Source organism: Panthera onca, chromosome C1 (assembly GCF_046562875.1).
Source record: "Panthera onca isolate mPanOnc1 chromosome C1, mPanOnc1 haplotype 2, whole genome shotgun sequence".
NCBI classification, from domain to species: domain Eukaryota; kingdom Metazoa; phylum Chordata; class Mammalia; order Carnivora; family Felidae; genus Panthera; species Panthera onca.
Genome location: NC_138346.1, coordinates 184,851,086 through 184,908,314, shown reverse-complemented (window position 1 = coordinate 184,908,314; position 57,229 = coordinate 184,851,086). Strand labels below are relative to the sequence as shown.

General features: G+C 45.3%; 3 protein-coding genes across 8 annotated transcripts; 2 read left to right on the top strand and 1 right to left on the bottom strand.

Moving 5' to 3' along the window:
• Window positions 1-763: 763 nt before the first annotated feature.
• Window positions 764-29,361, top strand: RAD54L (RAD54 like). Of its 3 annotated transcripts, none has more exons than XM_060623991.3 (18): window positions 764-1,573; window positions 1,679-1,765; window positions 3,016-3,135; window positions 8,705-8,765; window positions 9,486-9,621; window positions 10,075-10,144; window positions 10,244-10,532; window positions 10,737-10,861; window positions 16,416-16,566; window positions 19,740-19,866; window positions 21,073-21,147; window positions 21,279-21,409; window positions 21,943-22,053; window positions 22,205-22,328; window positions 22,685-22,763; window positions 23,068-23,247; window positions 25,989-26,152; window positions 26,249-29,361. In XM_060623991.3, the coding sequence occupies exons 1-18, from the start codon at window positions 1,571-1,573 to the stop codon at window positions 26,457-26,459; spliced, it is 2,244 nt and encodes a 747-aa protein (XP_060479974.1). In that variant the 5' UTR covers window positions 764-1,570; the 3' UTR covers window positions 26,460-29,361. The 3 variants fall into 3 exon arrangements, with proteins under 3 accessions (XP_060479974.1, XP_060479975.1, XP_060479976.1); XM_060623992.3 differs by having other exon boundaries at window positions 765-1,573; window positions 22,238-22,328; XM_060623993.3 differs by lacking the exons at window positions 764-1,573; window positions 1,679-1,765; window positions 9,486-9,621 and having other exon boundaries at window positions 3,119-3,135.
• On the bottom strand, window positions 26,578-46,326 carry LRRC41 (leucine rich repeat containing 41). Of its 2 annotated transcripts, none has more exons than XM_060623988.3 (10): window positions 45,858-46,326; window positions 41,687-41,773; window positions 40,716-40,786; window positions 32,130-33,273; window positions 29,196-29,456; window positions 28,515-28,679; window positions 28,327-28,425; window positions 27,666-27,788; window positions 27,369-27,444; window positions 26,578-27,275 (listed from the first exon to the last, which is right to left on the bottom strand). In XM_060623988.3, the coding sequence occupies exons 1-10, from the start codon at window positions 46,054-46,056 to the stop codon at window positions 27,056-27,058; spliced, it is 2,445 nt and encodes an 814-aa protein (XP_060479971.1). In that variant the 5' UTR covers window positions 46,057-46,326; the 3' UTR covers window positions 26,578-27,055. The 2 variants fall into 2 exon arrangements, with proteins under 2 accessions (XP_060479971.1, XP_060479973.1); XM_060623990.3 differs by lacking the exon at window positions 45,858-46,326 and adding an exon at window positions 44,644-45,457.
• A 55-nt stretch (window positions 46,327-46,381) lies between these two features.
• On the top strand, window positions 46,382-54,568 carry UQCRH (ubiquinol-cytochrome c reductase hinge protein). Of its 3 annotated transcripts, XR_013557611.1 has the most exons (5): window positions 46,382-46,553; window positions 50,368-50,394; window positions 50,883-51,030; window positions 51,138-51,299; window positions 54,353-54,568. XR_013557611.1 is itself a non-coding variant. In XM_060623994.2 (4 exons), exons 1-4 carry the CDS (start codon window positions 46,500-46,502, stop codon window positions 54,383-54,385), a joined length of 276 nt encoding a protein of 91 aa, XP_060479977.1. In that variant the 5' UTR covers window positions 46,399-46,499; the 3' UTR covers window positions 54,386-54,568. The 3 variants fall into 3 exon arrangements, 2 of the variants coding, with proteins under 2 accessions (XP_060479977.1, XP_078308092.1); XM_060623994.2 differs by lacking the exon at window positions 50,883-51,030 and having other exon boundaries at window positions 46,399-46,553; XM_078451966.1 differs by lacking the exon at window positions 46,382-46,553 and having other exon boundaries at window positions 50,379-50,394.
• The last annotated feature ends 2,661 nt before the right edge of the window (window positions 54,569-57,229 follow it).

Sequence of the window (57,229 nt, the reverse complement as noted above, 5' to 3'; positions counted from 1 at the left end):
ATAATTAGTGAGTACCTAGGTTGTGCCTGGCACTGTGTTTTTATTTAAAGATGTTATTTTATTTATTTTTAAAGTAGGCTCCACACCCACCCACACTCCGGGGATCGAACTGAACCCGGAGATGGAGTCTCACACTCCACCGAAAGAGACAGCCAGGCGCCCTCTGTGTTGAGTACTTTCAACACTAATTTACTTAATTCTCAGAATAAGATACAGAACATAGTATCTTCTCAGGGGAAGATACTAATAGAAAAAAAAAAAAAAAAAGAAAAAAAAAGATACTAATAGAATGCACATTTTAGATGTGCAGAAACTGAAGTTTTGAGAGATTGAATCATTAAGTCTCTGGGATCAGGCCTGATTCCAAGAACCACACTTCCACCAACTTGATTTTGCCTAGCAAAGAAACAGCTTCCTTCAAGAAACCCCGGACCAAACAAATTACTTCCCCTGAGGGCTCTATCACTGCGGAGTAGACCTGGTGATAGGTAGTCCCGGCCGAGTGACTATCCCCATCCAGAGAGTGGGCGAGATCTGATTCCGACCCTGGACCACAACTCCAGGTCCAGCACAGGGGAAGTGCAGACACGTGCCGTCTTTCATAATACCCAGCCTTCTGCCGACAGGGGGCAACTCCTCCGCAGTCCAGTCTGATGCAAATGTCACTTTATTTGCCTGCAAGCCCCGCTTGCTCCGCCCACCTCGCCCAACTGCGCACTTCACTGTTGGCCCCGCCCGTCATCCCTAAGTCCCACCTCCTAGCAGGTCGGTTTAGTCGGCTCTCCGGAGGAGTCTCGGCCCATCGGTGACCACAGCACTAGGCCCACCCCCTTCCTGGGGCCGCGAGCGCCGAACTCCTCGAACGCAGCCAATGGGTGATGCGGCGGCAGCACCGCGGGAGGTTCGATTCACTGGGCCTGGCGCGTCCGGAGAGTCCCGGTGGCTGTTAACGCGCGCTTTGCGAAGAGGAAAGTTAAGCCGGACTTCCTGGGCCCGGATTTACTTCTGCGGCTCTTTCCAGCTCTTCCTGGGATTCCCCTCCCAAGCCTGGGTGTTTTACTTGTTCTGCCTGGACCCCTGCTCGACCTCCCCTAGTCCTGGCCTGGCTTCCGCGCTCCAGACCTGGGAAAAACCCCTCCGCACTCGAGCGCCTAGCCCTCCCCAGGCCTCAGCTTTTCACCCCAGCCCCTTTCCCCTGGCCTGTGATTACTTTTCCCCCTCAACTACTGCCTGCCATCACGTCCGCTTGGACCATTATCCCAACTCTGCCGAATCTGGCACTCCATCTGCCTCCTCCCTCTATCCCAGACTTTTGCTCACCTTTCCTTGGATACTTCCTCTTTGGCCTGCTCTCCCGCCTTGGCTAACTGGCGACCGACACTCTCACAGTTTGGGCTCAAACTCCAGCCCCTGGCTGGATTCCCTCCATCCACACGCCCTCTTTAATTAGCTCATGCTTTCAATAATACAGCAGCCCGCTTTAATCCGCCCTGCTTCTGCATTCTCAGCTGTTGGGTGCCTTTGATATTTGGCTGATGGGTACTTGACATTTTATGATCCTGAGCCCAGGATGGTAAGTATGGGCATAAGGGAGACTGTGGGGAGCCTTGTGTCTGGGTCTAGTGGACTCAGGCTGCAGGATCTCTGGAGATGCTCAGTTTGCATTTTCCCCTTACAGAGGAAGAGCTTAGCTCCTAGCCAGTTGGCCAAGAGAAAACCGGAAGGCAGACCTGGTGATGAGGAAGATTGGCAGCCTAGGACAGTGGTGAGTACTCTACCCCACAGGGGTATAGGACAGGTGGGATGCAGGACTCTTTGGACAGAAAGGAATCCTGGACTTGGTTTCTGGGGTTACACGGAATGAAGCTGGTCACCTCCAGAAACCTCTTTGGTAAACTTTTAATGAGTGCTTACTTTGCATCATGAGGCATTGAACAAGATAAAATCTTTGTTCTCAAGGTGCTTACTAAAAGCTAACATAGCCTCAATTTTTCTGATAGAAAAGGATATTTCAAAGCCAAAGAGTTGGGCTTGGGTTGGGCCTTTTGGCTTCCTTGGGGGAAAAAATGGCTCCCCAATAGCAACTAGCTGCCTGCTTTTTTTCCTCTTTGTCCCCTGCCCAATATCACAGAATAGTAGAATACTATAGGGCCTGCCTTAGGGTCCTGAGCTCACTTGGGCTTAGATCAGAGGAGTGGTGCCCTTCTGGTCCCTCCTAATACTCAAGTACAGTTTGATTTTGATCTGGGTCCTGTGCTCTGTTGCCTGCTTTTGAGGCTTTCTGGGGTTGGCTGTGGGCAGGACCTATATAAATAAAAATCAACAGGATAATGTAGCATGTATTTCAGAGATAGAGAGGAGTTAAAGAAGGGCTTGGCCACTGGAACTTTGGAGGAAGGGATTAGCTAAGGAAGGTCTAGAAGACAATTTTGGGCAGGGGCTGTATGTGAGAGGGGAAGAGACCCGGTGTTTGTTTCAGGTGTGTCTCGTAGGATCATTGAAAGTTCAAGTACTTTTGGCAAGCTGCTACAGGCTTGCCTGATAGTTCCATGGGGTCTTGCTCTGTAGTTGCACCATTGCTGGTGTGTAGGAGGCTCCTCTACCTGTGAGGGACAAGGCTGCCCCTTGTTACTCACATGGGTCTCAGACTTGAATTTGGGGCGGCACTTCGTTGCGGCTGGGTCATAAATGTTTGCGGCTGGTTGCTACTAAAAAATGCTTTCAGTGCTAGTGTCCTCACTGCCTTGGTGTGGGCTGACTGGCTCACTTCATTCACTTCATCCAGTACCCTTCTTCAGATTGGACAAGTTCTGTAACCTCATTAACCTAAGGTTTTCTCACCTGCTAAATGAGTATAATAAATATTTATCATAGGATTACTGTGAAGATGATACACGATAATACATGTAAAGAGTTTAGCACAGTGCCTGGCATTTAATAAGTGTGTTAAATGTAGTTGTCATTTTGGTAAACTCTGTGGTCTTCCAGATTTCACCTTTCCCAATACTCTTCTAGACTCCCAAGAAACAGAAATCCAACAGTGGGACCCAGAGCAAAGAGTGTTTCCTGTCGCCTTTTCGGAAACCTTTGACTCAACTAACGAATCGACCACCCAGTCTGGACAGTAGTCAACATGTAAGTCAGAATTGCTACCTGCTGGTAAATGTGTGTGCCCTGTGGGGGCACCTTTCTTGCTTTGTCTAGGGAGGCTTCTACTGTGGGTCCACCCACAGCCTCGAGGGTCTGGAAGAGTCCTGGCCTCTTGCCTTCTGAGATATGTTCCTGACTTGGAATCTCCCCTTGTTTAGAGCTATTTGGGCACCAGATCTCAGGTGGCTCAGATTCCTGAGGAAAGGGAAGGCCATGGCAGGGTATTGGAACCACGATCCCCATGCCAGCTCAGTCTCTCACTCAGCCTAACTTACAGGTTTCACGTGTTTCCTATAGTAAAATCAAATGTAATCTTTACTATGACAGGTTCTGGACATTATCTCATGTAACTCATTTTTTAAGATGAGGAAACAGTCTCAGAGGGATTAAATAATGTGTCCCAAATTACAATTGCAGAGTAGTCAGAGCTGCTTAGTTTCACCAAAGCTTTTTCCACCAAACTTTCTGAGGACTGTTGTATTGAGCTCTGGCCTGGACCTCCAAAAATGTTTGGAATTTCTTAAGTGAATAAGTAATAAAGGTGTCTTTTATTATTCATAAAAAACCCTTTCAGCTACACCTGAGTTTATGTTAATGAGATTTCATTTGTAAAGTGCCTAACCTTGATGGCTGCTTGCTAGGGGAACCAACCCACCAGTGGCCAATGTTTAATCAGTCATGCCTATGTAATGAAGCCTCCATAAAACCCCAAACGGTCATGGTTTGGAGAGCTTATGAATAGGTGAACAGGAACTCATCCATGTGCCAGGAAGTGGCACATCCCAAACTCCAGAGGGACAGAAGCTCCTGTGCACAGGACCCTTCCAGACCTTGCTCTATATCTTCTGGCTGTTCATATCCTTTATTTTATTAAAAACATTTTTTTTAATGTTTGCTTATTTTTGAGAGAGTGTGCTCACGCGAGCCGTGGAGGGGCAGAGAGAGAGAGGGAGACACAGAATCCAAAGCAGGCTCCAGGCTCTGAGCTGTCAGCACAGAGCTCGTCTCGGGGCTCAAACTCACGAACTGAACCATGAGACCATGACCTGAGCGGAAGTTGGATGCTTAACCAACTGAGCCACCCAGACGCCCCTGTTCATGTCCTTTAATAGCCTTTGTGATAAACTGGTAATCTAATGGGTAAACTTAGTTCCTGAGTTCTGTGAGCCACTCTAGAAAATGAATTAAACCCCAGGAGGGGGCTGGGACCCTCTGATCTAGAGCTTGTTGGTCAGAAGCACAGGGAGCAACCTGGGTTTCAGATTGGTGTCTAAAGTGGTGGGGAGAGGCAGGCTTGTGAGACTGAGCCCTAACATGTGGGATCTGATGCTATCTCCAGGTAGGTAGTGTCAGAAATGAGTTAAATTATAGGACACCCAGGTGGTGCTGAATAATTTCTTGTATATAGAAAACACATCTGGTGTCAAGTGAAGTACTGTGGTAGAATGGGGGAGACATACAGGAGTGTGTTTTTCCTTTACAGGGACGTTTTGGAGGAAAAATGGGAATATATAGTGGACATTAGTTATTTGTGCGTTCAGCAAACATTTTAAAACATTTTTATGTAATACTTGATAAATACAAAGGAATATGCATATAACATGTGAGATAAAAAACACCTGTGAACCCGCCATCCTGCACTAAAACATCAAAGTCATAATCCCTTTTCCCATCCTGAGAGGTAACCCCTATCCTGAATTATCTTCATCATCCCTTGCTTTTGTGATAGTTATGTGTATATAATTCACTAAATAATACATTGTTTAATGGTTTACTGAGCCGTTAAAAATGGTGTGTAGTTCTCTGGGACTTTTTTTTTTTTCTTTTAATTTTTAAAAATTTTAAAATATTTTTTTAAAATTTAGATTCAAGTTAGTTAACGTATAGTATTGGTTTCAGGAGTAGAATTTAGTGATTCATCACTTACATGCAACACCCAGTGCTCGTCCCAAAAAGTGCCCTCTTTAATGCCCATCACCCATTTAGTCCATCCCCCCACCCAGCACCCAGCCAGCAACCCTCAGTTCTCTAGTTTTAAGAGTCTCTTATGGTTTGCCTCCCTGTCTGTTTTAATCTTATTTTTCCTTCCCTTCCTATAGGACTCTTCATTCAGGATTCATTCAAGTTGTCCTATGTAAGCATATGACATAAGTGCAGGTGTAGTGGGAGTATACAACAGGCGTCTAACCACCTGGAGGTTGGTGAAGACTTGAATATGAGGGGTAGGACGATTAGGTTGAGTCCTCAAGGATATGAGGAGTCAGCCAGGTGAAGAGAGTGGGGAGTGTTCTAGGTGTGTTCTAAAGGCAAAAGTGCCTCAGGCCCAGAAAAATCTTACAGTGCAGCCCTGGGGATGAGCACTTAGATGTGATGTGTTTTGAAGTCTGATAGGATATCTAGGTTTGGGGATAGTTGCAAGTATAGGTAGGTGTGGAGCCTAAGAGGAAGCTGGGGACTGGGAATAGATTTGGGATCTTTAGCATAGAGATGATATTTGACACCTCCAAAGTGTATTGGAGTGTCACAGTGAGTGTGCATTCAGGAGCTGAGAGACAAACCCTGAGCCCTGAGAAACACTGACTTTTAAGGGGGTTAAGCAGAGAAAGAAGAGCTCATTAGGGGGCTAAGCATGAGGTTTTAGGTCCTGACCTAGAGGTCAGAATAGTAGGAGAGTGGTGTCATGGAATTCAAAGGCAGAGAATATTTGAGAAGAAGGAGTGGCCAGCTTTGTCTTCTACCAACATAAGGATAGGGACATGTCCACTGGAATTAAGGTCATGTAGGCCATTGGTGATCTTGGCCAGTCATTTCAGAGGAGTAGAAATGGCAGAAGATAGGAAGAGTGGAAGATTAGAAAAGGGAGGCAGACAATTTGTAGCAGTTTGAAAGGGAGGAGATAAGAGGTCAAAGGAATTTTTGTTTTTAAGATAGTTTAGCATGTTTTGAACGCTGGTGGGAAAGTGGTAGTAGAGAGGGAGAGGCTGAGATACAGGAAAGATCTAGCAGAACTGATTGAGTGAATCTCTCTGGAAGAGGGAAGCTTTGACCTTGGTGGGAAGGAGGGATACTCTTCCTCTTCTATCAGAAGGAAGGGATGGTATGAATTTTCAGTAACTAAACAAAGTGAGAGCATGCTCTGTCCCCTGCCTCTGTCAGTCTTACCAGACCAGATTTTCTGAAGCAGGGCATTGCAAGTCTTACAGGCTGTGCCCTCGTGTTTTTGGCCAGGGATGCTCATGCTAGTTGTACAAACTTGCAGTTCTCCCTGCGGACTCTATGGTTACTGGGTTTTATTAAAAGTCTTGCTTTTCAAATCTGCATAAGTTTTTGGCTACCCTGAGCCTCAAATCTAGCCTTCTGTATTGAACATATTGAAAAGAAGATTTCAGTTTTTTGGGGGTGCCTGGCTGGCCCAGTCAGTGGAGTGTGAGAATCTTAATATTGGGGTTGTAGTTTCATGCCCCACATTGGGACATTGAGTGTAGAGATTACTTTTAAAAAATCTTTTTTATTTCATTTCATGTCATGTCATGTCATGTCATGTCATTTCTTCTTAGGGGGAGGTGCAAGTGAGTGAGGGGCAGAAAGAATCCCACAAGGGGCAGAGAGAGGGAGAGAAGCAGGGCTTGTGCTCACCCAAAGTGGGGCTCATGCTCACCCGAAGCGGGGCTTGAGCTCACCCAATGTGGGACTTAAAAAAAATCTTAGGGGAGTCTGGGTGGCTCAGTTGGTTAAGCATCCAACTTCGACTCAGGTCATGATCTCGCAGTTTGTGGGTTCAAGCCCCATATTAGGTTCTGTGCTGACAGCTCAGAGCCTAGAGCCTGCTTTGGATTCTGTGTCTCTCCTTCTCTCTCTGCCCCTCCCCTGCTTGCACTCTGGCTCTCAAAAATAAATGTAAAAAAAAATAAATAATTTTTAAAAAATCTTTGAAAAAATTCAGTTTTAGAATTGAAGCTAAATTAGAAAGGAAAGTAGAGTCCATCTCCTTTCTTTTCCTCTCCTTTGAAGAGTAACTTTTTGATAGCATTGTTCATATATGTTTCTCATTATCATTGCTATTCATAATTATAATAAGCATAGTCAATATGCTTATTATAGTCAATAAAAGATTTTATTCAGCTGCAAAGAAATATGCAATTAACAGAGAATTTGGGCCTTCCTCCAACCTTCCCTTGTCATGTTATTTAATGTGATGAAGTTCAGTTCTCCACATTCTTTTTCTATCTTCCAGTAGATTGTCAAATGTGTTCATTACATTTTTCCTATTTAAAGTACACTGAGTTTCTAGAAATTTATGATCAGTATAGCAGTGGGTCAGAATAAAAAGGTAAAAAATTTCAGGGCAAGACAGGTGTGCTTTTTTCCCTATTAAACCTTTTTGTTTGAGGGGAGTATTTTTCATTATTTCTTTTTCCACTAATGTATTACCCATTAAAACTACTGTGAGGGGTTCTGTTTTTTCTCTTTGCTATCTTGGGTTTTAGCTCTTGTTTTGTTGAGGTTCACAGGCCATTGTAATTCCCCAGAGGGCTCAGGGACGTTACACACACACACACACACACACACACACACACCCACACCCACCAACCAACCCCAGAACTTTAATGGGAGTTGTCAGAGTTGGCTCAGGGGCTGGTGCTATGGACTCCCCTACCTTCTCTCCTGCCCCAGCCTGACGTGGGTCTTGAACTCATGAACTGTGAGATCACCACCTCAGCCTAAACCAAGAGTTGGATGCTTAACCAACTGAGCCACCCAGGCACCCCTCTGGTATTTTCTCCTTAAGGTGCTGCACCCTAGGGAATATTTAATTGTCCTCACTGACATGGCCTTTCATGAGCGGATGAGTCTAAGCCTTGTGGTTGATTGAGGTTGGTTACTTGCCAGTGGCACTTTCCTCTCCCTGAGTATTTGTGGAATCTTATGTAAAGCCTCAAAGATGAAAGCTGTTGTATAAAACCTAATAACCTAATAAGGAACACATGTCCTTATGTTTTTTTTTTTTCTTTTAAGTTTTTATTTATTTTGAGAGAGAACACATGCATGTAATCTGGGTAGAGACAGACAGAAAATCCCAAGCAGGCCCTGTGCTGACCAGGGGTAGGGTGGGGTGGGGGAGCTCAGTCTTATGGACCATGAGATCATGACGAGCCGAAATCCAGAGTCGGACGCTTAGGTGCTCAGGTGCCTAGGTGGCTCAGTTGGTTAAGCTTCAGACTTCAGCTTAGGTCATGATCTCCTGGTCCTTGAGTTCCAGCCCGCATCAGGCTCTCTGCTGACAACTCAGAGCCTGGAGCCTGCTTTGGATTCTGTGTCTCTCTCTCTGCCCTTTCCCCATGTGCACTGTCTCTCAAAATAAATAAGCATTAAAAAAGTCAGACGCTTAACTAATATGCCCCTCCTTATGTTCTAAATGCATCTGAGTGAGATGTAATCAAAATATAATACTCTGAATGTATTTATTATCTTTAAATTTTAGACTGCATTTGTAGAAATATTATCCCCAAACCTCACCAATCAGTCCTGAATCCCTGTTTCTTTTTCTTTTTAGGAAGCCTTTATTCGAAGCATTTTGTCAAAACCTTTTAAAATTCCCATTCCAAATTATCAAGGTAAAAATAGAGACTTTTCTATCTTTTGAATCAATCATGTGCAAATGTATGATGAAATGAATAGAGGAAAACCTCTCCTTCTGTAATACATGCTTACTTTGGAATTGAAGATGCCAGCCCAGTGGTGTCTGTGTATGGAATGGCTACAGAGGCTTGCATGAAGGCTGTATTTGATAGTTTGAGCAAGGGCTGCCACACCTGACTGCCCCTCATCTCCTTGGTGGGGATGTGCCTGTGCTCAGGAATCTCCTGGTGGGCCCAGGTGGTTGACGGGCCCAGGCTTCATTCAGTCTGAGTAATTTCAGTACATCTTGTGTCTGAGGTTGGCTGTGTCTGAGACCTGGGTTCTACAGCGTTTTCCCTGACCTTTGTAGAGCATATTATTGTGCTAAAACTGGGACTGGAGAGGGAGGAGGCCAACTTTCAAGAGCCCTCCATCTTGAAAGGCCCTTTGGGTTCCACACCTTTCTAGGATTGACTTGAGATGAACAAGACCCAACCCTCCAGAAGTTTATAGTTAAATGGAAGAAACAAAATGGGGAAAAACTGATCTGAAGCAGGTTGGGATAATGGTTAGGTAGAGGTGCCCCGCTGGGTTTGGAGAGGTTCTGGGAGAGAGAAGGTCATATGCAAGCTTAAAGGTCATATGAAAGATAAGTATTTAAGCTAGGCGTGCTGATCTCAATATAGAGCCCCAGGTGACAGATTGTTGGTTTCTAGGTCCTCTGGGCTCTCGTGCATTGGGCCTCAAAAGGGCTGGGGTCCGCCGGGCCCTCCATGACCCCTTGGAAGAAGGTGCCTTGGTTCTGTATGAGCCTCCCCCTCTGAGCGCCCACGACCAGCTGAAGCTTGACAAGTATGTGCATTGGTATTTCTTGAACAGGTTTGGTTTTCTGTTAAGTGCACATACCTGGGAGGGCAGAGGGAATTTTGGTGTGACTTTTTTTTTTCCCCCCCTTGGGATTGGCATGCTTTCAGAGTGCTGTCATGACCACTGCATCATCTAGAGAGTGGGTAGGTGGGGAAGGAGAGTGTGTGGGGAAGAGCTTGTGGGCATGTCCAGTTGGTGGGGGTTCCTCACCCTTCCTGCCAAGCTTGCTCAAGGGAGCAGGAGGGATTGATGACACAGGGAGCCCTCTCCTCACCTTCTAACTCCTGGAGCAAAATTTTGCTATGGTTTGATTATCAGGCTAAGAAGGTCTTCTCTTAGGCAGCTGCCTCTGGCCTCTGGATCAGCAGGACACAACTTCCTGAGGGTGTGGCCTTGCACATGTCTGAGCACTATATTTTCTTTGCTGTGTTTTCTCAGGGAAAAACTCCCTGTCCATGTGGTTGTTGATCCCATTCTCAGTAAGGTCTTACGGCCCCATCAGAGAGAGGTAAGGGGAGCTGGGGTAAAGAGGTATGGGATGGGAGGCTGTCATCCCTGGGGCTGCAGCAGTGTGGATCAAAGTGGCCTGAATGCTGTTGTTCCCCAGGGAGTAAAGTTTCTGTGGGAGTGTGTCACCAGTCGGCGCATCCCTGGCAGCCACGGCTGTATCATGGCTGATGAGATGGGTCTGGGCAAGACGCTGCAGTGCATCACGTTGATGTGGACGCTTTTGCGCCAGAGTCCAGAGTGCAAACCGGAAATTGACAAGGCAGTGGTGGTGTCACCCTCCAGCCTAGTGAAGAACTGGTACAATGAAGTTGGGAAATGGCTTGCAGGGAGGATCCAACCTCTGGCCATTGATGGAGGCTCTAAGGATGAGATAGACCAAAAACTGGGTATGGAGCCTAACTCTTCCATAGAGCTTGCTCGCTTCTTGTGTGTATGCTCACTGATGGCCAGCAGGTTGAGGGCACTGAGGGGGTGGAAGAGAATTCCATGGAAAATAATTGAAGTAGTTTCAGGCTAAATTAAAGAACCGTGAAACTTTTTTTGTTTAAGGTATTCTAAGATTTGTTCCCTTGACCTGTTTTCTGTTGTAGAAGGATTCATGAACCAGCGTGGAGCCCGAGTGCCTTCTCCCATCCTTATCATTTCCTATGAGACATTCCGCCTTCATGTTGGAATCCTCCAGAAAGGGAGTGTTGGACTGGTCATCTGTGATGAGGTACTTGCCTCTCAGCAGTCTGGGTGGTAGGAGGAAGTGTTGAAATCTCCTAATAACTGCCATCCAAAGGCTGTGCCAGTCACCAGGGAATATTAAGGACAGAGCTTGTTGCCTTAGAGGACGCAAGTGCGAGGGAGAGCCTTTGATACCAGCCTGCCAAAAGGGATTAAGCAGTGCTTGGAACTTGAGGAGGGTGAGGTACTGTGGGCTGTTTGATTGCTTCCAGTCAGTATTCTTAGACTGAAGAAGGACTTTGAAGGATGAGAGGGATTTGGATAGGTGGAGACAGACTGTAAGTGTTTAAGGGAACAGGTTCTGGAGTCAGACTAGTTTTGTTTGTTTGTTTGTTTGTTTTTTAATATTTATTTTTGAGAGAGAGAGAGACATGGAGTGTGAGTGGGGGAGGGGCAGAGAGAGAGAGGGAGACACAGAATCTGAAGTGGGCTCCAGACTCTGAGGGGTCAGCACAGAGCCTGATGTGGGGCTCCAGCCCACAAGCTGTGAGATCATGACCTGAGCCAAAGTCAGACACTTAACCGGCTGAGCCATCCAGGCACCCCAAGAGTCAGACTTGTTTTCAAATTCTAGCTCTTCTGCTTACCAGTAAAATGACGTCGGACAAGTTACTTAACCACCCGAGCCTCTATTTTCACGTCAGTAAAATGGGCTTATAATATTTGTTTCATGGGTTATTGTGAGGGTTAAATGAGGTAAATGAGGGAAAGCTCTTACCAAGTGCCTGGTATGTCCTAAGACTTTGGTAAAGGTCATAGAACTCTGTTTTTTTTTTTTTTTTTTTTTTTTTTTTATTTTTGGGACAGAGAGAGACAGAGCATGAACGGGGGAGGGGCAGAGAGAGAGGGAGACACAGAATCGGAAACAGGCTCCAGGCTCCGAGCCATCAGCCCAGAGCCTGACGCGGGGCTCGAACTCACGGACCGCGAGATCGTGACCTGGCTGAAGTCGGACGCTTAACCGACTGCGCCACCCAGGCGCCCCTAGAACTCTGTTTTTTATTCTAGGCTGGGGGAATGCATATGAACAGAAGCACAGAGGTAGGAAAGTCCAGTGTGGACAGTCCATACACCTTACACCAGTCCGTATTGACTCGCTGGGACAGAGGGAAATATGGCAGTAGTTACTTACTAGCCTTTTCCACCACTATGCATGAATGGTGGTAATGATGCTACTACTTAGAAAGGAATGAGGGTGGTGGGAGCTTCCCAGTATAAAGAATTTTCCAGGGGCACCTGGGTAGCTCATTCAGTTAAGAGTCCAACTCTTGGTTTCCGCTCAGGTCATGATCTCATGGTTTGTGGGTTTGAGCCCCACGTTGGGCTCTGCGCTGACAGTGCAGAGCCTGCTTAAGATTCTCTCTCTCCCTCTCTCTGCCCCTCCCCCCTGCTCGCGCTTTCAAGGTCTCTCTCAAAATAAATAAAATATGAATTTTCCAGGTTTTCAGGGTGCTTGGCTACCCTGAGGCTGCTACCATTATTTGTACCTCTTGGGAAGAATTAAGGCCACCTTGCACACCCCTGGGTCTTTAGTGGAGATGTGGCTGAAAGACTTGGCCCCCATTTGTCAACTGATTGGGAAGCTTGACTGTGCTCTGGGAATTGTAGGTTATTAGCTCAGTATCCGAGGGACTTTTGGGACAGGACAGAGAAGAAAGGCTTACTTTTGGGATGCCATGCTTGCTACTTATAAGCTCTTTCCCAATTAGGCTTTTTCCTTAATAAAGAGTTAGTCATTGTTGGGCAAGTGTGCCAACTTCTGATACCTTGATGGGCTGTTCTTGTAAGAGTAAAGGATATAGGAGGTTGAAGTAGGGTATATGTGTGATAAACCCTATGAAGCTCAGGGTCCTAGCCCATCTGGATTTTATTCTGCTCTGTAGTGTTTCTTTTCTTTCTCATTCTCTCTTGTTTTCTGAGCTGACTCTGCAGGGCAGAAGGGACCAGGCTGCTGCTTGTCACACTTAGCATCCTGGCCTGCCTTTTTACTCATCTACCTTTTATTTGTCAGCAGTTTGTCAATTGTCAGAGACCTGAGGAAGCCAGTCCTGGAAGACTGCCTACTCTAGGAGGAGTTTGTCCTGTTCATACCCACAACTTCCTTCTAGCTGATGGGTCTTTCTGGAACACAGAAGTGCTGCGTAATAACTCTGTGTACAAAATCTTTGATCCCTCACAGTAACCTGAGCTAGGCAGGGCAAGTCAGAAGACATGGGGTCAGCCTTGGTGTTGCCACTTGTAAGCACAATGCAGAAGAGACTGCTCAGAGACTCAGTGACTTCTGTACAGTGGATGGCACAGGGTATACCTGAAAGGGACACGATCCTGATCAAGAGAGATCTATGGAAGCATTTTGGAAAGTGTATGAATAGGTGAGGGATTGACATCATTGTCATCTCCGTTTTGGAGGTTAGGAGTGCAGTGACTTGCCTAGGGTTTCCCCTGTGAGGACCTAGTGAGCTGGGACTTGAATTCAGGCCTGGGGTTTTAAGACCGGGCTCTTATCCCTTACTGCCTTGGATATAATCCAAAACGTGGTATAGGAAGCTTGGCTTAGGTATGGAAAGACTGGCCCTTTTGTCTTTAAAAAGGATAAACGGAGAACTCTGCCAGAATAGAAATTCAGCAGCAGCTTATTAATAAGAGCTCTGACAGCTTTTCATCTGGCCAAATATTTGATTTGCTGAGATGCCAGAGTTTGGGTCTTATTTTTATTATTTTTTTAAAATTTTATTTTTAAGCAATCTCTAACACAGGAGCTCAAACTGAGGACTCTGAGATCAAGAGTAGCATACTCTTCTGACTGAGCCAGCCAGGCAACCCAGAGAGTTTGGGTTTTAAATCTGTGGGTGATGGTGGGAGGAGCTGGGTCTGGAGCTGGGGTGTTCCCATAGGGAGCTGGTATTGGCTTTCACTTCCACAGAGACCCACAGGGATAGTGTGTCAGCCCAGTTCATTTGTTGGATTATTTATTAAGTGCCTGTCATGCATCAGGCCCTGGGAATCCCATTGATATCTGCCCTCAGGGAGCTTCAGTTTAGAGGGACCCAATTGTTGACCCCTATTTCCCTAGGGTATTTTTTGGGTTTTTCTGTTTGTTAAAAAATTTTTTTTTTAATGTTTATTTTTGAGAGAGAGAGAGACAGAGCACAAGCAGGAGAAGGGCAGAGAGAGAGGGAGACAAGAATCCAACGCAGGCTCCAGGCTCTGAGCTGTCAGCACAGAGCCCTACGTGGGGCTTGAACCCAAGAACTGCAAGATCATGACATAAGCCAAAGTTGAACGTTTAACTGACTGAGCCACCCAGGTGCCCTTCCCTGGGGTCTTTTGGGGAATTTCCTCACAAGCTTCAAGTTTTATTTCCCTCTTTGACTCCAAAGTCTCAGCCTTCTGTTTTCAGGACTAGTGCTTGGAGCCTCTAATCATTTTTTATTTTTTTGTTTTGGATGTCTTAAAAATTATTTTAATTGAAATGTAATTGACATGACATTGTATTAGTCTTAGGTATACAACATCCAGTCATTTTTTTTTTTTTTAATGTTTATTTTTATTTTTGAGATAGAGAGAGAGACGGAGCATGAATGGGGGAGGGTCAGAGAGAGGGAGACACAGAATCCGAAACAGGCTCCAGGCTCTGAGCTGTCAGCACAGAGCCCGACGCGGGGCTCGAACTCACGGACCGCGAGATCATGACCTGAGCCGAAGTCGGCCGCTTAACCGACTAAGCCACCCAGGCGCCCCCATCCAGTCGTTTTTAAAGATTAAAATTCTATGTCTAATTCTTCTTTAATAGCAACGTTGGTTATTCTTTCATTTAACAAACATTTACTGAGCAGTTCTCTGTGGGGGACTCTGTCATGTACACCAAGTTATATAAAGGCAAATCTGACATGGTCTCTGTTTTAAGAAGTTCCTGTCTAGGTGAGGAGATTGAGTACATACAGTAGAGTATGATTAGTACTCTGTGTAGCAGTAGACGAGAGGCAGAGTAGTACAGTGCCCAGATTTTGGAATCACACAGACCTGAGTTCAAATCCTAGTTCTGCTACTTCCTTAAAAAAATTTTTTTTTATGTTTATTCATTTTTGAAAGACAGAGAGCACAAGCAGGGGTGGGGCAGAGAGGGAGGGGGCACAGAATCCGAAGCAGGCTGCAGGCTCCGAGCTGCCAGCACAGAGCCCGACGTGGGGCTCGAACTTATGAACGCGAGATCATGACCTGAGCCGAAGTCAGACACTCCACCGACTGAGCCACCCAGGCACCCCCTAGTTCTGCTACTTTTTACCAGTGTGGGATTTTGGTGTGTTCACCTTTCTGAACTTCATTTTCTCTAAAATAGGTATTACAATTCCCACTCATCTAATTGTTATCTGGATTATAGAAGAGAATATACAGGAAGTGCTGCTTATTAGTCCAGTGCCTGGCACTTAGAAAAGATTTAGTAAACAGCTATTATGTACAGAGTGCCATAGGAGCATGGAAGTGGGAGACACCAACAGCTTGGGGTCAGTGAGGAGGGCTTTGCATCGGAGGTGACATTGAGGAATTTGCCTGTGGGAGAGAATTCTGGGCAGAGGAATGGCATGGGCAAAGAGACCTAAGGAACTCCAACATTAGGAGTGAGGAGGAGTTATGGCTTCCTGGACTAAGACGAGCTGTGAAGACTTGTCACAGAAGTTAGCTGGGGTCTTACTGAGAAGTGCTAAACTAATGAGCTTGGACTTGATCCTAGACACAGGAGGGTCAGTAGAAGGTCTGTGTTTAATTTCATCGTACAAGGCTATCCAGAGGGAGCATGCTGACTTGTTTGTCCATTCTTTCATTGGTGGTTGCATTTGGGGCTGAAATGGGGACTGTGGATAGAACAGGCGCAGGCTTGATCTTGCCCATGTGGTTCTTGGGGAAAGAGGGAAGATGATAGGGTCCTTTACCACTTCCTTGAAAAGGGCTTAAAAGAGAGAAGTAACAGGGTGTGTATGAAGGATGGGTGACGAATTGGGGACGAGATACAAAGGGAGGAAGAGAGGCTCTTAGGATTCTGCAGGGAGCGGGAAGGAGGAGCCTGGGCCAAGTCCAGAGGGACTTGGACTCTGACAACCCACACATGGCCTGTAAACCAATCCAGAAAGCATCTGGCTCAGGAGGTGTTCTGGGTTGGTTTGGCTAGTGGGAAGGGAGGATTCCCTGAAAGCATGGGTCACTAATGTGGCTGAATGTCTCTGAAGAGGATAGGCAGGCTGCTAGGGCTCTGGAGGTTAGGGCAGGGAAAAGGAGGTGAGGTAATAATCCAGGGAATAGTTCTTTTATGGATGGATGTAACACGAGTGGTCTGGAAACTGAAGGTCTATCTCTTGAACATGACATTTCTCCGTAAGCAAGCAGGTAGGTTCTCATTCTTGCTGTGCCCTGCCCAGTTCCTAAGGCCCCAGAACCTGTAATGTTTGATTCCTCTTTCCTCTTTTCCTGTCTACACAAGACTTTGCTATCATTAGGGATGCCTTATCATGCCCAGGCCTAAATGAGAATTAATTTCCTTGCAGGGACACAGACTTAAGAACTCTGAGAATCAGACTTACCAGGCCCTGGACAGCTTGAACACCAGCCGGCGGGTGCTTATCTCTGGGACCCCCATCCAGAATGATCTCCTTGAGTATTTCAGCTTGGTACATTTTGTTAATTCGGGCATTCTAGGTAAGATTCCAGCCTTGTCTGCTACATTGGAGAGGAGCCTTGCCTTGGCCTTGGGAGTATAACTCTAGCTGAAGGGAGAAAGGAGAGAATGCTAGTTATAACATGTGGGTCACTAGTCACTCTTGTAGGAAGGCTTCTCTTGTCAGGGAGTAGCAAAGCCATTGGGAGACCGTGGTTCTGCTGAACAGCTCAGCAAGGACCACTGTAGCCATTTTTCCAGTACAGAGGTAGCAGGGGCTGTGCACAGTATGGTGTCACTATGAGCTGGGGGTGGAAACACTACCCCTAGGCATTTTTGCTCATTGCATTGTAGCTGCCTCATGAGAGCTTTGGCCTCAGAACAGACTGTCTTGGGCTGTTTTGTTTTGTTTTAAACTACTTTTTAGTGTACAGTTCAGTGTCCTGAAATATACTTACATTGTTGTGCAAATATCACCACCATCCATCTCCAGAACTTTTTTCATCTTTCAGAACTGAAACTCTACCCATTAAATAATAACTCCCCATGTCCCATCCTCCCTCACCTCCCAGCCTCTGGAAACCACAGGTGGACAGTTCTTGCGCTTAAATATCTATGGGAGGATGTCTTAGTGCCACCTCAACTTGCTGTTGCTCAGGAAGATGGCTTTAGGCAAGAACCAGCTAAGCAGTAGAATTTTCATGTGAACACATTTGTGTAACCACTATCAGATCAATTACTGCCACCATCTCAGCGGCACCCCCTTCTAATCATTATTCTCACCTTTTCCCCCAGAAATCTCTTCTGACTCAAGATTGGTTTGTCCTATTTTTGAACTTTTGTAAATGGAATAATACAGTCTTCCTTGGCATCTAGTTTCTTTTTGTTCATTATGTTTGTGAGATCAATCCATGTTGTGCAGTAGTTTGTTTTCTTGTTTGTGTATTTCATTTTCATGACTATACCAGGCTTTATCTGTTCTGTTGGACAGTTGAGTTTCCAGTTTTTTATTCTTTTGAATAATGATGTAAACATTTTTGTACATGTCTTTACCTGAGCATAGTATGCATTTCTGTTGTGTACATATGCATTCTCTGTCCTATGAGTGGAATTTCTGGGGTATGCATGTGTTTAGTTCATGTGTTATGCATGTATTCAGCTCTAGTAGATACTCTGGCTTTCTTTCCGAAGTGTGCCAGAAGTGTATGAGAATTCTAGTGTCTCTACATGAGGGGTCAGTAAATTTTTTCTTAAAGGGATAGGTAGTATTTTAGGTTTGCAGGCCTGTCTCTGTTACGACTACTCAATTCATACTGTAGTATGAAAGCAGCCATAAAGTATAAATGAATGGGCATGGTTGTGTTCTAATAAAACTTTATTTACAGAAACATGTGGCTGACCCATGGCTGTAGTTAGCTCACCTCTACTCTATACCATGACTAATATTTATCTTAAGAAAAATTTTTTCTGCCCTCCCTGCCCTCACCATGGACTTGTCAGGGCACTGATGAGCCGAACTTCAGGGCCACATGGGGGCCAGTCTGTGATGCACTCTGAGGGGAGGGGCCTCGTGCCTGCATTGAACCCGGTGAGGGCCCTGGCGGCTGACGTTTGTCTCCTGTTTGTAAAGCTCAGGTGTCTCTCGAGTCCTTGCACCAGGCAAGGAGAAAAATTAAAGATTTGGGGTCCCCCCCAATTTTTTTTTTAATTTTAGTAATTCTAGTGGGTGTTTAGTGATACCTTATTGTGTTTACCTGATGTTTAATAAAGTTGAATACCTTTTAATATGTTTATTGGCCATTTAGAGATCTCATATGTGAGATAACCTGCCCTTTTTATTCCTGGCCAAAAGAAAACTCTGTACCCATTAAACAAGTATTCCCTATCTCTCCTTAACCTCAAACTCTGGCAACCACCAATCGTCTTTCTATCTCTATGAATTTGTCTATTCTGGACAGTTCATATAAATGGAATTCTACAATATGTTACCTTTTGTGTTGATTTCTTTTACTTAGTATAATATTTCAGCTGCATTGTAGCATGTATCATACATGCTACTTCATCTCTTATGAGCAGCATATAGATGGGCTTTAAAAAAAAAAAAAAGCCCGGTCTGACAATTGTATGGTCTTTTAATTGGATTATTTGGTCCATTTATATATAATGTAATTAGTTATATATTTGAGTTTTAACCTATTTGGCCTTTCAAGTCTCCACTGCTTTGGTTAGCTTTCTGATCCATTCAAACAGAAATTGCCTATAATTTGTTCAGCTTTGTTCTTGGCAGGAAGGTGGTCTGTAACAAAGCAGTCTGTCATTATTGGCAGTGGGATAATCATTCTGTTTTTGTTTTTGTTTTGTTTTTTTTTTTTTAATTAAAAATTTTAATACAGGTCTAATCAGTGTGCCAGGTTCATTTCAGCTCCTTCACTGCCAGACCTGGGGGGTAGGGATTGCTTCAGTTTCTCTGCCTTTTTTTTTTTTTTTTTTTTTTTTTTTTGTGATGACCAAGCTGCATGAAACTTTCACCTTCACATTATCCTTATGTTTTCCTTATGTTTTCAATTTTTTTAAGAAGGAAGTTGATATAGTATTTTTTTTTGTTTTTTGTTTATTTTTGAGAGAGTGCCAGAGGGGCAAAGAGGGAGACATGGACTCTGAAGGAGGCTCCAGGCTCTGAGCTGTCCACACAGAGTCCCATGAAGGGCTTGAACCCCTGAACCATGAGATCATGACCTGAGCTGAAGTTGGAAGCTTAACCAACTGAGCCATCCAGGCACCCTTTTTTTTTTTTTTTTTTCCCTTGAGAAAGAGAATCCCATGAGGGGCAGAGAGGGAGAGAGAGAGAAGCAGGGTTTGAGCTCACCCAAAGTGGCACTCGAGTTCACCTAATGTAGAACTCAAACTCACAAACTGTGACATCATGACCTGAGCTGAAGTCAGGTGCTTAATGACTGAGCCACCCAAGCGCCCTTACGTTTCTTGATCTTGGCAGATTTGGCATCCTTTCATTTGGCTGTGAGCAAAAAGTCCTTGATTTCTTCAATTTTGTGAGGCCTGGCTAGGAGGGGTGCAGGGGAACACATGGCAAAAAGAACAAGTGGCTAGAAGTGGGATGTAAAAGAGCGAGACTCCCCCACTTTTTTTTTTTTTTTTTTTTTTTTTTTTTTTTTTTTTATGTAGTACTTTATTTTTCCGTTCTCTCTTGTCTTAGGAACTGCCCATGAGTTCAAGAAGCATTTTGAGTTGCCAATTTTGAAGAGTCGAGATGCAGCTGCCAGTGAGGCTGACAGGCAGCTAGGAGAAGAGCGGCTACGGGAGCTCACCAGCATTGTGAATAGGTAATGGCGGGGTGGGTGCTGGGCTAGGCAGCAGCACTTTTTTTTTTTTTTAAAGTGTTTATTTTGAGAGAGAGAGAGGGAGAGACAGAATCCCAGGCAGGTTCTGCACTGTCAGCACAGAGCCCAACGCGGGGCTCAGACTCATGAACCATGAGATCATGACCTGGGCCAAGACCGAGAGTTGGACACTTAACCAACTAAGCCACCCAGGTGCCCCAGCAGCACCTTTCTTTAGGATTTTCCCCCAAGTTAGGTCATCAGAATTGCCTACTAAACTATCCAAGTCCAATCCTTTGGTGCTTTGGCCCATGAGGCTGGGAAGGGAGTGGGATCTGTGCCCTGACTATAGCCACTGAATAAATGGAGAGGTCTTGCAAGCCAAGTTCCTGCTTTCTTCCTGGCCTGGGCCCTGTGGTCTGGCTTTGGGCTGCTTAGCATCCTGCTGAGGAAGCTCTTCTCTCATGCTGGTCTCCCTGAACAGAATATCCCTTGGAGCATTGTTAATACTTCAGAAGCTTCCTGTCAGTCAGTCTTAGACCTAAAGCACCAGGCTTCCCTTCTCAGACCCCATAGTCTTCTGTGACAGGTAGAAATAGATCTGACTGATGGGTGTGGCTCCCAGACTAAGAGGGCTTTTCCATAGGGTCCACATAATCCAAAAGGCAAGTACATTCTAGATTCCCTGTTGTAGGTAATACACTTGATTTATATCCTGGAGTCCCGCCCTCTCTCCCTCCCAATTTTCGATGGCAGGAAGGAGAGTCACTATATTCTTAGGAGCTGCTCCTTAGGTGTCTGATCCCTGTCCTTCCTGGTCGGCCAGGAGGTATGGGCTTAATTTCATTGAACCTTGGGCCATGTGGTATTTGGGCAAGTGCAAGTAGAAACTCTTCTAAGGACTTGGTGGTTTGCAGCTTCCTTCTCCTGTCTGAGCACCAGGCTTAATGGGAGATCTTGGCCTTCTCTTGAAGACTAGCTAAACTTTTGAAGAGGAAGAGTTGTCACTGTAAGCTAGACTGTTCGAAAGAGTCTCTGTTCCCATGACTGAGACCCTGATAAAGATTTCTTTGCCATAGAGCTGATGTGTCTCTGACATTTGATTCTACAAAAGAGACAGTCTTTTGGGTTCTTTGGGTGGTAGCTTTTATTCTAGTAGTTAGCAGGGCATTTTTACCAGCCTCTTGCCTTTTTATCTTCTCTCCCCAGGTGCCTGATACGGAGGACCTCTGATATCCTTTCTAAATATCTGCCTGTGAAAATTGAGCAGGTGGTTTGTTGTAGGTACTGAACTCAACTGAGGGATGTAGAGTGTGTAAAAACTCAGCCCTTGAGGCATGGCTGGGCTCTCACAGTATTCTTAGGGCAGAGGTGTCGTCCAGCCTTTCCCACTAACCCAGCTACCCTTTTTTCAGGCTGACATCCCTTCAGACTGAGTTATACAAGAAGTTTCTGAGACAGGCCAAGCCAGCAGAAGAGTTGCGTGAGGGCAAGATGAGTGTGTCTTCCCTTTCTTCCATCACCTTGCTAAAGAAGCTTTGTAATCGTGAGTTGGGTCCATGTCCTGGGGTCCCCTGAGAGAGTAAGCAAGGAAGGCTAGGCTCCTGTAAGGTCCAGCCACCTTGACCAAAACTTGTCTAGAGTCCTCATAAAGGCCACCTGTGATTCCAGCCCTCCCCAAGGCATGAACCCTACATTTTGTACTCCGTACCAGACCCTTTGCTTTGGAAAATTTTGCTTACCCTTTGCCCAGCCCATGCTTGATGCTTGGGAGTATATGGGACTTGTGAGTATATGGGAGTATGCACGCACACCTGTGCATATAAAATGTTGGACAGGAGGAAAAATAACAAATCTTGCCCTCTGTGGTATAGTTCCCTTCTTGCTGGGAGAACACACTAGTAAGCAAGGTGGTCCTAGATGGAACTGACTGCAAACTGGGAATTGGGACCTGGTAAGTCTGGCGCTGAGGAAGGTCTGCTGGGTAGGCTTCTAGAGGAGATTCCAATGAGCATCGAAGTGGAAACTGGAAAGCACTGTAGCTGGCATTTTGGGTTTTGTTTTTGTTGTTGTTTTCAGATCCAGCTCTAATCTATGACAAGTGTGTGGAAGAGGAGGGTGGCTTTGAAGGTGCCTTGGAAATATTCCCCCCTGGTTATAGCTCCAAGTCTCTAGAGCCCCAGCTATCAGGTAAGCCAGTCTTTGGGCTCCTCTGGGAGGAAAGGTGGGAAATTGTCTCTTTGTGCTAGATGTATCCTTGCCTCAAGGCATGATATCAAAAGTAAGAATCCTGGGCCATGGGGATGGCCTGTTGGGAGCTAATGGTTGATGATTTCCCCAGGTAAGATGCTGGTCCTTGATTACATTCTGGCAGTGACCCGAAGCCGCAGCAGTGACAAAGTAGTGCTGGTGTCCAATTACACTCAGACATTGGACCTCTTTGAGAAGCTCTGCCGGGCCCGAAGGTAGGGAAGAGTCAAATCAGTTTGCCAAAGGAGTGCCTCCCCTACCATCCCCCTAGGAAGAGTAGATGGTAGGTGTTCTGATTGGTGGATATGGGCAAGAAATGGGTGCAGGGGGGACTTCCCAGAAAATATGTTCTTTTACTGTGATGATTCTGACTCCATCTCCAAGCAGAATAGCCCCTGGCCCTTCAGGTACTTCCAGAGGACAGAGTCCTAGCCCTTAGTCCCCTGCCTCTCCCTTTGGGAGTTTAGGCCCTCAGGCTCTACATGAGTAGCCTCAAGCCTGGTTAGTTCAAGTCCTTCAGTAGCAAGCCTCTGCTTCCTTCTTGGGTTTTGATGTTTGAATTCCCCTTCAGGTACTTGTATGTCCGCTTGGATGGCACAATGTCCATTAAGAAGCGAGCCAAGATTGTAGAGCGCTTCAACAATCCATTGGTAAATGTACAGCCCCTGTTTCCATACTACCAATGCAGTAACATCAGAATCACTGGTTGATAGAGAAACTAGATGGGTGCTCTGCTTTAGGGTCTCTCTCTCTCTCTCTGTCTCCCTCCGCCCTTGGTGGGTGTGGTGGAGTTAGCCTGGTTGGTGATGGTGGGACTGGGAAATTGGTAGGCAAATTGGTGGTCCTCACAGCATAAGAGTACAGATGTATGAGAGAGAGAACTGTTGGCTGGACTGAATAGGATTCCAGTTCAGGCTGCAAGAGGTTCTTTTCTCCTGCTTCCTTTCTTTCCAGAGCCCTGACTTTGTCTTCATGCTGAGCAGCAAAGCTGGGGGTTGTGGCCTCAATCTCATTGGAGCAAACCGACTGGTCATGTTTGACCCTGACTGGAACCCGGCTAATGATGAACAAGCCATGGCCCGGGTCTGGCGTGATGGTCAAAAGAAGACCTGCTACATCTATCGCCTGCTGTCTGTAAGGATGGTGACAGTGGTCAGAGTAGGGGTGGGTCATGAAAAAGACCTTTAGGACCATCTTGGGTTTTTTCTCAGTACCTGTTTTGCCTCTGCCTCTAGCAGTGGCCAATCTATGGGCTTAGCCAGACCCCTGTATTTTTCTGTTCTTTCTCCCTCTCTCCACCCCATTCCTTCAAAACCTGTGCCTCCTGATACCTGTTCAGTGGTTGACAAACTGCCCTGTGGCCTCATCTCTTCACAGGACACCTGCTTTCCCTCATACCTTGATTTCTACTGTGCACTTGACTTGTAATCTTCTCATACTCCATGTGTCCCCTGGGACTAAGAAGTAGTATTGGCATTCTCCCAAGTTCTCAGTGATCAATCATACAGACTGTAGTTCTCTTTTAAAGCTCATGTTCTCTGACTTGACTACTCTCTTTTCTTCCTTGTCACTGTTATCTACCCTATGCTAGTTTCCTAATTCATTGATGACTTTGGATACCAGCCTAGTCTAGTCCTTCATTTCTTCCCCAAATTCAGTTATCATCTTGACTTCAAGGACTATGCAGTTATCTAGCACTCCGGCTTCCATGTTTCCTTGACCTCATCTCTAATGACCAGTTCAACTCCTTCCCATTTAGTTACTCCCAAGGCCACACTCTGGAACTTTAGTAATACCAAAACTATACACAGTACCCAAAACTATCATTCTATTCTCAACTTCCTGTCCTTCCAGTTTTCTCATATCTCCTATATCTGCTTTAGCCTAAATGTCCCTAGTACCTCACCTTTCCCCCAGTCTGGCTTCACTTCTCTTTGTTTGGCCTGATTCCTACTGTGCATCCTTTCAATCACTCTTTCTGTAATACTCCAGTTGGATCACTACAACTGTTCTCAAGTTCTGCACCAGATAAAATTTGCGGGTGTAGATTAGCACTACCACAAATTCACATATTCCATTTTGGGCTGGGCTGTATCTCGTTTCTTTCAACAGCCACTTCAAGCCTTCACCACTTCCCTCAAGTTTCTTACCTAACCCTGTCTCTCATTCTTTTTGCAGAGACCTTGTCTTCTGCTTCACAGAAAAAAATGTAGGCTACCAGGCTTGAGTTCTCTTACCTGTCTTTTGTGTATCTCTAGACCTGCTCTTCCCTTCCCATCTCAGAGGAAGATAATTTCCTTCTTTGAGCTTCATCATTCCAGCTCTGCCCTGGATTGTTTTCCTTCTTTCTTAGTTGATTAAGGTCTCTCTTATTTACCTAAGTCTATAAACATGCTGAGGTAGCTCTCACCATTTAACTCTCTGTCCTACTGTAGCCACTACCTTGGGTTACTTTCCATGCGTTCACCGTCACATTTTTCCAAAGCCTACAGATTAACTTCACTTCCTCATCTTCTATTCACTCTTCAGACTGCTTTTGAACTTGCTTTTGAATGTAATATTGGCTTCCTAATTGCCAGAACAAGAAACTCTTGATTTTTCCTCTGTGTATCTGACACTGTTGACTACTAGTCTTTAAAATTCTATTCTCTTTGGAAATTCCACTCTGGTTTTCCTATCTCTGTGATTACCTACACTCATTATATTGACAAATCTCTAAATGTTTAGCCAAGATCTCTTACCTGAGTTTTAGACCCATATTTCCATCACCTATTGTACATTTCCACTTGTATGTCTCATGAACACTTTAGATGCAAGGTGACTAAATTCATTTCCTTTCCGAATTTTGTCATTTAATGGCTCCATTATACAACCAACCCAAATCTGGGTATCATCCTACTGGACCATTCCCTGTCTCCTAACAACAAATCACTATTTGTCTTCTGGCAATTTCCTTATCTAACCTTCCTCTTTACCCTGTGCTAAAGTCACAGTTCTCTTTCACTTGGATACTGCAGCAGCTTCCTAATGCTTTACCTTTGGTCTTAACCTGTTCTTCACATATTGCTTTCAGAATGAACTTTGCAAAAATCCTGATTTTGCTTTTCATCACTTGCAGGATAAGGCCAAGCTCTTTCAGCCTGGCATCCATATTTCTCTGGTATGGCCTCTGCTGACTTACTCAGTCCCAGCTCTTACTATACTCCCACCATCCTCAAGACAGGCTCAACTCCTCAGTCCTCCAGTAGGCCAGGCTTATGCCTTTGTCCTATGTGGGGCCTACGAGCTTTCCCTATCTCTTCCCTTGTAAACCATCTATTCATTTTTTATGATTCAACTCAAGGATCATCTTTACTTCAAGCTTTTCATCACTTTCCCCCTCTACTACCCCTCTTGTGGGCCCTTGGGAATCCTATGCAGGTTTCTGTTATTGTGCCAATTAGTTTATGTGTCTCTCCCAGAAGCCTAGGAGTTCAGGAATAAGGATCATATTTAATTCTTCTTTGTATCCTAGTGTTGGCACAGAGCCAGGCATAGGATACCCAAATGATATTTGTTGAGTGTGAGAGGCCTGGGCTTGGTGTGGAGGTCTGGTGAAGCTGCTGCAAACCTCAGCTCACTCTGAAAGAATTTAGCCAAGACATGAAACCCTCCATTCGTACAGAAAATATCCTGGGTGAGCAGTGGCTACAAGTCATGTTCCCAAGAGACAGATTGGGAAAATGGGCTCAGCTGAGCAGATGTGTTGCTATAGGACTTTTACTTCTCATTCATTTCCCCTTCTCTTGGGTGGCTATAGTTTCAACCCCTGGGTATTCCTGCCCCCTATGTTTGGGAATGACTTAGCTGTACATCCTTGGGCACCCCCACCCCAGGCAGGAACCATTGAGGAGAAGATCTTTCAGCGCCAGAGCCACAAGAAGGCACTGAGCAGCTGTGTGGTGGATGAGGAACAGGATGTGGAGCGGCACTTCTCTCTCGGCGAGTTGAAGGAGCTGTTTACCCTGGATGAGACTAGCCTCAGTGACACACATGACAGGTGGGTGGGGTGCCCTTGCTGGCCATTACTTCTGAACTCCCTGCACAGCATGGAGACGGGCTCTATAGTTACCACGGCTCTGTCCTCTGCCCCCAGGTTGCGCTGCTGCCGCTGTGTCAACAATCACCAGGTCCGGCCACCCCCTGATGGTTCTGACTGTACCTCAGACCTGGCTCAGTGGAACCATAACACTGATAAACGGGGGCTTAAGGATGAGGTACTCCAGGCCGCCTGGGATGCTGCCTCCACAGCCATCACGTTCGTCTTCCACCAGCAGTCTCATGAGGAGCAGCGGGGTCTCCACTGATAACCAGCTGGTCTGGGTGTAGCTGTTAGAGGAAGGAGACAGGGAAAGGGGGCTCCTTGCCCCATAGGACCCTACTGAATTTTGTTCTCTGGGACAAAAATCATCAAGGAGGGCTGCATGATGTTTGCCCAAAGTTTATTTTATAAGAAAAACTTTTTTGGTTAAAAAAAAGAAAGGAATAAAGGTATGAAAGGGACTGAGGCTTGGGAGCAGCATGGTGAGCCCAGCAGAGAAGAGGCCTGGTAGTGGACACTCCTGTACTTCTCTAAAGCCTGGGTACCTGCTTGAGGAAGGAAAGCAGGAACCTCAGGCAGGGGGAGAGGAGCTGTCCTCAGTGACTGATGAGCACTGTAACCTGGCCCAGGGTTCCAAGAGTAGTGGGTAAGGGGCCCAAAGGCTCTAAACCCAGTTGTGAGAGAGCCTTTGCTGAGCCCAGCAAGACCTCCAGGACCTCAGTGCAAGGGAAGAAGGAAAAAGAGGAAAAAAAGGTTGCAGAAAGAGAAAGACAGAATTGGTGTTTGGGAGTTCTGGGCAGCCATGTCTCAGCCCCTGCAAGCTGATGGTGCTGAGCATGGGCCTGTGAAGCATGGGCCCCATCACATGGTGCTGACATAATCTGCGAAGGCCTGGGATGAGTCCCACGAGTCGCTAACCACGTGACAAGTGGCCCGGAGCCGCCGAATGGCTTCCCTGGCTGTGACTGCATCCTGGTCCAGCCAGTTCTGGAAGAGGCGCAGGTGACCAAAGGCTCCACGGCCCCAGCGCTCCAGCCGCTTGGCGAACTCCAGAAGACCATCTGGCTTGATGCAGTTGGAACTGGTAGGGGTGAGATGATTAGACACCCAGGAAACAATCCCTAGTCTATATCCTTAGAGCTCCATCCCTTGTCCCTTCCTCCTCCCCATGTACCTGATGTCCAGCTGACACAGAGAGGAGGATGAATCCTCTGAGAAAACATCTGCCAGGGCCAGCAAGCCAGCATTCCCTGGGGAGAAGGGGAGAAACGTCTAATCACCCAAGAACAGGGAACAAGGGTATCCCAACCCATTTCTGGTGGGGAGAAGCCCAGCCTCCAAAAGCCCCAGCACACAACTATATTCCAACCCCCATGTTCCCAGTGGAGAGGCCTATGCCTTCCTCCACTGAATTTTGAGGTCAAAGGACTGGCTCCTTCACCCCTGTCCCTTCCCAGGGCCCTGCCCCCACCCAGGCGGTTCCCTGGCAGCCGGAGGCCCTTCAGTGTGGAGTTGCCCTTCATAGCAGCAACCATCTCAGGCAGAAACTGGGCCGGGCGCTTCTCAAACAGACGGCAGAAGGAGAAGGTAATCTCTGTCAAGAGAAATTAGAATGAATTCTGATGGCTAACATTAGGACTTGTTGCTGCCCCTCCTGCCCCAGTTGGCCTTAGCAAGGGGTCTGAACATTTTATAGAGGCCCAGAAAGAGAAAGGAATTTGTCCAAGACCCCAAGCAAGATTGGAACTAAATCAGATTTAAACCAGAGACTGAACCCAGAGGTTCACCCTAGAGAGGTCCTCTGTGTGGACAGTTCTCCATTCACTTCTTTTCCCTCTATCCATTGCCTGCCCTCTATGCAGGGGTGGGGATTAGGGACAAGAGTATGAGGGGAACCTGACAGCATATTTATCCTTCCCCACCACCATTATTTCTGTTGGCCACTGAAAGGTAAGAAAAACTTGAGTAATTTTCCCATGTTAAGTATAGGAGGAGTTGAATTTGGGTCCTTTTAGAAGGAAGATGATACAGTTTCTATAACTTATAGTTGAGGATATAAGGCCAAGAAAAGAACAGTGGCAGAGCCACAATGAGGACCCAGCAATGCCCCAGGTTCTGAATGATGAATTTACCTTGAAGAGTCAGATTCTGTAGCAAAAAGAGCACCTCACTCTGACAGTCAGCCAGATTCATGTCGTGGAAGCTCAGCCTCTTCAGGGCTAGGTTGTACTCTGCATGGGGGTAGAGGCCATGGGCCTTAGCTTTCCCAAAGAATAACAGGGTCTCCTACCCTCCCTTTATCATTCTAGCTGGGTCCTACCTTTGAGTGTCTGTAACACAAGCCCAAAATCTTGGGGAGAGGCAAAGGTAGCACTATCCAGAGACAGCTGCTGCAGAGAACCTGAGGCCTTCAGTACAGAGCAGAGCAGTGGGGCTGGTTGGGCTCCCCGTGGAAATCCCATCTCCAGCTGTTCCAGGCAGTTTTCTGGATATGATAGGGAGAAAAGATTCCAGTGGGCCATCTCTCTTCTATTCTCAGAGCAGGTCCCATCCTGTCCTTTAGAGGCTCACTGAAAAATCTTGTTTACTTGTCATTAAGTGCCTGCTATAATACTAGGTTCTGGGAAGAGAGTACTAGGAGATTTAGTCCTTGTTTTCCTGGAGCTTTTAGTCCAGGAAGACTAGACTATTCAGACAAGCAAACAGGAGTGTGCAAGAGTGGTGAGCTAGGAAACAGGATCCAAGGGGACATACAGAAGGGGGACCTAGACCCCTTTTCTGGAGACTTATCTGCCATGGTCACTTTCTATTGGGCTTGTAGTGGTCTGGGCCCTGTCCAGCCCATGGTCATCTTTAACAGCAGGCTCTAAAGAGGGAATGGATTTCAGATAAGCCAGGAATGAGTGTTGCTAGGTCTGGATTAGGTCTTCCCACCTTTTCCACACAAATGCACCTGCACATTTGTGTGAACACATGCACACGCACACGCACAGTGCTTCACCTGGTATCTCCTCATCCCCAATTATGTGGCTAGGGGGCCCTGCATTCCCTGGCACGGCAGGGTTGTCCCTCTGGCTGGGGTGGTCAACACGAATAGAAAGGACCCGCAGCAGGGGCAGGGCTCGCACAATGGCACGTGTCAGCTCCAGGATGGGCAGTGGTGAGAACAGATCACTGAGATGCAGGGCACGGAGGCGGCATCCAGCCTGGCCTGACAGGGCCCGCAGACTGTCCAGCAGGCGGAAGATGTTAGAGCCCAGGCCTATGGCAGGAAAGAGGTTAGGTCAGTCATGTGGGAGTGTCAGCAAGAATAACATTCAGAGACCACTCCAGATATTTCTGTTGATGACCACCAATTTTCTTGAGCTTCCGATCAGATTACTTAAAAATCATTTGTCTCAACTATTCATCGTCTTGCTTTTTTCCTCAGGTAACCAGCAAACTGATGTCTACTGTACTGGGCCATGCCCTCAAGCATCAGTCAGGGCAGTCACAAAATAAGAGGATGTGGTGGGGCATACTGTGCTGCCAGCTAAATGACAGGCCCAGAGGGCAGCAGAAATCTCTGGACTTTTCTTATAGGTCACGTGGAACATTTGAAATCTAAGGGGAGTGGCAATGACTCGATAGGGAATACTTTAAAAGATTAATTAGGTGGGAATAGAGCAGAAAAGGATAACCACATCCCACAAAAGGGAACAGGATTCAGAAGGGTTAGAGCAGATGCTTAATGCCACAAAGCAAATAATTTCTTGGAACCTACTTATCTCCCCTTGGACTGAGAAGGCCCCTGTTGATCCATTTCAACTAAACCTCACCCAGCACCTAGTAAATACTTTTTTTGTGTGTTTTTGCTAGACAGTAGCCAGCAACAGCTCTTGCTCCTGCCTATGTAGGCTGATTAACAACAAAAATGTGTGAGGGGAACTGGAGAAGTTGAGTATTGTAGAAGCACAAAGGATGGGTACTTAGCACCCAGTCCAGCTTCCCTCAGTAAAAACTTTACAGCTGAGTTGTAAAGAACACAAAGGAGACAGGCTAAAAGGAGGGACGGGAGGGACTGGCAGGGAGAACTCAGTATATATAAAAGCCTGAAGGAGGAAGAGTGGCAGCTTCCAAGAACTGAAAATATTCACTGTGGCTGCTGTGTAAAGTATGGGGGGGGGGGGGGGAGGGTTCAAGATGCCACTATGAAGGTAAGCAGGAGTGAGAACACAAATGACCTGTAAGTAAATTAACTATGGTGACAGGAAACCATTCAAGGGTTTTTAAATGACCTTTTCATTAAAAAAAAAAAAAAAAAAAAAAAACTTGGGCTGCAGTGTAGACTGTGAATTGTATGGTGAGTATGAAGTCAGGAGGAACTACTGAAATGAATGAATCCAGGTGAGAAGTAATCATGGCTCAAATTAAGGATGTGGAGATAGAGAAGTAAGTGGATTTGAGAGATCATAAAGATACGTGGTGCAAAAGAAAGAACCCAGCTTTCTTTTGGGCAGCTGAGTCAGCTGTGAGGTCACTGACAGAACAGAGCTATCAGGGGAGAAGATGCATTCAGGCTGCGGGGCTTGTGGTTTATGAAGTGACATCTAGTAGTCGGCTGGCTAAATAGTTCTGGAGTTTAGGAGAAGGATCTGGGCCAGTGTCCTAGATTGGGGAATCTTCAGCATAGTTGGCCTTTCAAACTACAAGAATGGACAGAATTGTTCAGGAAGCATGTATAAAGTGGCAGAGCTCTGAGAAACTCTGGACATTAAGATATGAGAGGTAATGTCCAGAGAGGGAGAAGAGAAAAATAGATTTTGAGATAGTGGAAATGAGAATATTTGATGAAGACTACTTCATAGCAAATGCTGCCGAAAATTAATGTGAGAGGAGGACTAAAACATATGTATTGGACTTAGCAACAGGGAGGACCTTGGAGAAGGAAGGCAGCATTAAGGAGTGGTGAAAACCTTGGATTCGGGAAGCCGGTTGCCTCCTGGCTCAGTGAGGTTATCCTGGGCAAGCCACTTGACCTCATAGGGTTGGTGTAAGGATTCAATTCATACAGTGCTTAAATTATGCCAGATACATACTAAGCAATATATAAAAGTTCCTATTGCTAAGGCATCTGAGAAACAAGCTTTCCTAAGAAGGCAAGAAGGTATGGATCCAGAAAACAGGTAAAAGAGTCTTAGATAGGATGGCCATCTCTTCCATTGTGATGGAGAAAAGGATGAGTGTAGATGTAGGAGAGTTTATAGGTTGGTTAACAATAAGTTGAAGTTCATGTGTGATGGCTTCTATTTTCTCTGAAGGAGGTGAAGTCATCTGCTAAGAAAGGAAAAGGGAGGATTTGGAAGTAGTAGGAATGGGAGCTAATGTTACAAACACAGGATTCATATAAGGATGATGACTGAATATACAGTAGCACTGGTCTGCACAGTTGTGATTTTCTCCATCAAGTGCTCAGCATCCTAAGTAGATTGATGGATTTACCCAGAGTTGAAGTTTGGCTCGCTGGGCACAGCCAGGTGGGTAAGAACTGAGGACTGCTTTACAGGTTGCTGGTCTGATAAAAATGTGGTCTACACCTTGTCTGTATAGCTGCTTTGATATGAGTGGTGGGACCCAACCTTAGACTTGGGGTGGGCCTGCATACACTATACTGTTCCCACAATATGGGAATTGCCTACCATATCTAAAATGTACCCATTCTTAAGGTTCTCACTGCCTCTCAGGAACTCCTTCCAACTCTAAAGCCTATAAACCTCATGTTCTTCCCTAGCATTGAAAGTCTGCCACTGTTTCATGTATGTGCCTTCTGCCCCACTCTGACGCAGGCTGGGCCACATCTCCACCTCCTCGATCGCATTCCCTATTCCCCTCTGCAGGATTGGGCACACGGATGGTGCTGCTGTGAGACCCATCTCTGCCCCTGCAGGGCACTCACCATTATAGGAGAGTGTGAGGCTCTCCAGAGACACCCAGGAGCTCAGCAGGTGGCACAGTGTCAGAGCCGCCTCTGTGGAGAGCGGAACTGTGAATAGCTCCAAGGTGGAAATGCTTCGGAATCGCTGGGAGGCCTCCAGTGCTGGAAGCCCCAGGCAGCTGGGATCTGATCCATCCAAAGCTCCACAAGCCACTTCCCCGATCTCCATCTCTTCCCCATCCTCCTTCTCACCAGCCACAATGAAAACAAAGTCATACAGGTCTTCAGACTCTGCTCCAGACCCCTGACGGGTGCGAGCACCCTTCTTCCCTGCAGCTCGCTTAAAACGCTTTAGGGGCTTAGGCTGTGGGGCTGAGCTAGCTGGAGCCCGTTTTGATGAGGATGTGGAAGAGGAAGCAGAGGCAGAGGAGGTGGTGGCTGGAGCAGAGGGTGGCCGCTTGGTGCCAGGAGCCTCGTAGGAGGTTGCTGGAGGGTGCAGATCCCTCTTAGGGTCTGTCCCACCTGCTATCAGGCTCTCCTGTGTGCTCCGGCGTGTTACCCGGGTAGCAGGTGCAGCTCTGGCCGTCTGCTTGGCTTCATTCTTCCGCCGGGAGGCCATCAGGGCTGCAGCACATCGCTCAGCAGCATCCCTGCGAGGCCGGCGTGAGCCCAACAGGAGAGACCCTTCATCTCGGGATGGGGCCCGGCCTCGGGAGGCTTCTCCACAGAGGCGGCAAGGTGGACCACCAGGGCCTGGCTGCCAGAAGCCAGCACTCATGGTGAGGATGAGGATGAAAAGGGCTGACTCAGGCACAGGCCAGGAGTACAGCGACACCTGGCTGACAGCCCCATGGTGAATAAGCTGATGCAACAGCTGCCGAAGAGACTGCTGAGCAGCCACATCAGAGAACAGCAGGTGGCGGAACTTGAGGGTGTGCAGGGAACTGGCCAGGGTCTCCAGAACCCTGCGGTTGGGCTCAGCCACCAGCTCAGTCGCACCCTGCAGCATATTGCAGATGGTCAGCTGTCGGACGTGGCGGGAGCTATGCAGAAGAGGTGAGAAGCGCTGGTCACAGAGACGCCTGTCAGAAGATACATCAATGGTCCCACGTAGAACATGGGAAAAAAAGGCCTCCATAAACTTGGCTCGCCAACAGGTCACACTCTGAAAGCAGAGAACATGCCAGACAGCTGTGATACTAAGGGCTACCCACTGAACCATCATTTCCCCAAGTTCCTCTGTTCCAATAGCTATTTGATGAGTCAGGCAACATTCTAAATAATTTATACAAATTAATCTTCACATCTTTGAGGCATATATTAGTTATCCCCATTTTACAGGTAGGAAAAATAAGGCACAAAAGTTGTTACTGCCTGTGGTTACACAGGTAAATAGTAGAATCAAGATCTGAACCCAGGAAATTTGGTTCCAGAGATTATTTTGTTATAGTGACTGCCATTCAAGTGAAACATTCACTCCTGTAGTTTCTTCCATGTTTGTTTCTAGAACCTGACCCCAACTTTCCACTCTTACCACTACCACATTTGTTCAGACCCTTACCCCCTCACACCTGACCATTAGCTTCCTGATTACTTCCCCATCTCATTTTCTCCTTCCCAAACTTTTATACACAAGTCCACTGGATTCGTCTTTGTAAAACATGCCTGACTACATTCTGCCTTAAAACCCTCAGAATCTTTCCATTGCTCAGAGTTAATCTGAAGTCCCTTAGCCTGGGAGGGAAAGCCCTGTACAATGTGGCCTCTAAGATTTATCTCTCACATCTTGCTCACGTGAATGTTTTGTTCTGGACAAACTGATCACCTTATTGACCGAGACCTGCCTTCTACGTGCTTTTCCTACATCTGCCAGAAATGCTCTTCATTGCCAGACCAAATAGACTTCCTGAGAAGACCTACTAACATTTCACTTTTTTTAAAAAATAATTTTTTAAATGTTTATTTTTGAGAGAGAGGGAGGGAGACACAGAATCCGAAGCAGGTTCCAGGCTCTGAGTGGTCAGCAGAGCCCAATGCAGGGCTTGAACCCACAGACTGTGAGATCATGACCTGAGCCAAAGTCGGATGCTTAACTGACTGAGCCAATCAGGTGCCCCAACATTTTACTCTTCTTGAGGTTATTCATCTCAGTGTCTCTGTGTGCCCCCTTTTACCCCTCCCCTGCCTCTCTTGTGGGACTCTTCTGATAATCTGACTACTCAGGTGTTAGACATTGGTAACCTTGTCTCATGGTGTTGTCTCTGCACATGTTTTATCCCAACCAGATGAAAAATTCCTGGAGATCAAGGTCCAAATCCTAGATTTGGATTCTCCAAGGCAATAGTTACTGGCTTTGATGCACATGAGATTTTATCAGACTATTCTGGTACATTTAGAAGATCTCTGAATGCAGGTGTTTCTTAACCTTTGGTGCACATCAAGATTTACTGTGGAGCTTTTGTTTCTCCAAAATTCATGTCGGTTACCCAGACTTGGTGATCCTCTTATGTTATATCTGCAGTAAGGCCCATAAAAAAATTTTTTTTAATATTTATTTTTGAGAGAGAGGGAGGGAGGGAGAAAGACAATCTAAAGGAGGCACCAGGCTCTGAGCTGTCAGGCACAGAGCCTGATGCAGGGTTCGAACTTACAAACCACGAGATGGTGACCTGAGCCGAAGTCAGACGCTTAACTGACTGAGCCACCAAGTCCTGTGCATCTTTATTTTTTAAACTTCCCCCAGATGATTCTGATATATATCAGAGGTCAGCATTTACTGCTACCTACCCTCCCCACCCCCAAAAGGGCACACAGCCTTCCTTAAGTTCCCATTCTCTCCTAAGGTGCAGTAGAAAGTCTGCTGACTTTGATACAAGTGTTATCTCTGCCACTATACTTTGGACCTCTTGAATCTCTTCATCTGTAAAAGGTGGATAATATCACTTGTTTCACAGGTTTGTTGTGAAGATCAAATGAGACCATGCAAGTCAAAGCACTTTGTAAACTGTAAAATACAAAATGTTACTTCTGTTACTGCTAATGATAATAGCCCAGATGGGCAATGTGAAATGAACTTGATGGAGGCAGAGCCTGTTAAGCAGGGTGCTTATTCAGCCTGAAGCAAAGGCAGTAGGGGCCTGAGGTTTCCCAAGACTAAAAAGGCACTTCTCTTTGGTATTTGCCCTGCCTCTATGCATTCGCTCATACCACAGTCACCCTCAACTTATATCTGAGGTTCTTGGCAGGAGTTGGGCCCCTATTCTTAGGCAAAAGTGTCATTCCCTTTGCCCTGGCCATTCCCTATGACACTGCCTGCTGTGGTAATAATTGGGAATGACTTCTTCGTGTTTGAGCTAATTGCATGGCAGCAACAAGGGGGAAGGACCTCTCACCAGCAATAATGTAGGGGCATTATGGGACCAGGAAAAAATACCTGACAACCAAATCTCCACTCAGCCTACAGTAGAAGCAGAGCGGGAATTCCTGAATCCTATCTCTAACACTTTTCCTACATATTTGCTGGCCTATGCTCACAGCCTTGGAAAGCACCTGCAGGTAACCTAGCAAGGCTTCAACTTCACAAGTGAGACAGTCAAGGCCTAAAATATGGACAAAAATGTGAACCAAGATATTGTGGCTGTTTCTGACCAGGAGGCACATGTAATATGTAGTTTTGGTAACTAAATATTAGTGTTCCCCTCTCCCCACATTTTATTGGTTGATGAAGACAGTGGGAGAATATTTGAAACTGGAACACCCAGACATGTGGTAACTGCTGTGAGAACAGCATGACATAGTGAATAGGAGCAGGCACTCCAGAGCCAAATTGCCTCAACTTGAATCCTAGGTCTGCCATTCACTAACTATAACCTCAGACAGTAACTTCACCTCTATCTGCCTCAGTTTCATCATCTATAAAGTGAGGAAGGTAACTAAACCTACCTACATCATAGAGTTGTGAGGATTAGATGAGTAAAGTTAGTTATGACAATTATGTCAATTAATTATGAGCAGACAGCAGTTCACTGCATTTTATTCCATCACCACCTTTTAGAAGAATCTCTGCTAAAATTTCAAAGTTGAGGGGTGCCTGGGTGGCTCAGTTGGTTAAGCATGACTTCAGCTCAGGTCATGATCTCATGGTTCATGGGTTTGAGCCCCGCATCAAGCTCTGTGCTGACAGCTCAAGGCCTGGAGCCTGCCTTGGATTCTGTGTCTCCCTCCCTCTCTCTGCCCCTCCCCTGTTCACTTTCTGTCTCTCAAAAATAAACATTAATTTTTTTAATTTCAAAACTGAAAACAAGCTAAGAGATCTAGTTCAAGCCATTCATTGTGTGAACTTATACATTATCGAATACAAAATGATTTAAACACATTCTTTTGGGGGTGCCTGGGTGGCTCAGTTGGTTAAGTTTACGACACTTGATCACAGCTCAGGTCATTATCTCAAGGTTGTGGGATGGAGCCCTGCATTGGGTTTCATGCCGGGTGTGGAACCTGCTTAAGATTCTCTCTCCCTCTGCCCCCGTCCCTCACCACTTGTGCATGTGTGCACACAGTCTATCAAAAAATAAAATAAAATTGGGGCGCCTGACTGGTTCAGTCGGTTAAGCGTGGGACTTGATTTTGGCTCAGGTCATGATCTCATGGTTCATGAGTTTGAGCCCTGCATTGCGTTCTGCACTGGCGGTGCGGAGCCTGCTTGGGAGTCTTTCTCTCCTCTCTGAGCATTCCCTGCTCATGTTCTCTCTTTCAAAATAAACTCAATTAATTTAAAGATAAAAGATTTTTTTAATTTTTTTTAATGTTTATTCACTTTTGAGAGACAGAGAGTGAGAGTGGGGGAGGGGCAGAGAGAGAGGGAAACACAGGATCCGAAGCAGGCTCCAGGCTCTGAGCTGTCAGCCCAGAGCCCGCCCGATGTGGGGCTCGAACTTACAAGCTATGAGATCATGACCTGAGCCGAAGCTGGATGCCCAACCGACTGAGCCACCCAGGCGCCCCAAAAATAAAAGATTTAAACACATTCTTTTGGAGGCACCTAGGTGGCTCAGTCAAGGTTAAGTGATAAGACTCTTGTTTTCAGCTCAGGTCATGATCTCACAGTTCATGAGTTTGAGCCTCACGCTATCAGTGCAGAGCCTGCTTGGGATTCTCTGTCTCAAAAATAAATAAACATTAAAAAAAAAACCACACACATTCTTTCAGGCAAGAGTAGGGGAAATAAGGCACCACCAAAGAGGTAAAATAACATTTGTCTACCAACACAGTCCTTGGCCCATCCACAGGCTGGTGGCTTAGGCACCAGTTGGGGAGGAAGAAGTGTGTGTACAAACTAGAGAAGGCTAAATATTTTCTTGTACTAAACAGAGCCAGCAAATGTTCACAAACTATTGTCCACTATTTTTCTGACAACAGAAATATTATTTGCGGAGAGATAAAATCTGTCAACCAACTCTTTGGAATGTATATGTAAATGTGAATAGCTAAAATTGTTTTTTTTTTTTAAATTTTTAAACATTTATTATTTTCTTTTTTTTGAGAGAGTGCAAGTGGGGAGGGGCAGAGAGGGAGACACAGAATCTAAAGCAGGCTCCAGGCTCCGAGCTGTCAGCACAGAGCCCGATGCGGGACTCGAACCCACAAACCGCAAGATCATTACCTGAGCTGAAGTTGGACACTTAACCGACTGAGCCACCCAGGGGCCCCATATAGCTATAATTGTTTTTATAACATTGAGACAATTTTGAACAATTTCAAATTCTGGGCTTTTTAAACATTATACCACCGTGTCATTACATTTTACCACCATGTATTTAAATGTTTTTAGAACATGACTTTGTTAATATTTTGAAAATTTGGATATACTACATTCAATAATTCATGCATTATTGAAGAAATTATTTCCAGGTTTTGATATTAAGTTGCTGCGATGAACATCTTGAAATAAATCTTCATGAGTATCTCAACTTTTATGTACTATAAATTCTAAGAAATAGAATTTCTAGTCTAAGAATATTTTAAAGACTCTTGACAATTATCACCAGATTGCCCACCAAGACAGTTATGTAACATTTCTGCTCCCACCAATACCATATTAAAATGCAAGTTTCACCCACCCCTGGAATTATCTTTTAAAACAAACCAAAACAAGACTTCACTAATTTAAGAGTTATAAGTTTATTTTCCCATTTTTTATTATTGAGATTGAGTAGTTTTCACTTTATTGGAGATTTTTGTATATTTTGTGACTTGTCCCAATCTTTACGTACTCTACTGGAATAGCTTGTCTTTGTCTTATTCTCTGTATCTTCTTGTTTTACAAATGTTGTTGCAAACATTCTTTCCTAGTTTATGTACCTTTAAATTGTGTTTATTGTATTGGCATTTATTGTCCATACTTTTTTTTTGGTTCTGCCCATTTAATAATTAACACTCTCCATCCTGAGATTAGATAACCAGTCACCTTTATTCTTGTTTAGTTGTTTTATGTTTTTACTTTTTACAGTTTAATCTTTAGTTCCATATAGAAATTATTTGAGTATATTGTAAAATGAGGCTCTAACTTGATTTTTTCCAAATAGTGAACCAGTAACTAGAGAATCATTTACTGAATAATCCTTCATTTCCCCATTGCCTTGTCTCCAGAATATCAGATCTCTTAATACACATAAAGTACTGCACAATTTGAAATTCTATTTCTTTACAAGCAATCAGGGACCATGGCTATCTTGTTCACCACTGTATACTTAGAACCTAGTATAGTGCCTGGAATTGAGCAGGCACTTATTAAGTGTTTCTGAATTATGAGGTTAAGGTTACTGTCATGCAAAACTGGGAAACAAAAAGAGGCACCCTTTGGAATGGATATGATCCAAGTCAGGACCTCTGTCTAGGTGACTGTTAGGCCACCAAGCCTGGGGTTTCCTTAATGTTCTGAAATGCTCTGAGACAAGAAAAGATAACAAACATATATTCTTTACCAGGAAGCTTGAGATAATGTTGGGAAAAAAAGCGTATTCTAAATGAAAGATATTACAATCTCCATCAACTGCTAGTCAACCATACTGCTTGGGAAACACTAGGCCACAGTGACTCTCATGCTTCTTTAAAGGTTTCAGGAAGCTGTTACTGTTTTCAAATCTTGCATCTACTTCTCCTCATGAGGCCTAATTCCTGTATATAGTGCCTGAAGATTTTGTTGGGCCTTAGCATTGTCTCACTGAACTTCAAGAGTTGCATCCAGATCTGGAAGTAGAAAAGCTGAAGGATATGGAGCTGAATGTTACTGAACCCAGTGCATTCCCAGAAATTAAATCTCCAATTCCTGATAAGAGCTTGTTTTCTTATCACTTGGCCTCACCCACCAGTTCAAATACTACTTCCCAAGAAACACTTTCATGCTCCCTTCTCCCTCAACCTTCTTGTTACTATCACACCACTTATCCTCCCATGCATAATGTATTTCTTTGCAGACTTCCTGCTAAACATGAAGTTCCTGAAGATTAGGGACTGTGTCTGTACTTCCAATATCTAACATAAGACCTGGCATGTGGGAAGTTTTAGTAATGTTTATTGAACTCAATCTGTTCTGTCACCTAGTTATGGAGCAGCAAAAGAAATTCTGCTTAAAAGAGAGATCCAGTGAGTTATATCTGAACCAACACATAATAGAACTGCAGGGCTACAAGAAGCCCTAAAAGTCATCTTGTCCAACCTCTCTTACAATGCTGAATTTCTTCTACAATATCTTTGTGTCAGGTAGTTATCTAGACTCTATTTGAACACTTAGTGATGGGAAGCTTATTACCTCTGGAATTAGCTTGTTTCATCACCAATAAGTTCAGGGTTTAAAAGTTCTACAATCACTTTGGCAAAAATTTATCCTCCTTTAGCTTCTACCCATACAAGTCTATTAATTCCTCTTTTATATAATAATCATTCAAATATTTCAAGACAGTTCATGTTCCCCAAGTCTTCTTTTTTTCAGGAAAAACATCTCCAGTGTTCCAAGTGTGACTCACATGATGTGGCCTTGACTTCTTTCTCCATACTCCAAGGGTAGCCTGACCACTGCAAAGCCAGGCAGGTCTATCATCCCCCTTGTCCTTTAGCATATGTTATAGTTACATTAATTCACACAGCTCAGGGTATAGTCATTGTATGAATTACTTTAGCACACTGTTGACCAAACCCCCTTAATCATTTTTATACAAGTTGCTAAGCCAGGCCCCTCCACCTCTTTCCCTGAGGTCAAGCAATTGGAATTTTTTAGATTCAAGTGAGGAATTGGTTTATTCTGTTAAATTCTATCTTGTTAGGTTTGACCACTGCTCCAGCCCTGTCAAGACCTCTACGAATCTGGGTTCTGCCTTCCATTATGATCACTACCTTCCTCTGTTTTGTGTTAACCTATAAACACGGTGAGCAATCAAGCCAGTGACAAATGCCAAATGGAAAGAACCTTGTGACAAGACATCAGAGCCCTCCTCCCAAATTCATTCCAACCCTGTGTCTGCACTTTACCAGTACCCAGCTTGTGTTTGTAAGCTATTCCTGCTTTCAATGTGCAAAGTCAGGCCAGAGTTCTACCTGGTGCTAACTTACTTCCAAACTGGAAGGCCTTGTCTTCATTAGCTCATCCCATAGTCGGCGCCAGATGGCTTGAGTGGAGAGGCCTGTGGGGAGAAATATCACTTTTATTTGGCTGCTCTTTGGCCACCATGAGTGAAGTACATCAGCCTTTATTGTTGCCTTCTCTGGATTCACAGGAGCAATATGGCAGACTAGTATAGAGCACTGGCTCTAAAGACAGACTGCCTGGGTTTAAATATCAGCCAACCACACTCTAGCTGTGTGACTTTGGGCAAGTTTACTTCATTTTTCTGTACCTCAGTTACCTTATCTGTAAAACATAGTTAATAATAGTTATTTCATAGAGTTGTTGAAAAGATTAAATGTGTTTCTCCAAGTAAAGTGCCTAGGAGAGTGCTTGGCACATCAGGATTAGATAAATGCTGGCTATTAAAAGATCTGTCTAGGGGCGCCTGGGTGGCTCAGTCGGTTAAGCGGCCGACTTCAGCTCAGGTCATGATCTCACGGTCTGTGAGTTCAAGCCCCACGTCGGGCTCTGTGCTGACAGCTCAGAGCCTGGAGCCTGTTTCGGATTCTGTGTCTCCCTCTATCTCTGACCCTCCCCTGCCCATGCTCTGTCTCTCTCTGTCTCAAAAATAAATAAACGTTAAAAAAAAAAAAATTAAAAAAAAAAAAGATCTGTCTAATGAGTGGTTTGGGAAACAGCAAGGTAAAATAGAAAAATTAAGATTCAGAAGATCTGGGTTTTAGTCTGACTTAGCTATTAATTGTGGTGTGCCTATGGTTTCACTTTCATTAGTATAATTGGGATCATTTATTTGCTTTGTGTTTCACTGGACACTGTAAGGAATCTGGTAAGAAAGCAGGTGTGAGGGTACTTTTGAAAAGCGTGAGTTCTACACAGGTATCAGGTGTAATATTTACCAGAACATTATGGTGTCTGGCTTATAATCACTGAATGAGAAAGAGAGAAAGACACTCACCTTTCTTGAGGGCAGTTTCCTCAATCCTCTCCAAGTAATATATATTGAGCAGAGGTAAGATGCTTTGAAGTATTGGGCCTGGGAGAGCTACAAAAAAAACCCACAAAATTTATTTTTTTCTCCTAGGGTTCCAAGCATTATTTATCCTATTGGAAAGGAAAACAGAAGGACAGACTTCTCATTTGGCAAATGGAACCTCCAGTAGCTAACCTAAGTCTAATTCAAACTCTAATCCACTTATCTTTAGCCACTTAGTTAGCACCTGGAATTTCAGGGACATGCACATCTTCAAGGGTGAGATAATAAAGCAAGCTGATATACTCATTTAGGAGCTGGTCAGTTCATTTCTGCCCAAGCATAATGAAGCATTCTGCATTTGAAAGGTCCTATTGAGGGGCACCAGGGTGACCTAGTTGGTTAGGTAACTGAGTCTTGATTTCAGCTAGGGTCATGATCTCACAATTTGTGGGTATGAGCCCTGCATCGGGTTCTGTGCTGGCGGCTCGGAGCCTGCTTGGGATTCTCTCTCCCTCTCTCCCTCTCTCCCTCTCTCTCTCTCTGTCCCTCCTCTGCTCTCTCTCACAACAAATAAACTCAAAAAAAAAAAAAAAAAAAGATAAAAAGGGGTGCCTGGGTGGCTCAGTCGATTAAGTGTCCGACTCTTGATTTTAGCTCAGGTCATGATCTAGCAGTTTGTGAGGTCGAGCCCCGCATCAGGCTCTGCACTGACAGTGCGGAGCCTGCTTAGGACTCTCTCTCTCTCCACCCTTCCCCTGATCTCGCTTTCTCAAAATAAGTAAACTTTAAAAAAAAAGATAAAAATACAAAACAAATAAAAATTCCTATTGAATATGTGTGATAAAAATGTCCAACATAATCTGGGCCGTACTAACTTTTCCAGCTCCCTGTTTTGCCTCCTGTGCTTTATCCATGCTAAATTACTTTTACATTTATTTAACGTGTCACACTATTTTTTGTCTCTGTGCCTTTGTCATGCTGCTCTCTACTAGGAATGTCCTTGCCATTTTCATCATATTAACTATTCATCTTCCAAGTATCATGTGCCTTTTATCAAGCCTTTTCTGAATCCCCTTCCCACTCTTCCAGGTTGGTGATTCCCATCCTTTGGGCCCCTACTATATTCTGAACTAGTACTTTCCGGTGAACAATAGAAATAATCCAGCCCTAACTCTAAATTCAACATATCATAAAAACAAAACTTGCTCTTGCTGATGTCTAGAGCCGAAAGGCTTTACAGTATTATGGCTAAACAGTTTAGTCTCTAGAGTTGGACCAAACTGAGTGAAATTCTGATTCTATTACTTAGGAATCCTTGGGCAAATTAACATCTTTAAGACTCAGTTTTCTCAATTTTAAAATGGAAGTAATAATAACTACCTCATAATATTGCTATAAAAATTAAAGAAGATCATACCTGTAACCTTTTTAAGACCATTCCTGGCCATAATAAGCTCACTAAATGTTGTCTATTTTTATCCTTTTCCTGTCAATACCATCTCTGTCCTGCCAAGAACAGTCTAAGATCTTAGAGTATACCATATCTAAGTAAAATCTTTCAAAACTTCTAGGATCTCCCTTTATCTTTACTTGTGGAATAAGTGAATCTTGATGTCCACAGTCTAGTACAATTCTTTGTACATAGTACTCAGTGTACTTGCTGAATGAAAGTATTAATTCCCTAAGCTATTACATTAACGTAAGTTCTCTGTTGCATTCAAGCTCCATATCCTGGCATTCAAGGTATAACATACCTATTCTACTTGTTTCCTCACTGTATCCTTTCCTGCTGCCTCTACTCACTTTACCCTTCTCTCTCCCTACACAAAGCAACGCTAGTCCACTGCCTCCAGGAAGCCTTTCTTGGCTGTTAGCCCACACTGAGACCTTCCTCCAAAGCAGCACTTCTTCCCAGGCCTCTTACTTGGCCCTCCTAAGAGGCCTAACCTGATTCAGCTTTTTCTGTGTGACTATTTACCTAGGCTAGGCCCATAGGAGCTCGTCCTCCTCTGTCTCTCCAATCTGCTCTGTTTAGCCATCCCCTCTCACAGCCATAGGGATTCTCATCCCCTATTATCCACAAACTCCTCTCTTCCTTTCTCCATTCTTCTTAAGCCAGGCTCTTCCTTGCTTCTTTCCAGCCTCTACCTTTACTGCCTCCTCTTCCCAACTTGGGGCCTCTATACCCAGTCCTCTTCCCTCCTAGCCAAGTTTAGCATTCTAGAAGCTCCAGGCTGATAGAGCCAATCCTCTCTCTGCCTTCTTCCAGGCAGACTCTTCAGGACTCTTCTGAGCCCCCTGCCCAGCTCCACTGAGACTTCACCTATTCCCCATGGGTCAGCCTGACCCTTCTCCTCTCATCTGTTGGCACAGGGCCTCCACAACCCCTCCCCCCATCAGCTTGAGGACTCTAACAGTCTTCCCCACTACAGGAAGACACTTGGGCCTCCTCAGGATCGCTGCCCCACCCCCACCTCACCAAGGGCCTTCCCACATCCCTAGGCCTTCTTTAACCACTCTCCACAGCCTTGGGCCTTATTCCTGGAGGCCCAACCCGTCAAACTCCAGGGCCCTTTCTTCACAGCCATCTCCTCAAAGTGCAACTCAAACTCAGAATCCCAGGACCTCAAGCCTTCACTTCTGACCTTACCAGGGCCTTCCTCCTGGCAAAGGCACTACCACCACTCCCGAGGCCTTCTCCAGAACCTCACCCCCCCACCCCTTCAAGGCCTGGGGGCCTCCTCTTCTCTCCTGCCACTCCCTCCGGGTTCCCTGGGCCCTGGGCCTGGCCTGGATCTCCTCACCCAGCTTCGGCCGGGCCTCTGGACCCCACCCCCTCACACCACCAGTCTGTCAGGCCCAAGGCCTCCCTCATCCCCGTGCGGCCAGGCCTACCCCCCCCCCGCCCCGGCCCTCACTCTGCTGTCTATCACTCTCACCATCAGTGTTCGCCAGGCCGACCCGAGTTTTTCCTCACCAGCTGCCAGGCTGGGGCCGGCGGGGCCCACCCCAAAGCCCGGCCTCCGCGTGCGCATCCGGCTGCGGGCCTTCTCTCCTGCGTTACCTGACCCGCGCCGGGCCGCCCTACTCCCAGGCCCACCAGCCCGGCTGGTCGGTTTGCCCTTCCCGGCCCCTCGGCCCAGGGCCGCGGGCCGCCCGCCTTGGCCGCTCAGCCTGGGCACCCTCAGCCCGGAGCCGGGCCGTCGGTCCCGGCAGCTTTCGAGCTTTCGGGCCCGGTGCCTCCTTTGGCTCCGACTCAGCCCAAGGCCTCCTAGCTGCGACGCGCCCCCTCCCAGCCGGGATCCCCGGGCCGTCGCCCCGCCTGGGGCCTCCCTGGCCCTTCCCGCCTGTCCGTCATTCGAGCCTCCCTAGATTGCTGACCCGCTCCCGGCCTCCCTTCACCCGCTCGGGCCCTTCCTCCGCTCAGGCCAGTCCGAGTGGCCTCCGGCGTTCCCTGCCCTGCCCGTCAGTCAGTCAGTCCTGCGCTGAAGCAATTGGGCACCCGAGGCCCCGGTCGTCAGTGCGCTCCCCTCAGCCCTGGGTCGTCGGACAGGCCTCGGCGCCCCAAGCCTTCGGCATCTCCCCCAGCCCCTCGCTCTCCATTCCACTGGGCTGCCCTGGCCCGTCAGCCTGGCCTCGGAAGTCTCAGCACCCGCGGTCCGTCAAGCAGACACCGGAGGCCCCGCGCGTCAGTCAGGTTAGGTGGCCCCGGGCCTGGCCTCCTTGCCTTAGGCCGGGCCTCCCAACCTCGGCCCCCGCCCCCAAGCGGCAGGGCCATCTCTGCCCGTCGGTTCGACATCCGAGACTCCCCAGCCCGGCCCGTCTCGAGCGTCAGTTCGGTGCCCACGGCCGGTCCGTCACTCCAGCCTCTGTCGTCTGGGCCCTGCCTGCTTGGCCCCAGACCGGGCCTCCTGCCCTCGCCCCCCGCGCCCCCCTAGCCAGGCCGCGGTGCAGGTCCACCTGCCGATTTGGTCCCTGCTTTTACTCTGCCTAGTCCAGTCAGTCACGGAATTCGTGTTCCGACCCGACGGTGCGGCTTCCAGTACCCCGGGCCGGGCCTTGCCCCAGGCCTCCCGGCCTCGCCCCCCGCGCCCCCCGGCCGCTGGGCCGCCTCCGCTCGTTGCCAGAGGTAGCCCCTCACCCCGCGACTTACCCCACACCCCGCTCTCCAGAACCCCCATATGGGCGCTCACCGCCCGCCCGCACAGCTCGAACAGGGCGGGGGGAGCGCTGGGGCCCGAGGCCGAGCTCTTCGCTGGCGCCGCCTCCCGGGACGTGGCCTCCATGGTCGTTGCCGCCGCTACCTCACAGAACCAGCAACTCCGGGCGCGCCAGGCCTCGGGCGCCGCCATCTTGGGGAGGTGCGCGATCCCGAGAGTGGCACCCTCGCGCCGCCATCTTGAAAAGGTCAGCAGTTAGGACGGTTTCATCAGCGATGTGGGGAAGACTGGGAACTGCGCTAAAGGAACGTCGAGTCAATGCGCATTCTTACCAAGTCTCTTAGAAGCCAATACTTTACATAAATTCGTATATCAATGTATTTGGCTCTGGCGCGATCAAGGGGATATTTCTTAGCAAATCCTCCTTAGGCACGAATACTAGCTCCCCCTGTCCCCTGCCTGTGGACGGTAGTATATGCCAATCCGAGCGTGTGTTCGCGACTACGACGAGTCTGCCGCACTTCCGGCCAGATCGCCGGATATCCGCTTAGTGACCCTTACAAGTCCTTCTTGATCCTGAAGTGGAATAGGTGCCGCTGTTGCTGCTGGTGTTGAATTCAGGACCGTAGCGGAACATGGGGCTGGAGGACGAGCGAAAGATGCTGACTGGGTCCGGAGATCCCAAAGAGGTAAGGCAAGGCGACCGACTCGGGCCTCTTCACTGCCCTGAGGCTCAAGACCAAGCCCGCCAAAATACACGCGGGGCCCTGTTGGCCTTGGATTCGCCCCTGGAGTTTGCACGGTCGGGATTTACTGGTTCCCTCGACCCAGCCCCAGAATTCGTCGATTCATCTTGGGCTAGTAGATGACTAGCTTTTCTCTGGACCTTGGTTTCCCCATCTTGTGAAAGCGGTGACGGTTTAACGAGAGCGAAAATGCTGTGTCGCCTAAACTTTTGTAAAAATAGTATCTGTGTTTTTAGTCAATCAGGTGTTCTGAGATCCTGGTTTGACAAGGTCAGGGAGCAAGCAGACCAACCCTAGCGCTTCCCTCCGCTCAGGTCAGGAATCCTGCTACATCTTCTGTTGAGGTTCCGGAGATCTGGCCTTATGCTAGTTTCTGTGAAGAAGGGGTTTCTTTTTCTTTGGTGGGGGTGGGAGTGGGAGGTATATTTGGGGACGGTGTAGGAGTGTGCAGTATAATTCTGTGAGGATGGAAGAGGGAGCTCTTTCCCAGAGGAAGAATTCCAACCTAGTAATAATTTATTGACAGCTTACTGTTCCATTCCAAGTTTTTTATATGTACTCATTCCTTTAAGCCACCCCATAGTCCTATGAGGTAAGTATTAGGTACTATTCCTGTTGTCATTTTACAGGTGAGGAAGCTAGCATAGAGAGGTTACACATCTTTTCTAAGGACCACACCTAAGAAATCATGGAGCGAGGAATTGAACCCAAGCCACATGGTTCCAGAGCCAAGACTTAGCCACAGTGCTGTACAGCTTTAGAGAAGCCAGCTAACTTTTGGTTTTCAGTCACATTTCCTATCCTTTGCTTTGTTCTCTAGTCACTTCTGGGCAGCTGTTCTGGGTTTATGGATTCAGAGTAGTTGGAAACTAGTTGATCCCATGATTTTTCTTAGTCTTATTTTCAGAAAGAGGACCAGAAAGAAATGGAGCTTGCCTCAGGAAGTTCAGCAGGAAGTATACCAGAAAGTTCAGTAGAGCTCACCACAGCAGCAGATGAGAAAAAGAAAGTAGTCAGTTTTTTTTTGTTTTTTTTTTTTGTTTTAATTATGAAAACTGAGGTCTTTTATGAAGAACCTATCTATACCTTTTGGACAATAAATCTTTTTATCTAGTGTGACCTTGGTTTTTGTCATTGACTGGAAATTTTATATGAAGTAGTCCCATTTTCAGACTTGTATTTGGATTTGTTTTTCCAAAACATGCTGTGATACTTCTGCTACAAAATCATCAAAATGGTCAACGTAGTAGCATTCCTAATAGGGAAACGATACAAAGGTCTTGCTTCTGGGATACAAATTTCAGGTTTCTAACTCCGGCAGGTTAGGATTTCAATTTGGTGGGTGGGAGGATTTTTTTGTTTTTTTTGTTTTTGTTTTTTTTTTTTAAATTTTTTTTTTAACGTTTATTTATTTTTGAGACAGAGAGAGACAGAGCATGAACGGGGGAGGGTCAGAGAGAGAGGGAGACACAAAATCTGAAACAGGCTCCAGGTACTGAGCTGTCAGCACAGAGCCCGACGCGGGGCTCGAACTCACGGACCGCGAGATCATGACCTGAGCCAAAGTCGGCCGCTTAACCGACTGAGCCACCCAGGCACTCCTTGTTTTTGTTTTTGAGAGAATAAGTGAGTAAGCTGGGGAGGGGCAGAGAAAGAGGGAGAGAGAGAATCCCAAGCAGGCTCTGCACTGTCAGCACAGAGCCTGTCATGAGGCTCAAGCCCAAAAACAGTGAGATCATGACCTGAGCTGAAACCAAGAGTTGGGATGTTCAACCGACTGAGTCACCCAGGTGCCCCTGGAAAAACTTTTTCAGTATGAATCTTTTTTAAAGAGCAAGGTTAAGAAACCTTAATGAAAAACTGGAATTTGACATCCTAAAAATCATCTTCATGTTTAGAAGAGATCTTTGCTAATTGTGAGAATAAATAGCCTGGGTTGAACCTGCCTTACCCTTCCCAGCTTTCATTAGAATGAAGCCAATTGTGTTGGAATTTTGAAAACATAATGAAGGATTGCCAAGCTAATTTGTTGTGGGTTTTTGTTTTTTTTTTTTTAATCTTCGTATATACCTTTTCTTTCCCTTCCCCAAATGTGGACATGTGCATTCACAGGAAGGCAAACACCTTAATTTAGACAGGTTGAGATACTGCAGTTCAGACTCTGCTATGCCTGAGATTTAAGCCTATGCTGATGCTCCCACAGGGAATCTTTTACATTATTTGTAAAAGTTTACATTATTTGTAAATTTGAGGTTGTGTCCCTGAATCAGAAGTAAATAGGTTAGGGGGCGCCTGGGTGGCGCAGTCGGTTAAGCGTCCGACTTCAGCCAGGTCACGATCTCACGGTCCGTGAGTTTGAGCCCCGCGTCGGGCTCTGGGCTGATGGCTCAGAGCCTGGAGCCTGTTTCCGATTCTGTGTCTCCCTCTCTCTCTGTCCCTCCCCCGTTCATGCTCTGTCTCTCTCTGTCCCAAAAATAAATAAACGTTGAAAAAAAAAAAAATTAAAAAAAAAAAGAAGTAAATAGGTTAGGGCGTGGTTCCAAGTTTGTGAATGGACTACTCTAGACTTTTGATGCACTTAACACTGATAGTTTACTTAGAGTCCTGAGGGTTCAGCAAGCCAAATGCAGTAACTGGAAAGCATTGGCTATAGAAGAGTTTAGGTTTGGCCATTTTCATATTCCCAGTTCAAGTTCAGTGTCTAGAAAAAATGTTTTCCTCCTAATTTCATTTGGGATGTAAGGATGAAATTAAGCTATTTTTGGTGCTAGTAGGACCAAACAAACCAGAATTCCAAACAAAATACTTTAAGTTATATAGGTTCCATGTGAACATCAGCTTGAATCTGTATCAGAAAATGTCTAATTAGGGGTGTCTGCCTGGCTCAGGCTGTAGAGCATGCGACTTTTTTTTAAATCTTGGGGTGGTGAGTTTAAGCCCCACTGGGTGTAGAGCTCACTTAAAAAAATGTCTAATTAGTGTTTGTTATTTCTAAACTGGGAGCCCTTTAAGGGGCTGTTGTAATTAATCAGATTACAGATAAGTACTTTAGAGGCTTTAGAGTGTCCTGCACACTTTAGGTTGTTGCTAATTAAAGTGAGATAGTGTGTCCTTGTTGCAATGTACTCAGGGTTTGTTTTAATTAGGTATGGTAAGGTTACAGGCATGGAGACAACTGTTTTTGAAAGAAGAGTTTGTATGGGTTCCAAGAGAAGGGGGGAAGGCCACACCACCCAGGGCCATATGGGAAAGTGCCTGGACCAGCGGAGAGAGCAAGGGAAACCAGACTTTTGGTTTCTGAGGGAAAGAATGGGTGAGGCAAGATAGTCAAGCTCTGGCAAGGTTAGGATTAGATAGTTTGAATAATTTCCTTGGGTTCTGGGCTATAGAGGTGGTCTCCAGTTGTTTGGTACTTGACTCTAAGGTGATTAGGGCAGGGGCAATAACAGGTTTAGTGTAGGAGAGTTAGATAAAGGAGGTAGTTGGGAATAAGGGTTTTGGATTGGTTGGTTTACATATGAAAGATGTGTCCGTAAAGCAAGTTGCTGCATAGAAATTAGCCAGCCCTGGGAGGGGCTTTCTCTCCTGGATTAGTAACGTAGCAATGCCCTACAATGTCAAAGCATCATAAAATATAGAAAATTTAAAAAAACACAATTAATACAATGCTTATCCTCAGTAATTACAACAATCGGTATGATTGGGAATATGTATTTCCTAAATTGCTGCTGACATTAATTTTGTTTTCCTTTTTTAGGAGGAAGAGGAGGAGGAGGAATTAGTGGTAAGAGCCGTCTCAGGTTTGGAACTACCTCAGTAAAAGAAAGTTTGAGCTTCGTGAAACTCTTAAGGGCATTTTAAGGCGTCTTTACTTGACACCTTGGAAAAGATGGAAGTGGAAAAGGCCTTTAATCCTTCCTGTGCTGTGGAGTGTTTGGGGGGTGGTGTGGGCCTGGGAAACAGTCTTTTCTGGGTTTGGGGCTTTAGTCATGGCGTCAGGGAGCAGAGCAGCATGTTGAGGACCTAGTACTCAATTACCTGCTATTTGTGGTTTAATAAAGAATTCTGGAAGGAACTCTTCTTATATAGTCCTTCTCCATGTTAACATTGCCTATCTAGCTGGACAGCTGGGGTTGCATAGGCCTGGCTGTCAGATGAGGAGAATTCAAATTCACAGACATTACATATCCCAAAATGCTATGTTAACAAGTAAGGCCTCCTATAGATCTACTTCAAGTTTGGCTAGGTTTCCTTTACCACCTTGTTTTTCAGATAGGACTGAGGCTTTCAGTGCATACTGGCAACCTTGGAAGGCAGGAATGTGAAACTTTCCCCTACTACTTAGCATCAGAATTGAATGGGAGACCCCATTCTGCCATTTCTGGAGGCAGTGTGGCTCTGCCAGCTGGCCTTCTGCACGGTAATTCAGAGGCAGCACCTTGGTTTGGTGGTTGTATTAATCAAAGCGGATGGTTGTGGGTCTCCTCCTATAACCCCATTTTGGTTCCCTCTGTGTTTCTCCTTCAGGATCCTCTAACAACGGTGAGAGAGCAATGCGAGCAGCTGGAGAAATGTGTAAAGGCTCGGGAGCGGCTAGAGCTCTGTGATGAGCGCGTATCCTCCAGGTCAAAGACAGAGGAGGATTGCACAGAGGAGCTCTTTGACTTCCTGCATGCAAGGGACCATTGTGTAAGTCATCCTAAAGTCAGGAAGGGGGAAACTTATAGTGGCCAGGCAGACTTGGTGCTGACAGCCTTTCCATCCTAGGACAGTTCCGTCAATAAGCATTTACTTATTGGCCCAATATATGTCAGGTCCAGTTCTGAGCACTTTACATAAATAGTCTTATCTAATTCTGTTTTCACTGGAGATAAGGGGTCGTTATCCCCATTTTGCAGATAAGAAACTGAGGCTTAAAGAAGAGAAATGATGTCCCAACTTGGATTGGGAATCCAGTGAGAAAGCTGGATTTTGTATCTTTAAGTAACAGGCTATTTTAAAATAATTGATACCCTTGGGGCGCCTGGGTAGCTCAATCACTTAAGCGTCAGCTTTGGCTCATGTCATGATCTCATGGTTCGTGAGTTTGAGCCCTGTATCGGGCTCTCTGCTGTTGGCACAGAGCCCGCTTCAGATCCTCTGTCCCCTTCTCTCTCTGCCCCTCTTCCACTCAGTGCATGTGTGCATGCATGGGTGTATGTGCGCGCATGCGCGCAGTCTCTCTCTCAAAAATAAACATTAAAAAAAAATTTTTTAAATAATAATTTATATCCTTCAGTGTGTCTTATACATAGCAGTTGGTCCAAAAAGTTTTCTTTCTTTTTATTTATTTGTTTATTTTTAAGTTTATTTATTCTGAGAGAGAGAAGGGTGGGGGGAGGGGGCAGAGAGAGACAGAATCCCAGGCAGGAGATCATGAGCCAAAATCAAGAGTCAGGCACTCAACAGACTGAGCCATCCAGGTGCCCCTTACTTTTTTTTTAAATTTTTAAAATTTGTATTTGACTCTTTTACATGTAAGAGTAAGGTATTTTAAATAAATTACAGAGGAGGCAAAAGTTGGATATGATTGGTTACATTAAAACTGATTGGTTAATAAGCATATGAAAAGGTGCTTAATACTTTTACCCCTCAGAGAAATACAGATCAAAACCATGAGATACCAGTTCATACCTACTAGGATGGCTATAATCAAAAAGATAGGGAGAAATGGGTGAAGGGGGTCAAAAAGTAAAAAGGAGAAAATAAATGACATTTGCCCCCATGAAAAAGTTAATGATCTCCATTCAACCAATTTTATGCTTCAACAATCCAATATTTGTGTTTTAATTCTGTAATATACACTGGAAATACACAAATGTACACATGTACCCCCATTAAACACATTGTGATAATCAAGGAAGGTATTTTATGAATACATAAAAATCTAACTGAAATCATACTGGCTAGAGATAACCATGTTTTCTTGTATATACTATCAGATTTTTAAATAAAAATGACATCATAGATACATTTACATATAAAATATGAATAGAGGCATTTCTTTTTCAACATAATTTTAGTGGAAAGAAGCAAAATTTATATATAAAACATGTGTCTGTAATTCTCCATATCATGAAAGAAATAGATTGGTGTTGGTGAAATGTGGAGAAATTGGAAACCTCATACACTAGTAATGGGGATATAGATTGGTATAGCCCTATAGATAAATGGTCTGGCAGTTCTTCAAAAAGTTAGAGTTAATATGACCCAGTAATTTCACTCCTACCTATATACTCAAGAGAAACGAAAACATGTCTATATAAAAGGTTGTACGCGAATACTCACAGAAGCGTTATTCATAATAGGCAGAAAGTAGAAACGATATATATCAACTGATACATAGATAAATAAAATGTAATATATCTGTATAATGGGATATTATTTGACAGTAAAAAGAAATCACGTACTTTACTCAAAAATGTAAATTCTACCATATGATCTAGCAGTTCCACTTCTGGTTGTATACCCTAAAGAATTGAGACTGTTCAAGGACTCAAACAGATTAGTACATGAATGGTCACAGCACTCATAGTAGCTAAAAGGTGGATGCAGCCCAAATGTCCATTGTGGTATATGCATACAATGAAATTGTTCAGTCCTAAAAAGGAAAGAAACTCTGACATGCTACAACATATATGAACCTTGAAGACATGCTAAGTAAAATATACCTATCACAAAAAGACAAATAGGTCATTCCACTTACTAGGTACCTAGAGTAGTCAAATTCATAGAAAGTAGAATGGTGGTTGTCGGGGGAAATGGGGAATTCCTTAATAGGTACATAGTTTCAGTTTGGGAAATTGAAAAAAAAAATTGGAGATTGATAATTGCTAGACAGTAAATTACTTAAGGCCACAGAAATGTAGAGTTAAAAATCATTAAAATGGGGGTGCTTGGCTGGCTCATTCAGTGGAGTGTGCAACTCTTGGTCTCGGGGGTTGTGATTTCAAGCTCCATGACTTTAAAAAAAAATAGTTAAAATGGTAAATTGTATATTATTTAAATACTTTTATGAGCCAAGCACTGGGCTGAGATCTGGGGATGAGATAGGCATGGTCCTTTCCTTCACCAAATTGAGCCAGCATAGAAGACAAGTAGAGTAGTAAACTCTCTTGGGTGTAGCCTTTTCAGGATGGCCTTCACTGATCCTCCTGTTTAAAGCTGCTAGCCCTCCCTGCCTTTTTATTTTCCTCAGAGCATTCCTATCAGAAGTTAATCTTATATGTATTTTATAATTCTGTCATTGTGTAAGTTCCTTAAGAGACAGAGGTATTACCTGGTTTACCATTGTAGCTTACTCAGCATCTAGAACAGTACCTGGCATATAGTAGATATTATATATAAACATTTGTTGAGTTAATAAACACTGTGATATGGGACGTATAAGTTTCTGTGGGGAAGACAGAGGAGAGACACATTTGTGTGGGGATAGGAGTTTGTTTAGAGAAGGCTTACAAGAAATTACATGTAAACTTAAGTTCTAAAGGAAAAATAAAGGATGAAAAAAGTGGGAAAGAGTTCCAGGTAGAAGGGAGATAGTATTCAAGTAACTAGGGAGTTCACTAGGGCTCAAGAGGGGTGTGGGTGTATGGAACGCTGTGGAGAGACAAGAAGCAGTATTGTTCCAGGTCATGAAGGACCTTGTAAGCCAGGATATTAAAGCTGCCGTTTGATGACATCCTTTTCTTTCCCCCATGTAGGTGGCCCACAAACTCTTTAACAGCTTGAAATAAATGTGCAGACTTCACCCCAGCCTTCATGACCTGGTCATCAGGATACTTTCTTATGGTTTTGACCATGCCATTTGTTTATTTGTGTAACTGTAAGTTCATGTGAACCTCATGGATTTTAGCTAGGCAGGTAGCTTCTATGTAATTAGCAGTGATTCCTCTTAATAAAGGCCAGTGATCTGCAGACCTGCTGCCTCTTGTACTTTTTTTAAATTTAATTTGAAAATTTCAAACATAAGACTAGGTAGAACAATAATCAACTCCCGTGTACCCATCGCCTAGCAAGTATGCATCTCTTAATGATACAAAATTTACCTTGATGCCATTATCACAGTTAACATGAACAGGGATGGCTCAATTTCATCGAATGCTGAGTCCATGTGAAATTCTCTCTTACAAGCGTCTTTTGACAGTTTTTGGTCTCAGTATTCAACAAGGTTGCTTTTTTTTTTTTTTTTTTTCCCAACGTTTTTTATTTATTTTTGGGACAGAGAGAGACAAGAGCATGAACGGGGGAGGGGCAGAGAGAGAGGGAGGGAGACACAGAATCGGAAACAGGCTCCAGGCTCCGAGCCATCAACCCAGAGCCTGACGCGGGGCTCGAACTCACGGACCGCGAGATCGTGACCTGGCTGAAGTCGGACGCTTAACCGACTGCGCCACCCAGGCGCCCCCAAGGTTGCTTTTTTAAAATACACAAATTATGGGGCCCCTGGGTGGCCTAATCAGTTAAGCATCTGACTCTTGATCTCAGCTTGGGTCTTGATTTCAGGGTCATGAGTTCAAGCCCTGCATTGGGCTCCACGCTGAGCATGGAGCCTACTTAAGAAATAACATACATACACACATATTTTAAAAAGGAGTGAGGAGATAATAAGTTTGTGAGGGGAAAGGTAGTGGATTCCAAGAAGGATGAAAAAAGGGCACCTGGGTAGGCAGTGCTGGCAATGGGAAATTGGTTACATACATATGAGTAGAAGACATCTAGTAAGTTAGTATATTGAAGGTAATAAGTGCTAGCAGAGAATGAGTTACAAATAGGAAGAAACCAGAAGGAATTGAACAGTGTTGAGGTATTTATGATCTAAATAAATACAGATTTCAATGTAAGTAAATACAGATGCCAGTGTATAAACATGTAGGGGATATATATTTCTTTAGCTCAGCCCACAAAGAGGGCTTTATTCCCCAATAAAAGGAACCAGGGTTCCTTGGAGGAATGGGTGATTCCAGAGTTGGGAAAGTACAAGACATTTGTTTGTTCCAGAAAGAAGGAAATGCTCAAAGAACAATAGGGACGTGTCAAGTACACAAAAGCAACTAGCCAAATCCAGAACAATTTGAGCATCAAAATATATAATGATAGTACTGGGTTGTAACTCAATTGAATAAAATAATACAGGAATCCAAGCTAATAAAAATAAGTGAATCAATTAAAGGTTAGGTGAGGGGGGCACCTGGGTGGCTCAGATAGTTAAGTGTCTGACTTTGGCTTAGGTCATGAGCCAAACAGCCTGCCTGGGATTCTCTCTCCTCTCTTTCTGCTCTTCCCCCACCTGCATGTGTGCTCTCTCCCTTTCAAAATGAATAAATAAACCTAAAAAAAAAAAAAAAAAAGGAAGGTGATACATATTACAAAAGGAGAATGTACAAACTGTAGCTTAAATGAAAGCTGGTATCCCCACTAAGGAGACACATGGCTGTAGGCAGCAATGAGAAGAACACAGCATCACTGATTCCTGCAAAAAATAGATAAGCTGAATCTAACCAGATAAATAAAACTGAGGGACATTCTATAAAACTAGACATCGTACAAAGTAATCCTCATTTGTATCAAGATGGTAAAAGTCAAGGAAAAACTGAAGAACTGCTCCAGATAAAAGGAAACTAAAGAGACAAGACAATTGAGTGCAACATGTGATTTCAAACTGGATCCTTTTGTTATTAAGGACATTATTGGGGCAACTGGTATCTATTCTGTATTGTCCAATATGGTAGCCACTAGCCATAGATGGCTACTGAACACTTGAAATGTGGTTGAGGTATTGAGGTTTTAAATTTATTATTATTTTTTTTAAATTTCTTTTTAATATTTTTGAGAGAGAGAGAGCATGAGCAGGGGAGGAACAGAGAGAGAGGGAGACACAGAATCCGAAGCAGGCTCCAGGCTCTGAGCTGTCAGCACAGAGCCCAACATGGGGCTCGAACCCCTGAACGGTGAAATCAGACCTGAACCAAAGTCGGATGCCCAACCAACTGAGCCACCCAGGTGCCTCTAAATTTATTTAATTGCAATTAAATTTGAATTAATTTATGTTCAAATTGCCACGTGTGTCTAGTGGTTACCATATTAGACAGCAGAGGTCTAGGCATTGCAAATTGAACCACCTGAGTGCTGAGGGAAGCTGGCGCTGTAGATGTTGGAAAACTGCTCCAACTGCATAAGCTGTTGCTATGTGGGAATACACAGCCAGTGTTGCCAGACCACTTGGTAAGGAGCCAGAAATCCAAGTTTTATGTTAGCTCTCCCAATTTTTTTTTTCCTGTCCCCATCTCCCAATTTTTAAATGTGGACAACTAACTTTTTAAAAGCATTAGGCCAAATAACACACATCTATGGGCTGGCTTTGGCTCACTAGTTTGCAACCTCTGGTTGCAAATGAAAAAGACAATATGCAGATAGTTATATATGGATAGAAAGTGAACCATGGCAAAAATGAGTACCTTGTGCTTCAGAAGTAATTGATACTCAGTATAGCCAGCAAGGCTGCAGAAAGCTTCATAGATGAAAATATGGCAGTGGAGCTTCTGAGAATCTGAAGGATTATGTTTGCAAAAATGGGGCAA

Bases quoted from the DNA above. Each gene is read 5' to 3' on its own strand.
- LRRC41 (XM_060623988.3), bottom strand. From the start codon at position 46,056: ATGGCGGCGCCCGAGGCCTGGCGCGCCCGGAGTTGCTGGTTCTGTGAG. The intron at 40,787-41,686 runs GTGAGTGTCTTT...TTCTCCCCACAG, and splicing joins GGAAACTGCCCTCAAGAAAG to GCCTCTCCACTCAAGCCATC. The intron at 27,276-27,368 runs GTACATGGGGAG...CACCCCTACCAG, and splicing joins CTGTGTCAGCTGGACATCAG to TTCCAACTGCATCAAGCCAG.
- RAD54L (XM_060623991.3), top strand. The intron at 10,145-10,243 runs GTAAGGGGAGCT...GTTGTTCCCCAG, and splicing joins TACGGCCCCATCAGAGAGAG to GGAGTAAAGTTTCTGTGGGA. The intron at 23,248-25,988 runs GTAAGGATGGTG...CCCCCACCCCAG, and splicing joins ACATCTATCGCCTGCTGTCT to GCAGGAACCATTGAGGAGAA.
- UQCRH (XM_060623994.2), top strand. From the start codon at position 46,500: ATGGGGCTGGAGGACGAGCGAAAGATGCTGACTGGGTCCGGAGATCCC. The intron at 46,554-50,367 runs GTAAGGCAAGGC...TTCCTTTTTTAG, and splicing joins GGTCCGGAGATCCCAAAGAG to GAGGAAGAGGAGGAGGAGGA. The intron at 51,300-54,352 runs GTAAGTCATCCT...TCCCCCATGTAG, and splicing joins TGCATGCAAGGGACCATTGT to GTGGCCCACAAACTCTTTAA.